General features: G+C 45.4%; 3 protein-coding genes and 1 pseudogene across 3 annotated transcripts in view; 1 reads left to right on the top strand and 3 right to left on the bottom strand.

Annotated features, from left to right (window-relative positions):
- LOC130115851 (1-phosphatidylinositol 4,5-bisphosphate phosphodiesterase eta-1-like) overlaps positions 1-5,969 on the top strand; it is a 46,636-nt gene extending 40,667 nt beyond the window's left edge. The window contains exons 11-15 of the mRNA XM_056283699.1: positions 928-1,007; positions 1,189-1,248; positions 1,821-2,211; positions 3,136-3,717; positions 3,775-5,969. Coding sequence (XP_056139674.1) covers positions 928-1,007; positions 1,189-1,248; positions 1,821-2,211; positions 3,136-3,717; positions 3,775-5,969 — 3,308 coding nt within the window. The remainder of the gene's footprint in view (positions 1-927; positions 1,008-1,188; positions 1,249-1,820; positions 2,212-3,135; positions 3,718-3,774) is intronic.
- A 14,391-nt stretch (positions 5,970-20,360) lies between these two features.
- On the bottom strand, positions 20,361-40,837 carry LOC130115850 (extracellular calcium-sensing receptor-like; annotated as a pseudogene).
- Positions 40,838-44,916: 4,079 nt separating this feature from the next.
- LOC130115849 (extracellular calcium-sensing receptor-like) lies at positions 44,917-54,191 on the bottom strand. Its single transcript, XM_056283698.1, has 9 exons — positions 54,107-54,191; positions 52,442-52,637; positions 51,705-51,993; positions 51,463-51,549; positions 49,618-49,809; positions 48,882-49,415; positions 48,565-48,789; positions 46,994-47,117; positions 44,917-45,818 (listed from the first exon to the last, which is right to left on the bottom strand). The coding sequence occupies exons 1-9, from the start codon at positions 54,189-54,191 to the stop codon at positions 44,917-44,919; spliced, it is 2,634 nt and encodes an 877-aa protein (XP_056139673.1).
- A 4,719-nt stretch (positions 54,192-58,910) lies between these two features.
- LOC130115847 (extracellular calcium-sensing receptor-like) lies at positions 58,911-69,147 on the bottom strand. Its single transcript, XM_056283697.1, has 6 exons — positions 68,353-69,147; positions 63,758-64,072; positions 62,766-63,569; positions 62,332-62,562; positions 62,051-62,174; positions 58,911-59,824 (listed from the first exon to the last, which is right to left on the bottom strand). Exons 1-6 carry the CDS (start codon positions 69,145-69,147, stop codon positions 58,911-58,913), a joined length of 3,183 nt encoding a protein of 1,060 aa, XP_056139672.1.
- Positions 69,148-72,089: the final 2,942 nt, after the last annotated feature.

The following is a 72,089-nucleotide window of genomic DNA, read 5'->3' as shown; positions in this document are numbered from 1 at the left end:
TTGAATCTGAGAGCGGCACTGACAAAAAGACAGGAGGTGGAGCTGGAGGTGGCAGAGTTGAAGCTGCTAAGATTTTCATTGGGAGTAACGAAGAAGGACAGGATTAGGAACGAATATATTAGCGGGACAGCTCAGGTTGGATGGTTTGGAGACAAAGCAAGAGTGACAAGATGGAGATGGTTTGGACATGTGTGGAGGAGAGATGCTGGGTATATTGGGAGAAGGATGCTGAATATGGAGCTGCCAGGGAAGAGGAGAAGAGGAAGGCCAAAGAGGAGGTTTATGGATGTGGTGAGGGAGGACATGCAGGTGGCTGGTGTGACAGAGGAAGATGCAGAGGACAGGAAGAGATGGAAACTGTTGATCCGCTGTGGTGACCCCTAATGGGAGCAGCCAAAAGTAGTAGTAGTAGTAGTAGTAGTATCAATTATTTAAGATTATATTTACATTGTTTTGGGGGGGGGGGTTCTTCAGTTTTTCTATTTTCGTTTCTGCAGAAGACTGCTGATACGACAATCACTTAACCGGGAATACGACATGTCCACTATCAATTGGAATCGTTGTAGTACTGCTAAAGACAAATGGACAGACTAATGCGTCCACGCTTGCCCACTCTTACTCACATGAAATCCCCAGTGGCACCGGCAGCTCTTTTGCTATATAGAGTATTATCTTGTGTTTGGTGAACTGTGATCTGTATTATAAAACACCTATGGCATTAAGGGTTATTCCTGTCCACATACACGGGACAAGCTGTCCCTAAAGTCTCAATGCCCTGTCCTCAGGCAGCCTGGTGACAGCTGTTGTATTCCTCTGCATTGCTCACTTACCCATTCAGTCCTCTGTTTACCCTCTCGCTCACTCTCTTACTTGCTTGGCCACTAGCTCACATGTATTCTTCCTTTCTCTCTTCATCCCTGACAACAGGTTACAGACATGTGTATCTGGAGGGACTGACCGAAGCCTCGATCTTCGTGCATGTGTCAGTGCATGATATCTATGGGAAGGTAGGTAATGTGTAGAGCTATTCAATTTCATCACTAACGTCACCCTTCTAAACTGTTTTTGACAGTGTGAGCTGGAGGGGGAAATAAAAATCTGTTGAAAACAGTTCCCCGCACAGCATATGTTGTTTTATACCGCAATATTCCAGTGAAGCTAAGTGCTTTCAACCCTTTGTCTTTCTAGTGGAGTCCTCTAGTCCTGAACCCCAGCTTTACCATAATGCACTTTCTAGGATCTAACAAGGTACCCAGATACCATGGGGTCTGTGTGCCGCATGAGGCGTTAACGCATGAAAGCAAAGCTGCACATTGTGTTTGTGCTTGATATGGAGCCGCCGACACGTCATAAGATTTACTTTCATATAAATCCATGACATGTAGTATACATCATACAGTTGTTGTGAATTGTGCAATGTTCATTCAGAATTATCGCTATTAGCTTTTTTTTTTAATTTAATTTGACCAGCAGTGGTAAATATGTTATACCTGATATGATCTGAAAACAAGCATGCATACATTGATTAGCTGTTTGCCCATTGTTTTCTGTTGTGGTGACTTGCTAAGTAATGCTGCCATCTGTTGTCAAACTACAAAAAAGGCACTGTTGACTTTGCACTAAGCTTAACACGTCTTTTGATTGTCTCGTCTAATATTCATGTGTTGAGTGTTGTGCAAGTTTTGCTCACACACACATTTCACACGTGCATTTTGAAGGGAAAGTGTTGTTTTTGACAAACATATTTTCATTTTCCCCTTTGCTGTTTATTTATCCCCCCTGTCTTATGTCCCCTTCTTATATTCATCTCCTGGTCTCAGGGTCATCACCTCAGAGGTATCAGGGGTTTGTTTAATCGTTCGTCCAAGTCTTCTGTGGAAACCAGCTCGAGTAGCACCTTAAGGAAACGCTCCATCAGCGATCACTTTCTCAGACGAACAGCCAGTGCCCCTGCCAAGGGACGCAAGAAGACCAAGATGGCCCTTGCAGAGTCACTGGCTTCCATATCGGACCTAAAGAGCAGCACAGGAGCAGGGGCTGGTGTAGAGGGGGTAACATCGAAAGAGGGAGGGGTAGAGAGGCGTCATCAATCGCAAACCCCTCTTACCCACAGGCCCATGTCGGTGCCCTTGGACAGACTCCTTCAAGGGCAGCTGTCGCTTTGCTCCCCAGACAAGGAACAGCATGACCTGGGATCAGACACTGTCATTGGTGGGTATTCCACTCTGGTCCTCCAAAAGCTGTAATTAAATTGACTTCCCTTCAAAGTAGCCTAATTAGTATTAGGTTTTGTAGGATTTCAGGGTAAATAATCTCATACCAACACTTTCAACCCAACCAGTGATCTGATGTTTTGATCGCAGAATCCCTTTTGTCTCTTTTGGAACGAAGGTTCACAGGCCTCCGCAGTGGGTTATGTCCAGGTGTATGCATCATCTTATTCATTTTGAAGCAAATTCTGTGTCAACATTGTGCATGTGTTTGAGACAAAAAGTCTGAGAGCTGAAATATTTTCAATGATATTATGCATAGAGAAGTGTGCACATGGTCTTTAAAATGCCAAGGGTTTGTAACAAACTGTATTTCTTTTCCCTTTTCCTTACTTATTCTTCACCAAAAAGCTTATCTTGATGCACATGTGAACTGACACAACATTTTCTAAATATTCTCTCATCCTTTAACTTGACTTTTCTTTCCCCCTCTTCACTGTTTTGCTTCTTTATAGTAGAGAACTGACTAGGATATCCCTGCAGGTAATCTTAAAACACCTATTGTCTGGAGGTTGCGTCATTCAAAAACATGCCAGCATTGCGTCCACCCAGTGTATTTTGTACCAAGGTGTGCTGCAAAAAATCTTGCTGTATGATTTTTTTTCCCCCATTTGACCAAATGGATCCCATTTGATCATCCCTTTCCTAAATCAGTGTTTACAAATATGGATGTTTCCTTTTTTACCTTCACAGCCTCATTTTCCAGCCTCCCTTTCACAGTGGTACATGGTGATACATTCCATTTGTCTGTGTATTGCTGATTGCTTGTGGCAGTTAATTGTTGATTTGCTTGTTGTTTCACATTTAATAGTTGAATTATTGGCTTCATTTAGTGATCCCCCCCCCCTCTATTTTCTGTCTATAGGAATGTGTCCCATCAACCGGCCCAGGTCTACTTCTGTGGACCTCCTCGTTGAATCATCAGCCTGTCTTAAACATAGAGTCCCCTCCCCTTCAAAGATATGCACCATTACAAAAAAAGGGCCTAACCAATCAGACGAGACTTCTTATCTGGTCATTTGTGAAAGACAAGCAAGAAGAGTGGATGAATACCATAAAGATCAATCGCAAGAAGACCTCAATGCAAAGCTCCTCTCCAGAGGGACACCAGCAGACCGTTTGATCTCATCTTCTGAAAACAGCCAGGAGAGAGCAACTAAACCAGAAACATCTTCAAACAGTGCAACTTACACAGTTCCACCTTCAGTGTCCTCTTCTTCTTCTTCTTCAGTCCCCTCTTCTGTGGCCCCTTTGTCTCCTGTCAACGGAGTCAATATGGATTACTCTGATCTGAAGAGCCCCAGCTACTTACAGGACAGTACCATCTCGAGACTTATTGATGCCGTTTCCTTAGGCAATGAAAATGACACCTGTGGCTCTGTCTCTGCTCTGATTGGACAGTTTAATATCACTCTTGACCAGAATAATCTCACAAAATTATCTAACGGTGATAAGAACTTTGACCATCCTATCCGTAACGTCCATTCTTCTCCCTCTATTCAAGTCCCTTGCCCTACACATACTACTAATGATTCAAACTTAAAGTCTACCCCACACAAAGTACTGCATGAGAAATTTATGTCCCCTCTCAATCTCTCCAGGGCATCTAATCATATAAGTATGATGAAAGGGCCTATCAGGCCCCAAATCAAAGCTCAAATGAGCAACCACACAAACCCTGAACTCCCTTTACCACTTAAGAGTCCACAGGCAGACCCACCTGCTTTGCCTTTGTTCTCCAGCCCAGAGACCACTGAGCAAGAGGAAGTCTACACCATCTTGGATGAAGAGGTGTTGTCACCTACATCAGTATACAACCTGAAGAAACAGACCATCCATCTCCGAGTTGACTCGGTAGACAGTACCCCCTCAAACAGCCTGGGCTCCTCCCCAGCCAAGCCATCTAAAGGTTTTAGAAAAGAGGACACAGTGGGCTGGGGTGATATTCACACACAGAAGGGTGATGGGGAAGAGGTCAGGGAGGCAGAAGAGAGAGTGTATGAGGATGTGCAAGACCCCATCAGGCCAGGATCAGGAGTAGGACATAGGGTGTCAAGAGATTACAGGGGTCCCCCGATTAACGCCAACTGTTTCCAGATCTGCAATCACTCAGTCATCAGCGGTTCAATGGAGGTGGAAATAAATGTCGATGCTGATCCGTTGGACAGAATGCTGAGCTCACCAAAACACAGTGATGCATGGGGAGGATTACAAAGTCCAACCAAACGTCATGCCATATGCCAAAAGAACGAGCCCTTTCTTAGCCATGCGCAGCAAATGCAGCTGTCTTCATCGTGTGGTGCTTCTCAACTTCAAAACTCACCACACTCATCTCATCTTCATTTTCCACAATGTTCTTCACCTTTGAGCCAAACTTATCAGCCCTCCCACCAGCTCCCAAGCAGCCATCAGCCTTCTCCTTTCCACCAGCCAATCAACTCTAAACCCATTAACCACAGTCCATTTCGTCAGAACTGCTACTCCATTCCTCAGAGCGAATCTGAGTCCTCTGACAACAATGAAGGTTTTAGCAGCTCCTTTACCCACCATAGGAGCTACATTGGCAGCCAAGCGCCAATCAGGCATTACCAGGATAGACTGGGGGACAAACCTTTGGACAAGGAGTTGATAGGACACTTCCAAAATGGATATTCCTCCCCTGAGTGTCTTGCTGGCCCGTCAGGTATGCCTAAAAGTCTCTCTGCAGACAGGGGCCTATATTCCCCTGCCTCTGACTGTGATTTGGCTTACAGCCAGCAAGAGTATGACCACTTCACACTCTCATCTGCATCTTCGATTTCTCACCATTTGCAGCCACAGAGCAGGTCTCAGTCATATAACAAAACAGAGCCAGAGACCCAAATGTTCTCCCATACCCATAACAGGCAACAGTGTCATCCAAAAACTGGAGATCCATCGTCAACATATATGGGCCCTTTCCCAGCCCTTCATCAGCCTAGTTCCATGACCTCTGCAGCCTCCAGCTCCGTCAAGTCCAAATCTTTAGGAGACTTGACCTCTGAGGACATATCATGTAACTTTCAGAGTAAATATCGCATCATCAGCCGAAGTTTCATCACTCCCCATATGATGGGCCGCAGAAGAAGAGGGGCATGGGGAGGTTTTGCTCATCAACAAAAGTCTTCTGACCCACTTACAGAGCAGCTACGCAAGCTTGTAAGCCTGGAAGGCGATGACAGTGACAGAGACAGGCCTCCATCCCCCCAGATGCCTGAGATTGCCAAATCCCCTCTGTTACAGCCACAGCCACCCAACAGGGCTCCCTCTACTCCAGGGGATATCGACAACTCCCCTCCACCTTTAACTCGCCGCCTATCCTCTCGGAGCCAAAGCCGCGTGCGTCACATTAACAGCCGTGCTCGGGAAAGGCAGCAGGAGGCCTTAAAGCCTCGGGCCGGGGTAGGGATTAATGGCGCAGTCAGTGTGGGTGGAGTGGTATTGAGGCATAAACCTGCCTCACAGAACCCGCCACCTAATCGACATTCCACGGGCTCTTACATAGCAGGCTACCTAGGTCAGCTGGAGGACAGGGGGATTCCTGAAGGAGCTTGTGCGTCATTACATCACGGATATGTGGATCACTGCCAAGACCGCTACTATACCGACGATTCTTTTCAAACTGCAGACTCGCCCTGCCCTCCCTCGGAGCCTGAGGTCTACTTTCTGCTAAGGCTGTAATGACTACTCAGAACCTGGAGTGATGCAAATTGCTCTTAACGGAAGTGCAATTACACCAGAAGCCAGAAGAAGTGGATCCAGGAGATAATTGAAATAATTGATGGTGTTTGTCCCCATGTTCCACTTTAGCTTTATCAAACAGAGTAAAATACACCTAATTCTGGAGTATTCCCGGAAAAAAAATATCCCTGTACATTATAATTAGGAAATCACATATACTGTATGGTCATATATGAAAGCATGCACTTCCTATATGAGACACCCACTATTCAATAGTAAATGGATTTTAATCCTACCAGTGGCGGCTGGTGCTAAAAATTTTTTTTGGGGGGGGGGCACAATTTACCTTGGCGCAGCACACCTGACAGCTGCTTTAATGTCCACACAGTCACAGAGTCGTTAAGAAGGACAATGTAGACTATAGATTTTATCAGGGTTCGTGGATGGTGGATGATTGACAGTCGAGACGAGGTGTGGTGGTGGGTGTGAAAATGATTGACAGCCATGAGAATTGTCCAATCACTTTAGATCAAAAACCATTAAAACAATACCAATTCACTGCCAGTAAAAGTGGGCGTGTCTGGGGCAGCACAGCACAGCGCCCCCTGGAAAATCTGAAGAAACCAATCAGACAGCAGCCTCAGGTCACCTGCTCGCCACAAGTTTTTGAAGGCTTACATAAGGTATGGTTTGGCCGGCGCCCCTCACCCAGGAAGTATATGTATTCAGACAGGAAGTATATGTATTCAGACAGAAATCAACCAAATACCATTTGGAACCAATATGTAATGCTGCTGACAGACACTCACAGACTGACAACACTTTTATTTCATCATTATTTGCATTATACAACTAAATTATATTTAACATGTTTAAGTAGATTTTGATCTGTTGATATTTGAAGGGGGCGGTGCCCCAGCGCCCCGACACCCTGTACTGGCCAGCCGCCACTGGAATCCTACATCCCATTCTGGCAGTGTATTATTGTCCATGTTCGGCTCAGTGTGTAAAAGTACTTGGGAAATGTGTTTCCTCTAAAACTACTTCCTAACTAACTGTACAAATTCTTGTTTTGTTTGTCCTTGTGATATACTGTTGAATCTGTCAATGTTTACTATAAAGCAAAAAAGAAAAAGAAAAAGAGGTGTTGTGTTTTAAGCAGAAGGGGTATTTCTCAGTATTGTATATTTGAATGTGTAGTATAATGAAACAGCAACATCTAAAGGATGGGATCCATATTATCAAAGATCTCATCTGAGTCTTCCATCTCTTTTTTTAGTGGCATTCCTTTATCAGTGTCGTGTGTAAATATCTGCACAGTGTTTTAATATGAGATGTTCTTTCTATGTTGTTGAGAAGCAATCTGTGACTGTACATTTAGTTCTTTTGCATGTTGAATGTAGACATGTCGAGCATGACTATGCACCAATCTACCCAGTATATGTTGCAGTGCCCTAGCGCCACTGCACCCAACACCCTAGTTGCATTGGATGCAATAGAGGATATAGGCTTGCTTGCATTGGGTGCAATACAGTACAAAGACTCGCTTGCTTGGGCTTGTTACTCTGTTCTATGATTTCCAGGATTTGAGACACTGTTGAATATTCTAACCTTTTGGAGTTTAAATGCTTTTATTTTTGTAATTACTTTGATACAGACAACAAAAACGGTCTCTCACTGGAGCAGGATATTTAATTTTGTATGTCATAATGGAAGAACATGAAGAGAGTTTGAAGGGAACGGGGGCAGGTTGAGGAGGCTATGGATTCAGACCAGATAAAACTACTGTTTTATTCATCTTTCTTTTTCAGTGGTAAACTCATCCTCTTTTCTTTGTATGGTTGCTCATCAGAGGACTGTGAGCATTTTCCTACCAATGCAATAAAATACTGAAAGATTTGATTTTAACAAAATACCTGTTTATTTTTGGTTTTCTTCAAATTTCCTCATAGAAACCAACAGTCTAAATAATTTGCATATAATATGTTAATACATATAATAATACTGTATATTATATAATATATAAATGATATGTTATGTATTATATAATCCAGTGAGTCAAGTAAATTCTTTGAGACTACAAGCCTGCATGAAACAGGCTTGTACTGTCTCATTTTGCTCCTTATTTGTTGAGTACTTTCCCTACCGTTGAGTGTTTCTTTTAACAAAGTTATATATATATATATATATATGTGTGTGTGTGTGTGTGTGTGTGTGTGTGTGTGTATATATATATATATATATATATATATATATATATATATTGCATTATTAAAAATAATATAATACTCTAATAATACTGTGCTCCAATTATCGGGGCATCACACTGCTCAGCCTCCCTGGGAAAGTCTACTCGAGGGTGCTGGAAAGGAGGCTCCGACCAATTGTCGAACCTCGGATCCAGGAGGAACAATGTGGATTCCTTCCTGGCCGTGGAACAACGGACCAACTCTACCCTTGCAGAAGTGCTGATGGAGGCATGGGAGTTTGACCAGCCATCTACATGTGTTTTGTGGACTTGGAGAAGGCTTGTGACCGTGTACCCCAGGACACTCTGTGGGGGCTACTGGGGGAGTATGGGGTACCGGGGCGGTAGCTACAAGCCATCCGGTCCTTGTAGAACCAAAGTGAGAGCTGTGTCCGCATTCTCAGTACAAAGTCAAACACGTGTTCGGTGGGTGTTGGACTCCGCCAAGGTTGTCCCTTGTCTCCGATTCTGTTTGTGATATTCATGGACAGGATCTCAAGGTGCAGCCAAGGTGAGGAGTGTGTCTGTTTTGGGAACCTCAGAACTGCATCTCTGCTCTTCGCAGATGATGTGGTTTTGTTGGCTTCATCAGAACACGACCTCCAGCGCCCACTGGGGCGGTTTGCAGCTGAGTGTGAAATGGCCGGGATGAGAGTCAGCACCTCCAAGTCTGAGACCATGGTTTTCTACCGGAAAATGGTGGATTGCTCCCTCCGGATTGGGGATGAGTTGTTGCCTCAAGTGAAAGAGTTCAAATATCTCGGGGTCTTGTTCACGAGTGAGGGTAGGATGGAGCGGGAGATTGACAGGTGGATTGGTGCAGCATCAGCAGTAATGTGGACGTTGTACCGGACCGTTGTGGTGAAGAGGGAGCTGAGCTGGAAGGCAAAGCTCTCAATTTACCAGTCAGTCTTGGTTCCAACCCTCACCTATGGTCATGAGCTTTGGGTAGTGACTGAAAGGGTGAGGTCGTGGATACAAGCGGCTGAAATGAGTTTCCTCCGTAGGGTGTCTGGGCTCAGCCTTAGAGATAGGGTGAGGAACTCGGACATCCAGAGGGAGGTCGGAGTAGAGCCGCTGCTACTTCGCGTCGAAAGGAGCCAGTTGAGGTGGTTCGGGCATCTGATCAGGATGCCTCCTGGTGCCTTGGAGGTTTACCGGGCACGGCCAACTGGGAGGAGACCCCGGGGTAGACCCAGAACTCGCTGGAGGGACTACACCTTGGGAACACCTTGGGATCCCCCAGGAAGAGCTGGAGGGTGCTGCTGGGGAGAGGGTCATCTGGAGGGCCCTACTTAGCTTGCTGCCACCGCGACCCCACCCCGGAGAAGCGGCTGATGATGAATGAATGAATGAACAATAATAATGCTGGGATAGGCTCCAGCATCCCACGACCCTAACTGTGAGGAAGCGCTTTGGATAATGGGATGTGAACACATGTTGGGTTATGTTGGTTGGTAAGCACAAGGGTTTGTTTGTTTTAGAGGGACTTTGTGTTTGAAAACTATCAAAAACGTGCAGATCAGCAACGTTTCCACATGAAACCTTTTCATGCTCACTACATCCCAGCTGTACTGAAACCAGATGTAAGGTAAAGGCAAAAATTCAAAGACGGATCGCTGAAAAGCAGGGGGACGTATCGGCCCTCACGCCAACATAATTAAAACAGATGTGGACACAAAAATCAATATCGAGTCCCACGTTAGGATGATGCTGGGTGATGCAGGACCCGGGGGGGGACTGACGTGTTGCATTATAAAGCAGAAATCAATGCACTTTCCAACATCTTGATTAATTACTGCACCTGTTAAAACATGTATACGTGCAGACACACACACACACACACACACACACACACACACACACACACACACACACACACACACACACACACACACAGAGCAGTCTTTTCCCAAGTGCCATCTTGCAGCATATTTGTAACAGGATGTGGTTTGTGAAATTACTGTGTAATGGAGGTTAGGAATAATGAATGTATGTGGGACACACCAGCGGTGGCTAACCATGTGCCACGGAGAGGAGCCATGTGTATGCAGGTTTTCATTCCAGCCGGACTCCACGCCAGGTGACGTCACTGATGCAAGCTTCTTCTTTGGTTGAAGAGTTGCTAATCAGTGAAATCAGCCGGTGTGGAGCCCGACTGGAAGGAAAACCTGCATACACATGGCTCCTCTCCGTGGCACATGGTTAGCCACCTCTGGTATACACCCTCTTTGTGCTGACTCAGAACTACAGTGCATATTGTCATCTATACGTAGAATGAATGCATTTTAAAATTTCAGTGACGGCTTACTAGACACTACAAAGATGAAAGATTGTATCAGAGTGAGACTATCATACAACACAGGCCTGAGAACACTGGTAGAAAATGCAAAGCATATATATATATATATATATATATATGAACTGCCTATCCTGCTCTCAGGGTTGTGGGGATGTTGGAGCCTATCCCAGCAGCCATTGGGCGGCAGGCAGGGAGACACCCTGGACAGGCCGCCAGGACATCACAGGGCCGACATGCACACACATTCACACCTAGGGCCAACTTAGTATGGCCGAGTCACCTGACCTACATGTCTTTGGACTGTGGGAGGAAACCGGAGCCCCCGGAGGAAACCCACGCAGACACGGGGGAGAACATGCAAACTCCACACAGAGGACGACCCACCACGGTTGGACTACCCCGGGGCTCGAACCCAGGACCTTCTTGCTGTGAGGCGACCGCGCTAACCCCTGCGCCACCGTGCTGCCCTATATTTACCGCCAGACAATAATAAACGAGACATTTGTCGCCTGAACCCGACGTACCTGCGCGGATGTAGGTTCGACTTTCGGTGTCGTGACCAGAACACAGAGGTTACACGGGCATCACGCCAAAAGTTCAGCAGGTCCCACGACACAAGCATCACGACCAAGGCACAGACCCCCCTCACCGCAACCAAACGCCACCAACTGCAACTGCCGTGCTAAGGCATCGGGCCCTCTTGAAGGAAAATGCCAGACAGAGGGAGTCATCTACCAGGCATCAGTGACAAGAGAAGACACCTGCAAAGTGGACACGTACACTGGACTAACCAGTGTCTTTACTACCCCCCCCCTTCATTAGATGATACACCTGATATTTATTAGATGTTATATTTTTATATTTTAACTGTCTGCTCTTCCAACTGTGCTCCAGCACCACTCCTCTGTGTGATATGCTACATAAAGGACCCCACTGGCTGTTGCCTTATTGTATTCTAAATGTGTGCCCTGGCCCTGCAAGTCCTTGCTTTTTCAAAACAAGCCCCAACCCCCAACCCATCGGTTGTAATGTTTCTGATGTTATTCTTCAAATTGTTTCAAGCGCTTTCTATCCTCCCATTGGTTGCTGTGCACCGTAACTAGGGGCGTGGCGTGAGCAAGATGGTATTTATTGGCTGTGTGTGTTTGTTGTTTTATCACATTGGCAGCTGACGAGTGCGTGACGCACGAAACAAGCGTGTGCTGCTATGTATTAAAGTTTTTATCCTACATTATCTTAATATTCCACCCCTCATTTGTTGAGCACTTTTACCAACACCATTGACGGTTTCCAACCCCCCATCCCCTCGCTATATAGCTATATACACACACATATTTATATATACACACACACACACACACACACACACACACACACACACACACACACACACACACACACACAAACACACGCCTTCACCCGAAACGAGTGAAACACAACTTAATACAAAGATAGTACTGTAGTGACCTACCTGCAGGTTAGATATTCACCATGCGGGCCAGAGACGGTCCCTTTAAGACAGTGGGCGGGGCTTAGCGAGGGGGATTGTGGGTAGACACGAGGCTGAGGTTTTTAGTATAATGCACTGTGGCGTTAGAGTTGGTCGGAGGAAATAAAGGACCCCACGGCTGTGTGGTCAAAAGGAGAAGTGGTCTCGCCTCCGTCTTTCATCCTCCACAGTATAGTGATTCACTAACTCCATATTGTTGGTAAATAAGGGTTTACCGCTTTAAGAGCGAGATGTGGGGTCGGACTCTGATTGGTTGGTAGGGAGGGGGGAATGAGTGTTGGTAAATAGGGGTTTACCGCTTTAAGAGCGAGATCTGGGGTCGGACTCTGATTGGTTGGTAGGGAGGGGGGAATGAGTGTTGGTAAATAAGGGTTTACCGCTTTAAGAGCAAGATCTGGGGTCGGACTCTGATTGGTTGGTAGGGAGGGGGAATGAGGAAGTTGTTGTTGTTGTGTGGCGCGAACGGTATTGGGAGCTCCGCGCAAGTGAAATGAAATATTATCACTAAGAACTGTGATATATTGGACCTATGTCAACGTTTTGTGCAGCTGTGAAGAAGTATTAAACGTGTTTCCGAAGAGAGAAGACGGTGTCCTCGCCATTTTCAGACGAAGCGAACTATTGAGCCGTGTTGGGTTGTGCTCTGGAGTTTAGCTAGCTAGCTAGCTAGCACCAGGCGGTGACGGACAGCGCCAGCGAACTTCGGCCCTGGACCCCAAATAAATTCGGGGTAACACTTTAGTATGGGGAACGTAGTCACCATTAATTAGGTGCTTATTAGCATGCAAACTAGCAACATATTGGCTCTTAATTGGTCATTATTATGTACTCATTAATGCCTTATTCTGCATGGCCTTATTATACAACCAGTAAGCCATTAACTATGAGTTTTCCCTCTATAACCTCAGAAGTATTGCTTATCAGTAGTACCATCTCAATATGCTTTGCTTAGTATGGCCTTTATAAGGTGGTAGTACCACAAGAAGAGTTATTCTGCCTTACTAACACTTAATGAATATGGTCTGTTCTTACATAACAACACACAAAACTACAAGTGTTCATAGTGTTAAATTACTGTAAATTAAGTTTTTGTTACTTAGAATATGTTCCCCATACTAAAGTGACATCTTCATCATTACTAATTCACTAGTAATTAAGTTTTTGTTACTTAGAATATGTTCCCCATACTAAAGTGACATCTTGATCATTACTAATTCACTAGTAATTAAGTTTTTGTTACTTAGAATATGTTCCCCATACTAAAGTGACATCTTGATCATTACTAATTCACTAGTAATTAAGTTTTTGTTACTTAGCATATGTTCCCCATACTAAAGTGACATCTTGATCATTACTAATTCACTAGTAATTAAGTTTTTGTTACTTAGCATATGTTCCCCATACTTAAGTGACATCTTGATCATTACTAATTCACTAGTAATTAAGTGTTTTTATGTTCCCCATACTAAAGTGACATCTTGATCATTACTAATTCACTAGTAATTAAGTTTTTGTTACTTAGCATATGTTCCCCATACTTAAGTGACATCTTGATCATTACTAATTCACTAGTAATTAAGTGTTTTTATGTTCCCCATACTAAAGTGACATCTTGATCATTACTAATTCACTAGTAATTAAGTTTTTGTTACTTAGAATATGTTCCCCATACTAAAGTGACATCCTGATCATTACTAATTCACTAGTAATTAAGTTTTTGTTACTTAGAATATGTTCCCCATACTAAAGTGACATCTTGATCATTACTAATTCACTAGTAATTAAGTTTTTGTTACTTAGAATATTTTCCCCATACTAAAGTGACATCTTGATCATTACTAATTCACTAGTAATTAAGTGTTTTATGTTCCCCATACTAAAGTGACATCTTGATCATTACTAATTCACTAGTAATTAAGTGTTTTTATGTTCCCCATACTAAAGTGACATCTTGATCATTACTAATTCACTAGTAATTAAGTGTTTTTATGTTCCCCATACTAAAGTGTTACCAAATTCGGTTCCCCTGTAGCTTCCGGCGAAGGTGGTCAGAAGACGGAGACAGGAGAAGTAACAATATTCAAACGTGAGGCTGCACCCTAGATGGCGACACTGTTTGGTGCTCTATAGCGCCCCCCCCCCCCTTGGCGAGATTTTCTGTTGCTCGGCGGCGCATCGTAGCTGAGACGGCCGCAGAAGAATCCTGTTGCTTTTTGCCGGAACCGCTGGCGAGTTGGCTGAGCGGAGCCGCCATGGTTTACCCTTTCCGGGTACTGACAGCTGGGTAGCCTGTGCCCGGGGATTTGAATCCAGGGTTACCTCCTCCTAGCCTTTGCCTAAAGAGGCAGTGTAGAACCTGATAATGTAATAAATTCCCAATAATGTAATAACCCCGATAATGTAATAAAAATCTGCTCTTGAGTCCATTGAAAATGCAATAAAACCTGATAATGTAATAACTTCCTGATAATGTAATGAAGTGCATGTCCCAATAATGTAATAAACTTTTTACCAATAATGTAATAATGTGTTACATTAACGGGACGTTATTAGGGTTAGGGTTAGCTATGATATATAGTTTATTACATTATCGGGAAATGCACTTTATTACATTATCAGGAAGTTATTACATTATCAGGTTTTATTGCATTTCCAATGGCCTCAAGTGCATTTTTTATTACATTATCAGGGTTATTACATTATCAGTGTTATTACATTATCGGGGATTTATTACATTATCAGGTTCTACAGGCATCAACCCACAAGGCAGCAGGTGGATTTGAAATCAGAGTTCCCTTCTCCTATCCCAATGTGTTGGCTGGACTGGGCACCATGGGAAGTACCACACAGGCACGCAGGAGGACCAGATCTATCAGTAGGGACGTCGTCCTTAGCTGAAGGGCCCTTGCTGAGGTAAGGTGCCACCCCTCTGCTGCCTGCGGTTGCAGTTTAGCGTCTTCCCCAGGATAGTTATTTTTTTCCATTTCTTTCCAGAGTTTATTGTATTATTACTAATTCAAGGCTAAAGGCAGGTGAAAGGGAGGTGTAAGAAAGTGTTGCAGATGCTGTTGGATGATCTCTCACTAGTGATCTGTTCAACTTTTATATTGACATATGTTATCTGCCTATACACACATGCACGCACACATGCATGCACACACACACACACACACACAATAGATAGATAGATAGATAATTGTATTAGCCACATGACCCAGGCCGGTGGAATTTGTTTTTGGTACACTTTACATTTTACACTCCGCTGCGCAACACATACATGGACAACAGCAGACACTCCATATGTTATCATGAACAACACAGTTACACAAAACAGACATGAACATGTGACACTTAACAATTAGGTGGATGGTGGTGTTTATGCCAGTGGTGTGTGAGGAGGGGACTATAGGGAGGAATTCAGAGTCCTGATGGCTGGGGGGGGGGGGGGGGGGGACTGTTTGTGAAGCGTTTAGTCTTAGTTGACAGTGACCTGTAGCGCTTCCCTGAGGGAAGGAGCTGGAAGAGGTGATGAGCAGGATGTGAGGGGTCGGAGATGATCTTCTTTGCTCGCTTTACAGTCCAGTGAGTGTGTAGAGAGTCAACTGAGGGGAGTGGGTTGCCATGATTTTCAATTCAATTCCATTTATTGTCATTAAAAACAATGTGCAGGCACATGTTAAACATGAAATGAGGGACTGTAATAGAAATACTGTGATAGAAGATGTTATGATGGACTGGATAATGGCTGAGTAAAGCAGAACGAGCAGTTGATGTTTGATCTGGTATTTTTTTAAGCTGCCTAAGAAAGTTAAAGTCGTTGTTGAGCTTTTGCAGTGATGCGTTCAGTGTTAATTTTCCATTTCAGGTTATTGCTGATGGATGTTCCAGGGAATTTAAAAGAGTCGGTGGTGGTGATGGGGTCTCCGTTCATTTTTATGGGTGTTTTAGGATTCAGCATGCATCGGAAGTCAATAATGAGTTCTTGGGTTTTGGCTGTATTAAGCAGAAGGTTGTTGTTTGCACACCAAGTGACAGCTTGGTCTACTGCAGTGCGGTACTGGGTTTCATCATTGTTGGGGATGAGGCCCACAATGGTTTTGTCATCTGTGTATTTTATTATTTTCACAGAGCTATCCGTGGATGTGAGGTGGGTGGTGTAAAGTGAGACACAACACATGCACATGCAGGTCCTCCCACTTCCACATAAAGCCCTACAAATGAATTATTCAGTGTATTTATGTTGTTAGTTTACCTTTAATCCGGAGGGTGCTGATTTTGGACTTGGTGTTTCTGTGTGTGCAAGTGTGAGTCAAAGAGAGAGAGAGAGGACCTGTTGACCAGTTTCACGCCCTGGGATATCCTAAAGGAGGGGGACAGTGAATGGTTTCTGTAAAGAAGTCATTTATTTAATTAACTGTGAACTTGTTTTATATTTTCATTTGTATTCAAGGGCTGACGTTAGTTGTTCTCATCAATACTGAATTCATTACAACTGTCTGATATTTAACGACCATGGATGACTAGACTCGCTAGCAGGGGTGTAGCACAAAATTCTGGGCCCTATACATAAGCAGTCTCTGTGGGCCCCTTTCCTCTTTTGTCACTCACGCATCACTTTTTTGAGTTCTAGCATACTGTATATTATTTATAATCACGGCACATTAATCTACTTTAACCTGACTTAACCTAACTTAAGTATCCTGCAGTGATTGAAAACATGTACAGTATCACTTCAAGGACCGATATTACCTTCTTGACCTGCTCATAGCCACACTAACATACAATCAAACATACTACTTCATGTTAGTGTAGCTTAGCTCCTTTCAGTTGAAACTGCTACACATAATGCTTGGAATGACTTTTAGTTGTCAGTGCCACTTTATTCAATATACACAACATTTTGTTTCTTTTGTGTACACAGGTACATGATAGAAATGACAACAAATTGTTCCTAATTCCTGATATGAGCTCACCTTGTCTCACATGCTTAGTAACATGATCATCAGGAGATGAGGGACCTGCTGCTGCTCCACTCCCTGTGGCTGCTTCTGAAACTGAGGGCCATGTGTTTCCTGTTAAGCTAGGTAATGTTCATAGATATAATTTCATATGATATTGTAGCTTTGATGCTGATAAATGTATGATACTCTGTGTGTTACAGTACTAGCTAGCTAGCTAACTCCTACTGTGTTCAGGTCGTAGGAGTTAACAGTTAGCTAGCTAGCTGCTACCTAGCTGTAGCAGTAGGATTTAGCTAGCCACCTTTCTTTTAAAAGCTCCTAGCTCACCGTTCGTTTGGAAGAAATTACTCAACAGTTGTTTTCCCTAATTTTGCCTTCTCTCGCTTTCCTTTTTTTCTTTTCCTTTTCTCTTCTGGAACCCAGATTTTGCTTTCTTTGGGAAAGACACGACTCTGTGCTCGTGCTTGTAGCAGCAGTCACTCACAACAGGACTAGATGAGCTGCATTGAGAAATGCTCATGAGGCGCGGACTAAACCATTTTGCACCTTTTGTAAGGGGTGAGAGGGGCTTGAGAGAGGGGTGAGAGGGGCCTCAGAGAGCCTCCACTATTTTCTTTAGGTCCCCCAACCAATGTATTGAGCCAATTTTAACTGAAGTTATGACACTGATTAGTTAAAAATTTGCAAACCAAAACAAACTTTTAATTCCAGGCTTCCTGAGGTCCCCCCCTTCTGGGCCCTGGTAGGTCCCCCCCCCCACTATGACGCCGCTGCTTGCTAGCCCTTGGCTAATGGGTTGGGTCCTTTAGTTGACCGGTTAGCGCAGACACCCGTGGTGTGGGCGACCCGGGTTAGGACGAGTCCCAGTAAGAGTCTGTGGGTCAGACTCCTGATGCAATACAAGCCAACTACCTCTCACATGTACATCACATTGGATCAAAGCGTCTGCTTTGATCCAAGGAAAATCCAAGGAAATTGAAAGCTACACAGATGTAGCGGAGGGTTCATGTGTTCTCGGTGGGGTGCATCCATGGAGCAAAGCAACCGGGTGACTCTCAGGATGGGGATGTTGCTATCGGTGTGCTCTATAACCTTCATTACAAACCCTCAGTGCTGGACCTGAGCGTCTCTTGATCGCCTCAATATAAACCTTGCACTGGGTAAAACTGTTCACTGTTGGTGTGTGTGTGTGTGTGTGTGTGTGTGTGTGTGTGTGTGTGTGTGTGTGTGTGTGTGTGTGTGTGTGTGTCTGCGTGTGTGTGTGTGTGTGTTGTATGTGATGATGCCCCCCATACAGTGAGAGCGTTGTCAGACATACTGAATGCCAAGATAAAATCCTTTTGGTTTTTTTCATTATCTAAAAGTATCTAAAAATATTTGATCGCAGGGCGTCCGGGCAGCGTGGCGGTCTAGTCCATTGCCTATCAACACAAGGATCGCCGGTTCGAATCCCCATGTTACCTCCGGCTTGGTCGAGCGTCCCTACAAACACAATTGGCTGTGTCTGCGGGTGGGGAGCCGGATGTGGGTATGTGGTCCTGGTCGCTGTGCTAGCACCTCGTCTGGTTGGTCGGAGCGCCTTTTCAGGGGACGAGGGGGACCTGGGGGGAATAGCGTGATCCTCCCACGCGCTACGTCCCCCTGGTGAAACTCCTCACTGTCAGGTGAAAAGAAGTAGCTGGCGACTCCACATGTATGGGAGGAGGCATGTGGTAGTCTGCAGCCCTCCCTGGATTGGCAGACGGTGTGGAGCAGAGACCGGGACGGCTCGGAAGAGTTGTTTCACCATGTCAGTGTTAAGCGTCCAATCAGGACTTGATGTAAATGATAATATGTAATGAAGAGGATTTATAGGTTTCATATAATGTATTGTATGATACATATATAAGCTCTAATCTTCTCTCTTCTCTTTCTCTCCTGCTCTTTGTTATACATGCATACACACACATGCACATACACACACATACACATAGCAACCTCAGAACCCTGTGCCACAATTCCAATCAACGCCATATCAGCCCCCGCAACAGATGCAGCCACTACGACCAGCACAGATATTTACTGGCTAGACAGGACCAACTCAAAGGGGACGAGGACTGGCCATATTTGTTGTGCATCCTCCCTTGCACGAAATAATTTTGCCACAGGCGTTGCGCTGTGCCAACCCTTCATTTTTCAAGGCAACATGAAGCCACACTCTCGACCACCGCCTGCTCTGGTCCACGATGGCGCACATTTAACTTGTGGAGGCAGAAACTATGGAAGCTGCATGCCGCCACCACGGAAACTGAAACTAACTTTGCGCGAGTGAAATGTATTTAATAATAATAAATTAAACTTATATAGCGCTTTTCTAACACTCAAAGTCGCTTTACAATAAACGGGGTGAAACTAGAATAATATAGAATAGAACTTTATTTGTCATTGTACAAGTACAACGTGCCGTTCTTATCAGTGCAAAGATCAGTATAAAAAGAATTAAAAACATAAAACACACACATTCATTTCTACATTCTACTGGACACCAACATATTGCACAAAAAGTCAGGAATCAAGACTTTGCAGCATTTAGTGTGGTTATGGCTCGGGGATAGGAGCTGTTCTTAAGTCTGTTTGTCCAAGCTCTTATTGTCCTGTAACATCTGCCCAGGGCAGCAGTTCAAACAGACGGTGTCCTGGGTGGGATGGGTCCTTCAGGATGCCATGGGCTTTTTTGAGGCAGCGGGAACTGTATAGGTCTTCCAGGGAGGGGAGTGGGCATCCAATACTCTTCTGGGCGATGGTGATGACCCTCTGGAGCGCTTTCCTCTCGGCTACTGTGCAGCTGGCAAACCAGACACCGATGCAGTAGGTCAGTATGCTCTCTATGGAGCAGCGGTAGAAGGACACAAGCAGTGAGGTGGTAAGATGGTTCTTTCTGAGGATCCTCAGGAAGTAGAGTGTCTGCTGTGCCTTCTTAACCAGTGCTGTGGTGTTAACGCTCCAGGTCAGGCCCTCCTCTTTGTGTATGCCCAGAAACTGGAAGTCCGAGACACTCCCCACACAGTCCCTACCGATGAGCAGGGGATGACTGTCCGTTTTGTTCCTCCTGTAGTCTATAATCAGCTCCTTTGTCTCGGAGGTGTTGAGGATCAGGTTATTTTCCCTGCACCACACAGACAGCCGCTCCACCTTGTCCCGGTATGCAGACTCATCCCTCCCAGAGATGAGCCCCACCACCGTAGTGTTGTCTGCAAACTTGACAATGGTGTTGCTGGAGTGAGGGGGGGGTGCAGTCGTGTGTGTACAGGGGGCTCAGCACACAGTCCTGTGGGGAGCCGGTGCTGAGGCTGAGGGCTGAGGAGATGTGGGGGGGGCCTACTCCGACCCTCTATGGGCGCCCAGACAGGAAGTCCTTAATCCAGAGGCAGATGGAATAAGCAAGGCCCAGTTCTGTCAGTTCGGTCACCAGTCTGTGGGGGAGGATGGTGTTGAATGCAGAGCTGAAGTCCACAAGGAGCAGCCTGGCGTAGCTCCCCTGCTGCTCTAGGTGGGTCAGGGTGGTGTAGAGAGATGTGGCTATAGCGTCTTCTGTGGACCTATTTGCTCTAAAGGGAGTGGTAAACTTATCCACTTTGTCTTGTCCCTTTGACGCTGCACCACACAAAGTTGTGAGTACAACAGGGGGTCGTGTGATGGTAGAATCCCCAGTGGGAGCGCGGTACGCAAGGAACAGTACTTTCATGAAAAGGTACAGAACAACTGGACTGGAGGAGACAACCCATGAGCGGGACAACACACAGCGGGTTGAGGACATCACAGTGGAATTTGATAAGGACACAGTGACCCCGCCAACACCCACTGGCACCAGCGTGGCAGACATGTCTAGTGCAGGCAGGCCTCAGCGGGCCAAACGAGTGCCTCAAGAGACTGTCTGACTACGATTTGATTTGACTTGAATGTAAAGTAAGGACACGGGTGACGTGAGGATTGAGGACTTTTTAGTTTTATTGTCAGACACAGGTTTGTAACCTGTCTGGATGCAAAGTACTAATTACAGAATTCAATTATCAGACACAGGTTTGTAAGATGTCTGTAGGGGTGTCATGTATTGCGTTTGGATTTGACACCTGTGGGTCCCCGTGAGGAGTGATGTCACACCCGGGAATGTTGTAGAAAGAGAGTTCACTCGGTAAAGTGTTGAAATGCGAGGTTGCGTCAAGTATCGTGTGGCCGAAGACAACAGATAAACGTGACACAGACGTACAGGGGTGGATGGGAAGGGGGGCTACGAGAGGGAGAAGTGGCAGCCACACACGACGCCGGCGGTACTCTCCGACTTATACAGATACAAAAGGGGGAGAAAACAAACATCATAAATCACATAAATCACAGGTGAAGTCTGAGGAGGTGAGTCCCCTTTAGGACTAGGTTTCTATTTAGGAACCGATAGGCAGAATTGAAATGTGAATTTCTTAACGATTCCTTTGGAATGGGAATTTTGGAACCGGTTTGCCCAACCCTACTTAGGAACGAGTGTATTAGAGGGACAGCTCAGGTTGGATGGTGTGGAGACAAAGCAAGAGAGACAAGATTGAGATGGCTTGGACATGTGTGGAGGAGAGATGCTGGGTATATTGGGAGAAGGATGCTGAATATGGAGCTGCCAGGAAAGAGGGAAAGATGAAGGCTAAAGAGGAGGTTTGTGGATGTGGTGAGGGAGGACATGCAGGTGGCTGGTGTGACAGAGGCAGATGCAGAGGACAGGAAGAGATGGAAATAGATGATTTGCTGTCGCAACCTGTAACGGGAGCAGTCGAAAGCAGCAGTAGTGGTAGACCAGTAGAGGAAAGATAGAGTGCTGAAATGAGCAAAAAGTACAAATCTCTCCCTTTCCCTTTCCCTACCCCACCTCCAACCCCAACAAGGACATGCATGTAATTGCGTCACCTTAACAACCAAGTAAACAATTACGGTCCTACCAAGTGGACATATGAAAAATAAGAATAAAAATATAGGGTTAGTTAGTGGCGGCGGTTTCTATGAAGCCGTACAGACCAGTTAAACAGATATGTGAACATGCTGAATATGTAATGTTAATATTTACCTAAGGTGACCATGTTTTGGTTTTAAAAGAAGAGGACACTAGTTAGTAGACACTAAAATGTTACTCACTGCTGGTAGTCTCTCATTGTTCCCGTCCCTCTGTGACAGGAACATGGTCGCTCATCACCAAGGAAAACGTCCTAATTGGCTGAAATAAGTCTTATTTGGTGGATCGATTTGACCATAGGGCGTACATAGAATATCGCTCAGACTTGTTGACTGTTCGGCCTAGGCTATGCTCTAGCATTAGCCTAATAGAGGCGTCGGCAGGGGGATTTATAATGATGTCAAACACGTTCATTCACAAAATAAAATCATGTTCATTCACACACTGCAAATAACGCAAAACGTCAACCTGAGAGGGAAAAATGTACCGAGGTCCAGACCTCAGTGACCTCATAGCTGGTTATGGGGGTCCACACATAATGCCGCGTTGTTATTCCGATTTTCTTATATACTGGCAAACCAGGAAGTAAGTTTTTTTTCTCTTTTCCCCTCTTTTCTCCCCAGTTGTACCTGGCCCATTACCCCGCTCTTTTTGAGCCGTCCCGGTTGCCTCTTCACCCCTTCTCTGCTGATCCGGGGGGGCACCCTGACCGACCAGAGGAGGCGCTAGTGCAGCGACCAGGACAGATACTCACATCCAGCTTCCCACTCACAGACACGGCCAATTGTGTCTGCAGGGATGCCTGACCAAGCCGAACGTAACACGAGGATTCAACCCGTCAATCCTGTGTTGGTAGGCAACGGAATAGACCGCTACGCCACCTGGACGCCAGGAAGTAAGTTTTCACATTCACTGATTGTCCGCCGTTGACGTCACTAGCAGACACTTTTCATACAGTTTTAGCAGCATTTCAAAGAAACACAGTGATTATCAGTATCATGGCTGTTAATGGCGTCTTACCCCCACAACATATATATAGAGATAATCCTGAAAAGTGTTTCCCCTTAAGTCTAGGGAATAGTAGCGAAATGAAGCAACTTGTGATGTTTTTTATTTGACATTTGTATGTGAAAATTGATCAAACTGTGTAGGTTTACCAAAGAAATTGCACAGTACAGTACTGCATGTGATGTGTGTGATGTTATTCATATCTATTCAAACTCTGATGAAGATCTCATGAACGTTCAGCACATTCATTAAATTAGATTTTCTCAAATAAAAGTGAGCAGAGGTCCCCTCTAGTCATATTTACAAAGTGATATCCATGGAAAGACACTCTGGGTGTCTTTAAATACTTGGGGTCAACTGTCCAAAGTAACGGGGAGTGCAGGAGAGAGGTGGAGAAGAGAGTGCAGGCAGGGTGGCATGGGTGGAGAAGAGTGTCAGGAGTGATGTGTGACAGAAGGGTACCAGCAAGAGTTAAAAGGAAGGTTTACAAGATGGTAGTGAGACCAGCTATGTTGTTTGGTTTGGAAACAGTGGCACTGATTAAAAGACAGGAGGTGGAGCTGGAGGTGGCAGAGATGAAGATGATAAGATTTTCACTGGGAGTGATGAAGAAGGACAGGATTAGGAACGAGTATATCAGAGGGACAGCTCAGGTTGGATGGTGTGGAGACAAAGCAAGAGAGACAAGATTGAGATGGCTTGGACATGTGTGGAGGAGAGATGCTGGGTATATTGGGAGAAGGATGCTGAATATGGAGCTGCCAGGGAAGAGGAGAAGAGGAAGGCTAAAGAGGAGGTTTATGGATGTGGTGAGGGCGGACATGCAGGTGGCTGGTGTGACAGAGGCAGATGCAGAGGACAGGAAGAGATGGAAATAGATGATTTGCTGTCACAACCTGTAACGGGAGCAGTCGAAAGCAGTAGTAGTGGTAGACCAGTAGAGGAAAGATAGAGTGCTGAAATGAGCAAAAAGTACAAATCTTTCCCTTTCCCTTTCCCCACCCCACCTCCAACCCCAACAAGGACATGCATGTAATTGCGTCACCTTAACAACCAAGTAAACAATTACAGTCCTACCAAGTGGACATATGAAAAATAAGAATAAAAATATAGGGTTAGTTAGTGGCGGCGGTTTCTATGAAGCCGTACAGACCAGTTAAACAGATATGTGAACATGCTGAATATGTAATGTTAATATTTACCTAAGGTGACCATGTTTTGGTTTTAAAAAAAGAGGACACTAGTTAGTAGACACTAAAATGTTACTCACTGCTGGTAGTCTCTCATTGTTCCCGTCCCTCTGTGACAGGAACATGGTCGCTTATCACCAAGGAAAACGTCCTAATTGGCTGAAATAAGTCTTATTCGGTGGATGGATTTGACCATAGGGCGTACATAGAATATCGCTCAGACTTGTTGACTGTTCGGCCTAGGCTATGCTCCAGCATTAGCCTAATAGAGGCGTCGGCAGGGGGATTTATAATGATGTCAAACACGTTCATTCACAAAATAAAATCATGTTCATTCACACACTGCAAATAATGCAAATAACGCAAAACGTCAACCTGAGAGGGAAAAATGTACCGAGGTCCAGACCTCAGTGACCTCATAGCTGGTTATGGGGGTCCACACATAATGCCGCGTTGTTATTCCGATTTTCTTATATACTGGCAAACCAGGAAGTAAGTTTTTTTTTCTATTTTCCCCTCTTTTCTCCCCAGTTGTACCTGGCCCATTACCCCGCTCTTTTTGAGCCGTCCCGGTTGCCTCTTCACCCCTTCTCTGCTGATCCGGGGGGGCGCCCTGACTGACCAGAGGAGGCGCTAGTGCAGCGACCAGGACAGATACTCACATCCAGCTTCCCACTCACAGACACGGCCAATTGTGTCTGCAGGGATGCCTGACCAAGCCGAACGTAACACGAGGATTCAACCCGTCAATCCTGTGTTGGTAGGCAACGGAATAGACCGCTACGCCACCTGGACGCCAGGAAGTAAGTTTTCACATTCACTGATTGTCCGCCGTTGACGTCACTAGCAGACACTTTTCATACAGTTTTAGCAGCATTTCAAAGAAACACAGTGATTATCAGTATCATGGCTGTTAATGGCGTCTTACCCCCACAACATATATATAGAGATAATCCTGAAAAGTGTTTCCCCTTAAGTCTAGGGAATAGTAGCGAAATGAGGCAACTTGTGATGTTTTTTATTTGACATTTGTATGTGAAAATTGATCAAACTGTGTAGGTTTACCAAAGAAATTGCACAGTACAGTACTGCATGTGATGTGTGTGATGTTATTCATATCTATTCAAATTCTGATGAAGATCTCATGAACGTTCAGCACATTCATTAAATTAGATTTTCTCAAATAAAAGTGAGCAGAGGTCCCCTCTAGTCATATTTACAAAGTGATATCCATGGAAAGACACTCTGGGTGTCTTTAAATACTTGGGGTCAACTGTCCAAAGTAACGGGGAGTGCAGAAGAGAGGTGGAGAAGAGAGTGCAGGCAGGGTGGCATGGGTGGAGAAGAGTGTCAGGAGTGATGTGTGACAGAAGGGTACCAGCAAGAGTTAAAAGGAAGGTTTACAAGATGGTAGTGAGACCAGCTATGTTGTATGGTTTGGAGACAGTGGCACTGATTAAAAGACAGGAGGTGGAGCTGGAGGTGGCAGAGTTGAAGATGATAAGATTTTCACTGGGAGTGATGAAGAAGGACAGGATTAGGAACGAGCATATCAGAGGGACCGCTCAGGTTGGATGGTGTGGAGACAAAGCAAGAGAGACAAGATTGAGATGGCTTGGACATGTGTGGAGGAGAGATGCTGGGTATATTGGGAGAAGGATGCTGAATATGGAGCTGCCAGGGAAGAGGAGAAGAGGAAGGCTAAAGAGGAGGTTTATGGATGTGGTGAGGGAGGACATGCAGGTGGCTGGTGTGACAGAGGCAGATGCAGAGGACAGGAAGAGATGGAAATAGATGATTTGCTGTCACAACCTGTAACGGGAGCAGTCGAAAGCAGTAGTAGTGGTAGACCAGTAGAGGAAAGATAGAGTGCTGAAATGAGCAAAAAGTACAAATCTTTCCCTTTCCCTTTCCCCACCCCACATCCAACCCCAACAAGGACATGCATGTAATTGCGTCACCTTAACAACCAAGTAAACAATTACAGTCCGACCAAGTGGACATATGAAAAATAAGAATAAAAATATAGGGTTAGTTAGTGGCGGCGGTTTCTATGAAGCCGTACAGACCAGTTAAACAGATATGTGAACATGTTGAATATGTAATGTTAATATTTACCTAAGGTGACCATGTTTTGGTTTTAAAAGAAGAGGACACTAGTTAGTAGACACTAAAATGTTACTCACTGCTGGTAGTCTCTCATTGTTCCCGTCCCTCTGTGACAGGAACATGGTCGCTTATCACCAAGGAAAACGTCCTAATTGGCTGAAATAAGTCTTATTCGGTGGATGGATTTGACCATAGGGCGTACATAGAATATCGCTCAGACTTGTTGACTGTTCGGCCTAGGCTATGCTCCAGCATTAGCCTAATAGAGGCGTCGGCAGGGGGATTTATAATGATGTCAAACACGTTCATTCACAAAATAAAATCATGTTCATTCACACACTGCAAATAATGCAAATAACGCAAAACGTCAACCTGAGAGGGAAAAATGTACCGTGGTCCAGACCTCAGTGACCTCATAGCTGGTTATGGGGGTCCACACATAATGCCGCGTTGTTATTCCGATTTTCTTATATATTGGCAAACCAGGAAGTAAGTTTTTTTTTCTATTTTCCCCTCTTTTCTCCCCAGTTGTACCTGGCCCATTACCCCGCTCTTTTTGAGCCGTCCTGGTTGCCTCTTCACCCCTTCTCTGCTGATCCGGGGGGGCACCCTGACCGACCAGAGGGGGCGCTAGTGCAGCGACCAGGACAGATACTCACATCCAGCTTCCCACCCACAGACACGGCCAATTGTGTCTGCAGGATGCCTGACCAAGCCGAACGTAACACGAGGATTCAACCTGTCAATCCCGTGTTGGTAGGCAACGGAATAGACCGCTACGCCACCTGGACGCCAGGAAGTAAGTTTTCACATTCACTGACTGTCCGCCGTTGACGTCACTAGCAGACACTTTTCATACAGTTTTAGCAGCATTTCAAAGAAACACATTGATTATCAGTATCATGGCTGTTAATGGCGTCTTACCCCCACAACATATATATAGAGATAATCCTGAAAAGTGTTTCCCCTTAAGTCTAGGGAATAGTAGCGAAATGAAGCAACTTGTGATGTTTTTTATTTGACATTTGTATGTGAAAATTGATCAAACCGTGTAGGTTTACCAAAGAAATTGCACAGTACAGTGCTGCATGTGATGTGTGTGATGTTATACATATCTATTCAAACTGTGATGAAGATCTCATGAACGTTCAGCACATTCATTAAATTAGAGTTTCTCAAATAAAAGTGAGCAGATGTCCCCTCTAGTCATATTTATAAAGTAATATCCATGGAAAGACACTCTGGGTGTCTTTAAATACTTGGGGTCAACTGTCCAAAGTAACGGGGAGTGCGGGAGAGAGGTGGAGAAGAGAGTGCAGGCAGGGTGGCATGGGTGGAGAAGAGTGTCAGGAGTGATGTGTGACAGAAGGGTACCAGCAAGAGTTAAAGGGAAGGTTTACAAGATGGTAGTGAGACCAGCTATGTTATATGGTTTGGAGACAGTGGCACTGATGACAAGACAGGAGGCGGAGCTGGAGGTGGCAGAGGTGAAGATGATAAGATTTTCACTGGGAGTGATGAAGAAGGACAGGATTAGGAACGAGTATATTAGAGGGACAGCTCAGGTTGGACGGTTTGGAGACAAAGCAAGAGAGGCAAGATTGAGATGGTTTGGACATGTGTGGAGGAGAGATGCTGGGTATACTGGGAGAAGGATGCTGAATATGGAGCTGCCAGGCTAAAGAGGAGGTTTGTGGATGAGGTGAGGGAGGACATGCAGGTGGCTGGTGTGACAGAGGAAGATGCAGAGGACAGGAAGAGATGGAAACAGATGATCCGCTGTGGCGCCCCCTAATGGGAGCAGCCGAAAGTAGTAGTAGTAGTAGTAGTAGTAGTAGTAGTAGTAGTAATAGTAGTAGGAAGGCTAGTATCTTGTGTGTGAATTCTCTAAAGAAGAGTACTGGCAATCTTTGTACTTGGTGACCTGTGCAAGTTTTTCTAACAGGAGCAGACACCCTCATCTTCAATCCCTCAACCATTCAAAAACTCTTGACCCGCCATCCATATTGACATGATAAAAAAAAAAAAAAAAAGAGCCATGATATGAATAGTGATACTGATTTGCATTTTGTTAATTCCATTCCTGTCTCAATTTCAGTGTTCCTTTCTTCATTTGTCTTTAAGATAATAATGATAATAATAATAATCTAAAGATGCTAAAGGCAACAAAATCATTAAGGGAAAACTAGGGAAGAATAAGTCAAACAATTGTTTCATGACCATTTTTATTTATGATAATACAACTCAATTTTTAAATTATTATTATTTTGGTACACTGGTGCCCTCTATGGGCTCGTTATCATGGTTCTGAATAATATCTAATGATAACATTTACTCAGACGAAGTGGAATGACTGGAGAATCCTGTTCTGTGGAAACAAATGTGAAACGCTTATGAAAAGTTTTGTTTTTAACCCCAGATTCTACTCAAAAAAATCCCTCAGCCAAATATCCAGGTTTTCAACTGCTTTCTAACCTGATTAAATGAGGATGGAAATGACTCTTTTTTTGTGACGAAAGGTGCCCGCACACGGTTGTTTCCACTTATAAAATGAATGATTAACGACATTTCCGCATCGCCACAACCTGTTGCCCTCTGAAGAAAAACAAAATGAAATTATACACTGTTAATTAGAAATTCCGTTCATTCATTTTCTCTTCTATGAGGTGTGCAGTACGCCTCTTCCCCCGTATGACACTGTACTGTTTGTAATTGAACGTCTTTCCCAAGTGATATGGTTCAATAAAACATACCCCTGCAGCTGTTTTGAAGTCAGGGCCTACAGTGCATCAAAAGAATATGAATCTCATCATGAATGCTGTTGCCTACTGTCTTCATCCACCTCAGATGTTCTGACGTCATCTTACACCTACAATCCCTCCACCGGCTGCCCATGACTGCGCAGGCAAAATGAAACCATGATGAAACGCTGCTTTAAGGCTGTGAACGGAGTTACAAACCCACATACCTCCAGGACTCACAAACCCACCTACCACCAGGACTCACAAACCCACATACCACCAGGACTCACAAACCCACCTACCACCAGGACTCACAAACCCGCATACCACCAGGACTCAGTCGTAATCAGTCTGCAGGTCTGCAAAAAATTGCTGATGTTCTCTAATTTTCTTAATATCTATCATTCTCCTTTTGTGCTAATCCATTTATGAAAGTGTAATAGTGAAAATTATATGGTATCCCAGAAAGTCGAACCAGTTCATCCGAACACAAAGTTTGGTGGGAGAATGTCTTGATGCACTGAGTATGCATCAAGACATTGCAATAGTAATATATTTAAATACTGCACCTATAGATGTCTGGTTGGTACCTCGTCCCGTGATAGCCTTCTTGGTGTTTCTCTAAGGTCTCAGCAGAATAATATAATGCGTTGGCCCAAACAATGTCACCAAAAAGCCAAAACTTGAGGCCAGGATGGCAAACACCTCAACTGCATCTGCATATTTGCCTGGAGAATTAAAATAAGCAGGAACGAAGGCCACCCACACAGCACAGAAGATCAGCATGCTGAATGTGATGAACTTCATTGGGGTTGTCTAGAAGTTTCCTTTGAAGAAGGCTGAGGACGGCCAGTAGGCCGATATAGCCTAATAGCACTGTAAAACCCTGTTGTAGACCCCACCACACTCATAGACTGTCTTGTCATTATGATTTTTGTGTTTTTCACACTGCGTCACTGCCAGCTGTTTCCGGCTGCCGCCTGAGATCGATAACGGCTGTTTATTCTCTTACTATCTCTTCTCTACATTCTGCCCTGACCTCTTCATTTGTTCTACTGATTTAGCTAGTTTCTGTGTTTAGTTCACTTATCGCTAGATTATGTCATTTTCTTTCTCAAGTTTGTTACTAGCTTTGAGCTTTGCCTAGCTTAGCAGTTAGCTCTACTGCATTTGCAGTCAAAGCAGCCTCGTTAAAACGATGGTGTGTGGTGACTGTTACGCAGTTACAGGTGGCTGTCTCCGCTAGAGAGACATGTCCATGAGTTGGAGCAGCTTCTTTCGGCTAGGATTACGTCAGATGTGACGGGCACTGGCTCACAAGAGCAAGCCACCGGTCGTGTGGCCTGGCCTGCAGTCACCTCTCCCGACTGCAAACCGGTTTTCGCCGCTCACCAGCCCTGTTGGTAGTCCTACTGGCCAGCATGCCTCCCCCCGCTCCTGTCGACAGATTAAAGCAACGCACGCTAGTGATAGGAGACTCCATTACCCACAATATTAGATGAGCTTCGCCAGCCTCGGTTCACAGTTTACCCGAGGCCAGGGCCTCTGACATAGAGGATAATCTTAATGTGTTGGCATCACGGCGGGAGAATCGGGTAACCCAGGCACACAGCACCACCACTTTCAGCAACATTGTTATTCATGTCTTTTTACACTTTTACTTCAGATAACTTACAATTTTTTCCTTATTCAGTATGTAACCAAGTATCTATTTGTCCCTCTTTAAATAGAAATAAATCAAGAGGAGACCAGATTTAAATTGTACTGTAACAGGAAATTTATTCCAGGGTCTAGTAGTAGTATGCTACCTAAGTCCAAATAATTAACTAATGGACTGGAACATATCCTCCCTCAAATAAATAATGTCAACTTTTTGTTTTAAGCAAACGCACCAAAAAATAAATACTTAAGATTTGATAATCATGACTTCACAGACAAACTGAATGCATTAAACAACAGCACTAGAGCTCCCCCAGCTTGGACTGTTGATATCAAACGGTTGGAAAATCACTTCAAAGTCACCAAGTCTAGTAAAAGCCCTGGATCTGATAATATCTGTGGCCAGGTTCTTAAAACCTGTGCTGAACAGTTGTGTGGAATATTTCACACTATCCCTTCAGCAACAGATGGTCCCTAAATTTTGGAAACATTCCACAATTGTACCAGTTGCCAAGACTAAAACCCCTGTGACATTAAATGACTATGGACCAGTAGCGTTGACTTCTCTAATCATGAAGATATCTGAGAAGCTCATTAAAAATGAGGTTTTGTCGCAGGTGGAGAAATCCCTTGATCCACTGCAATTTGCATACAGGCCCGATAGGGGTGTACAAGATGCCATGATAACGCTTTTACATTTTCCGCCATCTTGAGGGGACAAATGCTCATGCCAGGCTGTTGTTTATAGATTTCTCCTCAGCCTTTAACACAATCCAGCCACATCTGTTAGCAGAAAAGCTAAGTCATCTCTTCAAACTGGATCTTAATCTAGTTGGCTGGATACTGGACTTCTTGACTGATAGGTCCCAGTGTGTGAGGGTTAATGGCTGTTTTTCCAAACAGCTGTACTCTTCAACCGGTTCCCCTCAGGGCTGTTGCCTCTCCCCGTTACTCTACATCTTGTACACCAATGGCAGTTGCAGCAACCATACCAATAAACACATTCAAAATTTGCGGATGATTCAGTGATTGTAAGCCTTCTTGAAGGGGAGGAGGAACAACATGGACCTGTGGTCAATTATTTTGTACCTTGGTGTGATGAGTCCTTTCTCCACTTAAATGTGTCTAAAACTAAAGATACGATAATCAGTTTTAGAAAGACTCCTCCTAGTCCTGTACCAACCAGCATTAAAGGTGCTGACATTGAGCTTGTGAACAACTACAAATATCTGGGGGTTGTTCTTGACAAAAAAATATGCTTTGAAACTCATGTTGCTTCCACATCAGAGAAGGTCCAACAAAGACTTTTTTCCCCTGAGGAAAATGTGTACATTTAATGTCTCCTCCCAGATGATGACTCTCTTTTATAGAAGTTTTATTGAAACACTTTTAATGTACTATATTGTTGCTTGGTTTGGTAACTTGACTCTGGCCAATAAAAAACGGCTTGATAAACTCATCAAATGGGCTGGTAAGACTTCAGGGAGAAGCCAAGCCCAGCTTACTGACCTAGGAGGGTGTTCAGAAAGGCTGCTTCCCTTCTGGAGTGCCAGAGTTTGAGCTGTTACCCTCAGGTCGTCGGTTGAGGATGCCCTGTATTAGGACTAAGAGATACAGGGCTTCCTTTGTCCCCATTGTCATCCAATTGTTAAATGGTAGATAGTATGCATCTGTTGTCTGCAGTTCGCTTGTTTCCTTGGTCTGTATATTTTATGGCCTGGCGGCCTGTCCAGGGTGTCTCCCCGCCTGCCACCCAATGACTGCTGGAATAGGCTCCAGCATCCCCACAACCCTGAGAGCAGGAGAAGTGGTTCAGATAATGGATGGATGGATGGATTGACAATTTGACATTTGAATTACTTTGGTTCTCCTTGCCCACTATGTGCTGTTGTCAATTCCACCTTGGTGTTTGTAGGTTTTGTCTTTGTGTGAGAGTTTTTATACTGGCTGCAAACTAATTTCCTTGCAAGGCAAAATAAAGATACTTTGACTTTGATGTCGGCACCAATACTGCTAGGATGAAGCAATCATTACATTACATTACAGTCATTTAGCTGACGCTTTTATCCAAAGCGACTTACAATAAGTGCATTTAACGCAGGAAATCAGGAGAACTACTAGTCATCAGAGGTCAATCAGAGATCACAAAAGCCAGCCTAGTCAGGCAGCTTGGGTTTGCCAGAAAGATGGGTCAGCATTGATAAATTGTCTCTGGTCCCTTACCCGTGAGGGGTAATGATGAGATGTACAGTAGGCTCACCTCCATGAACCGCTGGCTGGCTCATTACTGTAATGAGCAGGGATTTGACTTTGTTGATAACTGGCCTTCTTTCTGGGGCAACCCTTACTTGCTGAAAGCGGACAGCATTCACCCTACTGGGGACGGCGCCGCTCTTTTGTCTAGCAATATAGATAGCTGTTTACATTTATTTCACATTAGGGACTTATTCAAGAGGTTGCAGCTGATAAGAGAGCCTGCTAGGTTTAAATCTAGTGCGGATGTGGAGTCAACTAGTTTAGTTAACATGTTTAGTCAGGGAATTTCTCATAGTGTACATTATCAGATTCACAGCTTGGTCTACAACATGGAGACCGTCTCCCTACCCTATTGTATTGCTCCCAAGCTGACCTCTCCTAAATGTGTGAATCATAGTAATCTAACAATCATTCCTACCACAGTGGTGGTGAAATGTGCAACGAAGTACCTAATAATCTACAGAACCAAGCATTTAATGTTATCAAAAGTGTGACCAAATATTGTCCAAAGCGTTGGTCATCAAAATTGTCAACTAATAACATAAGGTGTCTAATTCCAATTAATATTTCACCTATTGGTAGCTCTAAAGTTCTGCCTACTACCGATTACTTCCACAAGATGCTTAAATTTGGTTTCAATAAATATCAGATGATTGTCTACCAAAGCCTTGATAATAAATGATCTGATTACTCAACATACTTTTGATATGATTGGGTTATGTGAAACATGGCTGCGACCAAATGTTTTCCTTCCCTTTATTTATGCCCATGTAGCTTGGGCAAATAAGTAAAGTGGGGGTGTTGCCTTAATACATGTCTATTTTCAGTCTAGACTTGAATGTAAATTCCAGTCTTTTGAGGCTCTTGTTCTGGGTCCATCTCCCTCAGCCATGAATAGACTCAGCTCAGTCCAGGTTGTGATACTCCATTGACCCTCTGACTCTTACTCAACATTTCTTGAAGAATTTGGAGAATTTGTCTCAGGTCTCGTTACTCATTCTGATGAGATTCTAATTGTCAGTGATTTCAATATTTATCTGAATGAGGCTGCTGATCCTCTAAGTAAAGCCTTTCTGGCACTAGTTGATACTTTTGGGTTCACTCAGTTTGTTCAGGAGTCGACTCATTGCAGTGGTGACACCCTTGTTTTGGTTTTATCTAAAGCGATAGCTGTTTCTGATCTGAATGTCATGCCAACCACATCTGCTGTGTCAGATCATTTTCGCATCAAATTTGAAGCATTATTGGCCAGTCCAATTAATGTCGGCACAGATGTCATTGCCACTCGCCACATTGGGCCCTCCGCTGTAGCTGCATTTGGCCAGCAGCTGCCTGAAGTCTTGGCTCCTTTCACTGTAGAGACTGACTCTGTTGAAAAATTAACTAGTGACTTAAATGGGGCCCCCCTAGTCTCCTCGATTCAGTTGCACCTCTCACTACCAGAGCTAGGTGACTAAAGAGGCCTACACCCTGGTTTAACGACAAGACACATGCTCTTAAGCTGGCCTGGAGGAGACTGGAACGTAAATGGCAAATATCAAAATTGGAAGTTTTTGAACTATCTTGGCATGAGTGTTTTATTGAAATACAAGCATGCTTTATCTTCAGTAGAAGCAGCGTATCTCTCTTGCTTAATCAATATTAATAAACATAACCCCACATTTCTCTTTGACACTGTATTTAAACTTATTAACAAGCTGCTCACCATTCATGGCCCATGGGTTTCTAGACTTTTTCTGCAATAAGGTTGTTGAGATCATAAACAACATTAATTCTTCAGCTACTCCTGCAGATCCAGTACAGCCTCCTGAGGCAAATTTGTGATACTGGGCTGTACAAAAGAAATTGACTTGACTTTATGAGGAGTTGGTGATGAAAACATGAGCCAGGCTGTGCAGATGGAAGTCAAAGCTACAACTGTCTCTGTCTGCTGCATTGTGCCAAGCCATTTACGACTGGATCCACCTCCTGGTTTGGAGGCCTTGAACACAGCCAGCGCCACCACGGTCTTCACCAGGATATATGAAACACACAACACAAAGCTGATCCCAAATGCTGTGTGCCTCAGCTGGCATGTCCACATCCTGGGATGACCAAGGAACAGCAGTGAACACAAGAAGCAACGTTTGAGTGACAAAAAGAGCAGGAAGCTCAGTTCAGAGTTGTTAGCTCGCACCATGGGAGTCCCACGATGGTAGATGAACGCTCCCAGGACAACGGCAGAAATAAACGTCCCTATTGAGACAGTCATCAAAGAGATTCCCAAAGACTCGAGGTCAGACAGGAACTCAGTGGTCTTTGGGACACAGTGGTCATGCTGGGGGCTGGACCAAAAGTCCTCTGGACGACTAGTGCACTCTGTGGAATCTGACAAAGGAAGTTGTTTTGAGAAATTATCTTTAGATAATCCCCAAAGATAATTCAACCAGCAATAATATATGCGAAACAGTCTTATTGCTGAACTCTCCTTAAGAGCGAATGATGCAGTCAAAGCAGCAGACAGGTTCCGCCTTCCTTCTGCCCATATGGGTTCCAGGTGGGCAGCTCTCACTGTACATTGACCTGAGTGGCTACGGGAAAAATAGCAATAATCAACTTTTATCTTAACTAGTTTGTGTTATTTCTTCGATGTATCCAGAAGATTCTTTCTTCGTTGAGTGTGAGTTCATCACCTGTGAACACTGATTTCTTATACACACCCACATTTTGAACTATGGTGCTTCCGTCAGTGAGGCAGATCCAGTTCATGATATCATAGATTGGTAAGGCATCACCGTTCTCATCAAATGATACTTCATCGCCAAATGTTGTGGTGAAGTTTATCCTTCCCAAGTAATACACAAGCTGGTAAAGGAGAACAGAAAACAGAGAAATGTGGAAGGCAAAAGAAGGGTGGGAGAAAGAATAAATGGCAGCTTGCATCCAATAAGTATGCCTTGTGCTAAATTAGCCTGCTGATTGCAACAGCACCAACCGTTCACTTGTAATGCTACATATATTCAACAGGCTACTCACACTGACTTTAATAAAAACTTTACATTTTATGTCAATCTGAAGGCTTTATACGTAGACATAATTACATTAAAGTTGTTCTTTCTGACTCGTCAATATTATTATAAATCTCTATTACAAGGCAGAATGGGGAACAATGGTATCTTGCTGTAAGGCAAAGGCAATCAGATGTATTTCAACACAAAAACAGATGGACTTGATTTCTCACCTGCCACGGCTCCAGTCCCTGCAAATTGGCACAGCTGAGCCCACTGAAAGGCCCTCCACCTGGTACACACTGCAGCATATCATGGAGGGCATATGCCAGGGCATACACAGCTTTACCATCATTGTATTCTGGCCTGGGGTCAGACACATCCACAAAAAAGAACATTTTTCACATTTCCTAGATCCTCCTGTCCAGAGGGAGGGGTTGGAAATCTACACTGAAATGTGTGCTCCCAGAACTGCCTCGCTTGAAGACAGATTAGATGGAAATATAATGTCGGCAAATATATAAAATAATGTGGTGGTGCAGTGGTTAGCATGGTCGCCTCCCAGCAAGAAGGTCCTGGGTTCGAGCCACGGGGTAGTCCAACCTTGTGGGTCACCCCGAGTCATCCTCTGTGTGGAGTTTAAATGTTCTCCCCGTGTCTGTGTGGGTTTCCTCTGGGGGCTCCGGTTTCCTCCCACAGTCCAAACACATGTAGGTCAGGTGAATCAGCCTAACTAAATGTCTGTAGGGGTGTGTGTGTATGTGTCAGCCCTGTGATGGCTTGGCAGCCTGTCCAGGGTGTCTCCTCGCCTGCTGCCTGATGACTGCTGGGATAGGCTCCAGCATCCCCGAGAGCAGGATAAGTGTTTTGGATAACGGATGGATGGATATAACAGTGTTACGCTGGATTGGCTTATAAGGTGGAACTCCTGCTATACTGGTTCCATGGCTGCTTGATTCACTGTCAGGATGTATTTTTAACACAGTCTCTGAGCCGTGGTATCTCTCCATGACAGATGGCAATGTCCAGAGTCCCCACCCCCCCCAAGTACGGCATGAGGCGGGGGTCTGGAGAACGGTGGCTGATATCCAGGCTTCACCGACCATCATCCACTGCACACCCGTAACATTCTACTTTAACACCTGTAGAGTGCGCTGTGTAGAATTAACTACAACTGTCCTACACTGGGGTATTCATGTAGGGCATAACTGAGTGGTTTGCAAACTATGAAATGTGTGTCAGTCCAAGGCAGAGAGAGTGTAACTCACTGTTCAGACAATCTGAATAATAGTCGTAGTCATATTAGAATATTCATTCAATACAACTGAATGAACAACTGCTGACATCATGATAGTCAATGGCAGCAATAATGTAATTGCAATGATAACATTTTTTTCGAGTGTTTTCACTCGTTTTTCCCTTTTTAATTGCAGCCCCTTTAGCCAGATCATGTAGAGAACTACTTAAAAAAAGAGACACATTTTAACATGTACTATGTCATATTTTGACTCCTTTCAGTTCATTGAACACAATGGGCCTGAAGCCTTTAGTACACACAGTTTTAACATCCATCCATCCATCCATCCATCCATCCATCATCCAAACCGCTTATCCTGCTCTCAGGGTGCAAGGGGACGCTGGAGCCTATCCCAGCAGTCATTGGGCGGCAGGCGAGGAGACACCCTGTTCAGGCCGCCAGGCCATCACTGGACCCACAGGCCATCACAGGGCTGACACACACACACACACACACACACACACACACACACACACACACACACACACACACACACACACACACACACACACACACACACACACACACACACACCTAGGGACAATTTAGTACGGTTGATTCACCTGACCTACATGTCTTTGGACTGTGGGAGGAAACCGGAGCCCCAGCAGGAAACCCACGCAGACACGGGGAGAACATGCAAACTCCACACAGAGGACGACCCGGGACGACCCCCAAGGTTGGACTACCCCGGGGCTCGAACCCAGAACCTTCTTGCTGTGAGGCGACTGTGCTCACCACTGCACTACCATGCTGCCCAAAACCGAGTTATCAAACTTTCAAAATGATCGTACACGAAGACCTTAGGATGATTCATATTTTTTACCAAAGATTTGCCTTACTTTTGTGGCACCAACAATTTTGTAAAATGTTTTCATTTCCATACTATGCATCGATGTTCTCAGCTTGGGGTCCTCGCAGCTTCCCACCAGGCTGATGCCACAGCTCAGCACAAGCATCTTGTAATCATGAATGATGCCATATCAATAATCATGCAACCTGCCTGACCATCGATTGGCCGGCCCAGACAGGCCTTGACCTCTCCAGACAGGACTTGACCTCTCCAGACAGGCCATGACCTACCTGCACAGCCTCTCGCTGACCAGTACGTCAGTGTCCAGCAGAGGAGGGTCCAGACTAACGGTCAAACCTGTACTCTGTTCATGTTGCATAATGCATTGCACTTGAATTAAAAAAATGGGCTGTTTAAATAAAATGTGATTGATTGATTGATTGATTGATTGATTGGTTGGTTGGTTGATTGATTGATTGATTTATTGATTGATTGATTGGTTGATTGGTTGGTTGGTTGATCAAGAAGTAGCACCTAATCAGCTCCTGAGGTTCCCAGTTTGCTTTTCCCTTGTTTTTAATTGTCTTTCTCTCTCTTTTTTTTGTTTGTTTTGCACTTAATTCAAGGTTCACTGACACCTGAACTCAACTGATGAACAAGTGGCATTCGAGGTCAGATGACGTCTTGTACAGTAAGAACACATTTGGGCGGTCAACCAACAACACTTGGTAAATCCAGTGACTTTTGCTTATGCAGTTTTCGTAAATACAGATTTAAGAGAAATTTAGACAGATTTAAGAGAACTCTAAGAAAACATTCGGGGACTGTTCCTGCTGGAGTCCCAATATGATCCATGTTTTTCTTATAATAGTGTAAAAACATCAAACACTGTTACACATGTAAAGAACGTTTTATTTACATTAATCTATGTTTTGCACATTGGTGACTGGCACAACATGCAAGTCTCATCATGCTTGGCTCTTCATGTTGTCGCCAAAGTGAGATATTACTGGATCATATTTAACAAATATGTTACAGGATCATCCAATTATACTGTCCTGTATTAATTTACAAGAAAAAAGAAGAAATCAGCTCGATAGGAGCCATCATTCACTTAAAGGATATATATATATATATAGATAGATAGATAGATAGATAGATAGATAGATAGATAGATAGATAGATAGATAGATAGATAGATAGATAGATAGATAGATAGATAGAAAGATAGATCTCCTCTAGGAATGGATTTTAATAATCTACGTGTATCAGCCACATTTTCCGGAAGAAACGTTCAAAAGTCCAACACCAACTTCAAAACGTGAACCAAATTATGTTTTGTTTTGTTTTTTGTGGGTTTTTTTAGCAATCACGTCATCAGTCACTTGATGTTTGAGAATGACGAATGCCCGTCTACTCCCCTTCAGCCGTGCTCTCTCTATAGTAAACTGGCGCGATGTGCAAAAACTTTCACACACACATTCATTTGTGAACCGACTGCACGAGTTTAGCAACCGACCAATTCTGCATTTTACAATTAAGGTATATGTGCACACTTTTTGCAGAGAGCCTCTGCAGCCTAAAGGTGCCCATAACCATTTATGTGGGGCACACAGATGGCAGGTACCTGCTGAAGTGGAGTGTATGCTCTACAGTGTGAAGCACACTAGGTGGTAGCATCACACTGAAATAGTGAATGAAGAATTTTTTTTTTCCCCTCACTTGAAGAGCTGTGTCTAGCCGGGCTTTGCGAGGGCATTGCGTCACCTGTCCAGAAAACCCGAAAAGTCCAGCTGCTAAATCATTCACTGGTGACTGTGCGACCACTGACAAAGATCTAAGTAGGGATACCCGGCTCGCTTCATTGGCAGCCACGGTCTCTAAGTAAAAATCAGAATCGGTTTTATCGATCATGTGAAATTGTCTGTCCAAGGGATTGGACTTCGAATTTGATTTCTCAGAACAGAACACAATAAAGGTGCAATCTTTAATTCATATGTAAATAAAAGGGTTCCCTCGCTACCAAAATACAAAACACAGGATTGGAGCTTGTTTACACTCCCAAATGAATTAGCCAGTCTTTTCATACATCTACTAACACAAAACAACAACTAAATCTAAATATCTAATTTTTTCTGACGATGGCGGCCTGTCCAGGATGCCTCCCCGCCTGCCGCCCAATGACTGCTGGGATAGGCTCCAGCATCCCCGCGACCCTGAGAGCAGGATAAGCAGTTTGGATAATGGATGGATGGTTGTGAAAGTTTTTTAGGTTTTTTTGCATTAAAAAGCTCATATTTTCAATTATGCTCATTTAAGAACGATGCAAAATCTTGATTTTCAGTTTATAACCAGTTCAACAGTTGGGATCTGAACGATTTACTGAGTTCAACATTTAGTCTCTGAGTGGCCTCACTGCCCCGGTACACCATTGTATCTTGTCTAAATCATACAAACATGACATCTTCCCGTCCAAAACCTCTTGTTTATTACATTTGACATTATTTTATATTAACTTGTATGGTATTTTTCCCATTCTAAATGTTGTTGTTTTATTCACGATTTCACATGGTGTACCAAGGGTTCTGTCCTGTTCAATCTGAGCAGCAATATATATATATATATACTCACTTGATTTATATATATTTATATATATATAAAACGTTGTTTAAAGAAACACTCAACAGTAGGGAAAGTGCTCAACAAATAAGGAGAAAAATAATCAAGTGAGTCAAGAAAAGTGAGTAAAGAATTTACCTGACTCATTGGATTATATAGCAATATAGCAATTTTGCTATCTGGGATCTCTCCATAGTCCATACCATGCTCCGGCATGGTTCAGTATACTTTGCCCCGCCTGCTTGAAGAGGTGGGCTCGGGCGTGGTTCAGTTGGACTTAGGCATGCCAAGCATCTAGTGTGATCATTAACCGTGCCTGAGCACGGATCTCGACCGCTATGACATCAATTATGCGACTGTCCCATTTAAAAAACATGGCGGCATGATTTACTGAAAAGCGTTGCATTGCAAGGCACGTGAGGGGGTCGTATGTCACCACGCCCACAATGACTCCAAATTAGCCACGAGGTGAATAAAATCATGACCTACATGTTGCTATGCCAGAGCACTTTTCTTCAACACATAAAGTTGCGTCGTGATAACGTAAGCGTGCTCGGGCCTGGAACGTTAAGCGCAATGTGAGCGCAGGCCAGTGGGGGAGTGGGGACCATGATGCTTTTGGGCACGGCACAAGGCAACCGTGCCTAGTATGAGTAGGACCTTAATATTTGCTGAAAGTTGCAGCATCTTTCATTACAGCGCTTAGGTTCGACTCCTCGGTAAGAAATTCTTAACTCAAGACAAAGGTTAAGCACAGACCCAGCCAGGCCTTGTGACTGCACATTGCTAAGACATGTCAGTCTGTTTGGTGTAGGGTTGGGTATCATTAAGGTTTTAACAGTACTACTGCTCTTAACGATACTGCTTATCGATTGGTTCTCTAACAGCACTTATTGGTTTTTTTCTGTTATTTTTTTTAAGAGAAAAAAACCCAAAAGAAATTGAGAGCAGAATTAATGTTGCCTTATTTTCTCATGTCTGGACAGAGCGTTACTTTAAATCATCAACCCATGTTTGTATAATTTAGTTGAGTTTGTGGGCTCCAGGCTGCAAGCATACCTAACATAGCTGAGGTGGATGGGGCAGTGAGACATGAACTACGAGCTAGGCAGTTGAAAACTGTGATTCTCCGCCTGTATTTGAAGCACTTTCGCAAGATGTTTGGAAAGATTGCTTGTATTTCCTCCCTTACGTGGAAAAACTTGTTGCACTTGGGGCAACAAGCATTGTCATTATCGACTCTAGTGAAGTATAACCAGACTTTCCTCCCCGCCATTTTCACTGGGAGCAGGAGAGTGTGAGAAAGGGGCAGAGAGAGCTGGCCCCATCCCACAGCTCACATGTATGGCAGGCTCCGAGAGAGAGAGAGAGAGCTCTTCTGGATTGAGAATAGAGAAAATGCGTCCTACACAAATGTCTTGATCTTATTGCAAATTAGAAATGGAGTTGGTAAGATAAAAGGTGCAAACGCCGGAGCTTATCAATACTACGGTCTTTGATATTTTAGCACCAGTGCCCGTTTAATACTGGGTTTCGGTACCCATCGCTAGATTGGTTTAATCAAATCCATTACAAGACCATTCATTTCCTACTACTACTACTACTACTACTACTACTTTTGGCTGCTCCCGTTAGGGGTCGATGCAGCGGATCATATGTTTCCATCTCTTCCTGTCCTCTGCATCTTCCTCTGTCACACCAGCCACCTGCATGTCCTCCCTCACCACATCTATAAACCTCCTCTTAGTCCTTCCTCTTCTCCTCTTCCCTGGCAGCTCCATATTCAGCATCCTTCTCCCAATATACCCAGCATCTCTCCTCCACACATGTCCACACCATCTCAATCTTGTCTCTCTTGCTTTGCCTCCAAACCGTCCAACCTGAGCTGTCCCTCTAATATACTCCTTCCTAATCCTGTCCTTCTTCGTCACTCCCAATGAAAATTTTAGCATCTTCAACTCTGCCACCTCCAGCTCCACCTCCTGTCTTTTCATCAGTGCCACTGTCTCCAAACCATATAACATAGCTGGTCTCACAACCATCTTGTAAACCTTCCCTTTAACTCTTGCTGGTACCCTTCTGTCTCACATCACTCCTGACACTCTTCTCCACCCACTCCACCCTGCCTGCACTCTCTTCTCCACCTCTCTTCTGCACTCCCTGTTACTTTGGACAGTTGACCCCAAGTATTTAAACTCATATGTCTTCATCACCTCTACTCCTTGCATCCTCACTATTCCACTGTCCTCCCTCTCATTCATGCATAGGTATCCCATCTTGCTCCTACTGACTTTCATTCCTCTTCTCTCCGGTGCATACCTCCACCTCTCCAGTGCATACCTCCACCTCTCCAGGCTCTCCTCAACCTGCACCCTACTCTCGCTACAGATCACAATGTCATCCGCAAACATCATAGTCCACGGAGACTCCTGCCTGATCTCGTCTGTCAACCTGTCCATCACCACTGCAAACAAGAAAGGGCTCAGAGCCGATCCTTGATGTAATCCCACCTCCACCTTGAACCCATCTGTCATTCCAACCACACACCTCACCACTGTCACACTTCCCTCATACATATCCTGCACCACTCCTACATACTTCTCTGCAACTCCTGACTTCCTCATACAATACCACACCTCCTCTCTCGGCACCCTGTCATCCACAAAGAACTCCGTCTGGCCTTCTCTATACTTCTCCATCAATATTCTCAAGGCAACAAGACCATTCATTTCCAAAGATCTTTATTTATTTAGAATACATGTTACACTGAAATCCTCCATGTAATTCAGCGGGTTTTCCATTAACCTGTTTAATGCGCAATTTGAAACTGCAAACTAAAAAATAAGTAATGGAAACATGAATTAAAATATATATATCAAATATCGGAAAAAAAGTTTATACACTCGCATGAGGTGGTTTTCCAGATGATGCGACAAAGCAATATTTCACAAAATTGAAATGGAGACGTTGTTCTCATTTAAGTCAACATAGCCACACATAAGGGTGACTGCCCGTTGTTCCGACGGCCCATTATTCCGAAACCCAAATAGCCTGAAAATGTCCCATTGGACCAAAAGCCCATTTGTTCAGAAGCCCTTTATCCCCAAAACAAAAGCCCACTGCTCCAAAAATACACTCTCTCTGTGGAGTTTTTTTGTTTGCCCTTAACACCTTAGTGTATTTTGATGTGCACACAGGAAGATACCGTTTACTGCTAATTTGCAGGATTAGGAGGTGTAACGTTAAAAGCACTTTTGAGAATGTCATCTCTACTTCACCAGAGATATAAACTTTGTTGTATTTATCTCTGGCCAGTTCAGATCAACGATCTGCAATGGGAAGTTTGTTTTCAGGATAATGGGCTGTCAGACAAATGGCCTTTCGGTCCAATGGGATATTTTTTGGACTAATGGGGTTTGGGAATAAATAATGGGCTATTGGATATGGCATGGCACCTATACACTTCTCAGTTGGAACCGGTTCCTTTGGGGCATGATGTGGCAGGCGCCACCAGGGGTCCTACTGCGTTGCATAACTCATCAAACGTTAAGCGGGTCATTCTGAAGTTTTGGATCCACAGAACCTCTGTAAAATCATTGCAGACAGTGACCTCCCATACATCCCTGGTACGTGGCCACTGCCAGGTATAAGGGTGCCTGCCTTTCCGTCCCTGCATGTGTCACATGTCCTCGTCGCCTTCGATTAAACACTACCACGCCTATCGCGGTGCATGCAACCGAGATCACCGTGCCGACACTTATCAGGTCTTGGAGATCTGTGGCCTTATCGGGTCTTGGAGATCTGTGGCCTTATCAGGTCTTGGAGATCTGGCGCCTTATCAGATCTTGGAGATCTGTGGCCTTATCAGATCTTGGAGATCTGTGGCCTTATCGGGTCTTGGAGATCTGTGGCCTTATCGGGTCTTGGAGATCTGTGGCCTTATCAGGTCTTGGAGATCTGTGGCCTTATCAGGTCTTAGAGACTATTGCGAGAGGAGAAAACCCACCTTTAATCGCGTAACATCATCCTATGGAAACATAAACCATCCACAATTGTGTTTTGTTGACTTTTAAAAATAAGAAAAATAAAAAAAATCACTTCTATTTTGCGTAAAATTTCAATGGAAACCCGCCTATTGTTCTTTGTTTCTTGGTGTACGGGAAAGAGGAGCGTTTCTGTTGTAAATGTGCAACAAACATCACAGCCCAGTTTGAGAAATATGATCTAATATTCGACTTTGTCCGTTTATTGGTAAATATAGCCCAGCTATTACATCAGAGATTACTGAGGTTGCGTCACTTCTTCTGCTTCCCCATGAGGTGCTGTTTAGTGTTTTTCTCTGGCTTCATAAGGATGATGTAACACTTCGGAGCAAACAGGCAGAACAGCAGGCCAAAGCTGGAGGCCAGAATAGCAAAAGTCTCCACGGCATCTGCGTATTTCCCAGGAGAGCTAATGTAAGCCGGTATGAATGCCACCCAAACTGCACAGAAGATCAGCATGCTGAAAGTGATGAACTTGGCCTCATTGAAGTTGCCCGGCAGCTTGCGAGCCAGAAAAGCCAGTACAAAGCACAGGCAGGCCAGGAGGCCAATGTATCCCAAGACGCACCAGAAGGCCAGGCTTGATCCCACGCTGCATTCCATGATGATTTTTGATCTTTCACACTGGGTATTGCGGGACGGGAATGGAGGGACATCAATAAGCCAAGCAGTGCAGATTACAACCTGAAGAAGGGTGCAGCTGAAGATGATGGTCCTCTGCTGTCTGGGCCTCAGCCACTTCATAATGTTGTCCCCGGGCTTGGTGGCCGTGAACGCAGCTAGGACCACAAGAGTCTTCCCCAGGATGCAAGAAATGCAAAGGGAGAATGTGATACTGAAGGCGGTGTGGCGCAGCATGCAGGACCAGGGCGTGGGCTCCCCGATGAACACCAGGGCGCACAGAAAGCACAGAGTCAGGGAGATCAGGATGAAGAAACTGAGCTCGGAGTTGTTAACACGAACTATGGGGGTGTTCCTGTGATAGAGGAAGACCGCGAGGACGGCTGCTGTGAGGCAACCTCCTGACGCCGCGACTGCCGTCAGGGCGATGCCTAAGGAGTCATGGGTCAAGAACTCGACCTTCTTGGGGATGCACGCTGTTCGTTCTGTGTTTGACCAGAAGTCACGAGGGCACGCGGTGCAGTCTATGGAATCTGAAGGGTAGGACAGGAAGTTGAAAAACACAAGTTTAATTGTTTGATTTTCTAAAACTAGATTCAGAGACCGTTTTATTCGTCAAATAAGTTTTCAAATAAAATTGATTGGACTTGGCGCATCGTTCACTTTAACAACAAGGTTACTCAACGAACATAAAGCATAAGTAAGCAAGAAAAAACAAGAATATCAAAATAAAAATTCAGCTATAATGGGTCACTTCTTTAGAGCCTCGGTCATTACAGTATTAAGGTATAGTGAATAAAAAGTACTTGGTAAATGATCACTTACATAAAAAACAATGTGTAAGAGTATAAGTATTCAAGGACCCCAGTGGAGAAATAAATTTAAAAAAATTTAAAAAAAAAACAGAAAACCAGGAAAGACGGTATTCCACGCGACGGGCTGCAGAAACTGGTTTATTTTACTGGCAGAAGGCGACGTTCAAGTTCAACTTCCACCTTGTGGTCATACGTGTATTTAGAATACAATGAAAGTATTGTGCTCTGGCTTTCTCTGCCGTAACACAGGGGACACAAAGACAAAGAACACCAGGACACAGCGTCCCCCCCCCACCCCCCAAAAAAACAAAAAAACAAAACAAAGCAGACTTTGTACACAGTGAATTCATACATTATATACACAATATGCAGTACACAATGTATTCCATTAATAGCAATAACTGTGAGGCGACTGCGCTAACCACTGCGCCACCGTGCCGCCGGGGGTGGGGGGGTGGGGGTTGATGACCATGCAATAGCAATGGTAATTAAATGTATAAAGTTAAGCTTAAGGTTAGGAGGTGGTGGTTCGTGAGGCGTCCATACAATGTGTTGGCCATCTTTGTCTCATCACATGGTCTCCAAAAGAATGTCAGTGGACACGCTCCCAGTCTGATAAAATGTCAGTGCATTATACCATCTTCTTAATGATGAATTATTAACCATTATAAAGCTATTTGTAACCACTTATGAACCCTTTATAAAGCTACTCTCATCGTAAAATGCCACCCGGTCAGGTAACAGTGCTGTATACACTTCACAGCGTTACAGAACTAGAATCTATTGTGTTTTAACCATTGGGTTGATATATGACATTTTGAATTTGGGTTATCAACCGTGTCGGAACATTATTTTAACCTGTTTTGAAAATTTTTTTTTCTTTTTTAACCCACCTGTCTGATTGCTAATTTTGCCGCTGTCACATGGTACACAGTCAAAGCAGCACACAGGCTCCCCACGACGGACAGCCTTCCTGGATCCCGGAGGACAGCTGGCGCTGCATACAGACGCCACCACCTGGGGGGTCACACAGACCGTGAGACTTTCATATTCCATAACACTGCTGATTTTGTGGTATTTTGCGGTACTTTGCAGTCTGAGACAACAGCATGGGGACATTCGAGTCCAAGTCGAGGACAAGACGGTGTCATCTTCCATGCCGTGTTTATGAATTAGCGGTCAAAACATGTCATAGCATTTTTTTCTAGGAATTTATACAATTTGTGCTTCAAACTTCTTTCATTAAATGTGAGTAGCACAAGTAGAGAGCTGTGATGTTAGAAAATGTGGAAAAAACATCTGACGTGGCGCATCCATTATCCATCCATCCATTATCCATCCATCCATTATCCATCCATCCATCCATCCATCCATCCATCCATCCATCCATCCATCCATCCATCCATCCATCCGTTATCCATCCATCCGTTATCCATCCATCCATTATCCATCCATCCATCCATCCATCCATCCATCCATCCATCCATCCATCCATCCATCCATCCATCCATTATCCATCCATCCATTATCCATCCATCCATCCATCCATTATCCATCCATCCATCCATCCATCCATTATCCATCCATCCATCCATCCATCCATCCATCCATTATCCATCCATCCATCCATCCATCCATCCATTATCCGAACCGCTTATCCTGCTCTCAGGGTCGCGGGGGTGCTGGAGCCTATCCCAGCAGTCATTGGGTGGCAGGTGGGAAGACACCCTGGACAGGCCGCCAGGCCAAGACACACACACACACACACACATACACACATACACACACCTAGGGACAATGTAGTACGGCCGAGTCACCTGACCTACATGTCTTTGGACTGTGGGGGGAAACCGGAGCCCTCGGAGGAAACCCACATAGCCATGGGGAGAACATGCAAACTCCACACAGAGGACGACCCGGGACGACCCCCAAGGTTGGACTACCCCGGGGCTCGAACCCAGGACCTTGCCTGTGAGGCGACCCCGCTAACCACTGCACCACCATGCCGCCCTGAAGTGGTGCAAATACTGATTATTCAGTTAAAAATGTGAAATACAGCATAATGTCATGGCACGGCTCAGGAGGTAGAGCTGGTCGTCTGGTAATCAGAAGGTCGCTGGTTCAATCCCCGGCTCCTCTAGAGAGCGCGTCGAAGTGTCCTTGAGCAAGACACTGAACCCCTAACTGCTCCTGATGAACAGGTGGGTGCCTTGCATGGCAGCCTCCTCCATCAGTGTGTGAATGTGTGCGTGAGTGGGTGAATTTGAGGCGTACAGGATGGGTCATATGACTTTGCCGTCACACCGTCGCATTACACGAGGGCCAGATTTCCTGGGGGGGGGGGGGTCACAGATGTCACATCACATCCAAGTTTTCTCATCTGCCATACTTACCTCCTCCTCAACCTACAGAGCTTCAATAGCTGGCATCTGATGTAGGCAAATACACAGTGTGAGCCGCTTGCCTCGCTTTGATGCCCCGCCCATGTTATCCTCTCCTCCTGGATCAGCAGCTCCTGCCCCTCCGCCTTGTTCCCATCAAACAGCCCCACGTTGACAAACTCAATATTTCCCCCCGTGCCTCTCTGCCAGTTGATGACGTCGTAGTACGGTATGGGGTCTCCCTTCAGGTCAAAGTTCACCTCCTCCCCGTCGCTGGCGAATGCCACCTCCTGGAGGTAATGCTGTAACTTCGACACGAACACACAACTTTTGATTATCCTCTGTTGAACTAGATAATGATTAAGAAAAGGGGATTATTACAGACGGTAAGTATGTGTACCTGCCAGGGGTGTGTGTTGTTGCTGTGAGCACAGGAGCTGTTCCGGAAGGGCCCGTAGCCAGGCCGACAGAGGAGGAGATTCTTCAGCGAATGAGCGATTGCGTAGACAGCCTTATAGACGTTGTAGGCCACTCGAGGACTGGAGGTGTTCATGTAAGCCGAGTGCTGCTCCAAGAGGGACTCCTTCCCAGAGCAGGGGGGCAACGAAGAGCCGAAGCGGGGAGAAGGAGAGCAGCCATACAGTGCCTCCCACAGCTCCTGCACCAGTGGGTTCGAAGGGTATCTCTGAGGACTCACTGTCCGAAGGTAGTCTCTGAGCCCCGGGATGGAGCCCTCTTTGACCCCAAAGCCAATGGTGCCACCCAGGTAGGGGTAGTATTCGCTCCCTGTGAAGACGGAGGCTGTGACCCAGGCCTCGCTGGCCACCCATTGGATTCCTGTGATGTTCTGCTCCATGTAGTCTCTCAGGAACGGCGTCATCTCCCCCTCCGCCGAAAACACCACCACCACCTTCGCCTTGGAGCTGCGCATCACCTTCACACCGATGAGGGAGAGAGAATTTCCCCCCCAATCAGACCAGATTGAAATTGGATCGTCGTTAATACCCAATATAAAATGTCGTCATGAAGTAAAATGAAGTTGCTCTCAGCAGGCTGCGTCACCGTGTTCCTTCCAGTAATAAGATTTGATCTGACTTTGAATTTAGTGACTGCCCTCAGTACTCATCTGCATCTACCTCTATGATCTCCAGAGCCCTGTGGTGACTGTAGAGCAGAGGAATCATCTCTCTGTAGGCAACACACACCCCGGTCCCCCTTAGCTCCCTCAGCAGACCTTGTACGGCGAAGCGTCCGTATTCATGGTCCCCACGCAGCAACCCCACCCAAGTCCATCTGAAACGCAGCAGCAGCTGAGCGATGGCCTTCACCTGGGAGCAGATTCAAAACGACAAACAAACGCTGATTTTCTTTGGTCTCAAAACAGATGTGGAAGAGATAACACCACAAACAATGCTGATTTTCTTTGGTCTCAAAACAGATGTGGAAGAGATAACACCACGCAGTGGTTAGCGCTGCTGCCTCAAAGCGAGAAGGCCCTGGGTTCGAACCCCAGGCCGTCCCAGGTCCTTTCTGTGTGGAGTTTGCATGTTCTCCCCGTGTCTGCGTGGGTTTCCTCCAACCATCAAAAACACATGTTAATACCCATTGTCTGTGCCCCTGAGCAAGACAGTGGACAGAGGAACTGGAGTTGGTCCCCCGGGCGCTGCAGCTGCCCACTGCTGCTAAACAGCAGGATGGGCTACATGCAGAGAACACATTCGTTGTAAGAATACAATGACAAAATAAGTTAGCTTTCTGCTAAAGATCATTTTGTCTCCCAGTAGAAACAAAACAAACAAAAACATGAATGAACGTATGCATTTTAAATGTCCACGTCACATTTTCACTTTCTAGAGTGGCGTCCCATTTAATGTCACGGTCTAAAGTTGTACATTGTGGTGCAGTGATGCAGTGGTACATAAGAAAGTGGGTGAACTCCGACCTTTAGTCAATGTTTTGTCATCATTGGGACAACCAACTACTGACATGTCTTGACGCATGCTCAATAATCCAGGTAACCCTAACCCATACACGTCTTTCAAAAGAAATTAAAACATAAATTAATTCAGAAATATGCTGCTGACTGATATACTAAAAACTTGGTAATTATGGGAATGGGACTTTAGATACTTTTTTTGTAGGTTTTATTTCTTTTATTTTTCTTTGCTTTTATGTCTGTCACTCTTCATGTAAATTACTTTGCTTAGAGTGTGGGCCCGCGTCCGCAAGCTCTGCTGAGCTTCCTTAGGGTGTCCCTTTTCACACCATTTTGTGTATTTTATATGCATAAATTTTATTTTTCATATTTGTGTGAAATAAAGTTGATTGATTGATTGATTGATTGATTGATTGATTGGTTGATTGATTGATTGATTGATTTCTTGATTGATTGATTGGTTGATTGGTTGGTTGGTTAGGGAAATCACAGTAAGTTGAATCAGTTCATCTGGACAGAAGGTGTATTGGGGGTATGACGTCATCGTCATCATCTAGGTGACCTCTCCAGTCTCAGCTGACTGCAGGCGTCCCCACCCTCCTAAACAACACGGCGGCATAACAACCTAGCCGGCTGACGGTTTCATCACTTAGATGAGCGATGAAGCGTTTCTCCCAGTAAACGTTGTTGTGTCCGGATGAACCCGTTCTACTTCCTGTGAACTACCAACGTGGTACTTTCAGAAAAATATTGCAATTATGCATATTCTCGTTGAAATACATTTTCTATAACTAATGGCAGTTTGACGCTGTTGATGTAGTATGCTATTTATGTATATGATGAAGATTGAAGTCAGCCTTAAAAAGATGGGTAAACTCTATTTGGAATATTAAAAAGGTGGGTAGACTGCATTTAGGGACGCCTACCCTCTGCTGCACCACTGGAATACGTGGAAAACAGTTTAATGCATACATATACTTAATACATACATATTACTGTAATGATCACCCGTCAAACCCATTTCCCTCCCCGGCCAGGTTCACACCTGATAGTCGTCGTTGGGGATCACTCGGAAGAAGTTGGGGTACTTTCTGCGGTCACTGAGACACGCACAGGATGAGAAGTAACTGATCTTTAACAGAAGGGATCAGAAAGACATCGTTACACAACTTAGAAATGAGGCGGGGAAAAAACAGGGCGCCAAATCTGCACGCGCACAGGATGAGAAACGTTTCAGTTCTTTCTGTGCGTGTGTATTTTTTAATTTGACAGCAGAATCTGCCTCACCATAGGGATCCTGAAGGGCTGAAGGATTCGAGATACCACGATGGACTGAGCAGAGCCGGATTCTCCGATGACGGCGAGGAGCGGCGAGGCACCCGTGCACGTGGGGGAGCGGGTCTCTCCGGGCCCGTTCAGCACAGCCAGGGCGGCCCTCTGCCCCGTCAGAGGATACGCGCACGAATCGAAGATTTTGTACCCGAGGGTGTGGCGGGGCAGCAGCTTCTTACTCTGGTTGATCTGCTCCACCGCCAGCCTCAGGGTCTGAGCCCAGCGGAAGGCTCTGGGATCAAACCTAAACATGCACACCACACACACAGTGAAGGGGGGAGGAGGGGGGGGGTCATCACTGGTTGAGGTGTTATACCTCCCCTTTGACTCAGTAAAGGGATTTTTGTTGTGTTATTATAGTTTGGTATGCCAACACAGCATCCTGTGTCATGCTTTCTGCTCCCCATCGTCTGTTCGTTACTATTGTCTGTTGCTCTTATCACCTAACTGTGATTATAGTTGTCTTTCTTTCTTGCCCCCCCTCCCCTCACCATCCTACCAAAAAGGTCCTTGTCAGCATCATAGGTGTTTGCTCTTTATCGTCATGAAGGCTGAGTTATAATCCAGATTTATAATTTCTATTCGTGAAGACATTTTACACTGACCGCGGTTAAACGACGGCGTCGCTGTTTTCCAACATTCCGCAATAAGAAGAAAGGCAGTTTATTCTAACACCGACCTGGTAAACTTACCCATTACACTTGACTGCTGGTGGCTTGTAGGTACAGTTGAGGTCTGGCATCTCCTGGTTGTAGTGCAGAGGGAAGATCCCCCCGATAATGTAGTCCCCCCCAGCCACAAACGCCGGCTCAAAGCTGCTTTGCAGCGAGCACACGTCGGTCGGCGATGGGGACGAGTCAGTGGGGTCGTGGGGACTCGGAGGAACAGCTGTGGGGAGCACATAGACAGGGTAAAAAAGGTGAAAATAGAATAAGGGGGTCATTGTTTCACACACCCATCCCATAATAGAGTGAGCTGAGGGAAGGAGAGAGGTTTTATAGCGTTATGTCTTGCCCGCCCACAACTTGTGTCTCATCCCTGACAGAGAGCGCCGCGTGATTGGACGTTAGATGTAATTGTGACAGACTAGTTAATGAAGGCTAATGAATGGACGACAAAAGGTTAATGAAAAAAAAATCACTTTGTTCCTCCAATCACGCCCCTCCAGGTTTCTCCATCGTTGCCCACGTGAGCGTTGAAGTCCCCTAGCAGAACTGTGGAGTCCCCAGGAGGAGCCCTATCCAGGACACCACCCAGAGACGCCAAGAAGGCCGGATACTCCAAACTGCTACTCCGTGCATAAGCACACACAACAGTCAGAGCCTCCCCCTCCCCCCCCCAGTGACTCGCAGTCGTATAGAGGCGACCATCTTATTCCCCGGGGAGAACTCCAACACGGTGGCGCTCAACCGGGGACTTGTGAGTATCCCTATACCCGCCCGGCACCTGTCACCTTGGCCAGCTCCGGAAAAGTAAAGAGTCCAGCCCCTCTGCAGGTCTTTGGTACCAGAGCCCATGCTGTGTGTGGAGGTGAGCCCAACTATATCTAGTTGGCACCGCTCCACCTCCCGCACCAGCTCAGGCTCCTTCCCTAGCAGAGAGGTGACCTTCCAGCTCCCGAGGACCAGTCTGCGATGCTGGAAGTCAGAACGCCCCGGTCCCCACCTTCGCTTGCCGTCCAGCCTGCATTGCACCCTACCCCAACACTCATCTCCACGGGTGGTGGGTCCACGGGGTGGTGGCTCCATGTTGTTTTTTTGGGCTGGGCCCAACTGGACCCCATGGGCCAAGGCCTGGCCACCAGCTGCTCCCTTCACCACAACGGTCCGGTACAACGTCCGCATTACTGCTGGTGCTGCACCAATCCGCCTGTCAATCTCCCGCTCCATCCTACCCTCCCTCGTGAACAAGACCCCGAGATACTTGAACTCCTTCACTTGAGGCAACAACTCATCCCCAACCAGGAGGGAGCAATCCACCATTTTAGAGAGAGAGAACCACGGCCTCACACCTGGAGGTGCTGACTCTCATCCCGGCCATTTCACACTCAGCTAACCGCTAACCGCCCCAGTGTGCGCTGGAGGTCGTGTTCTGATGAAGCCAACAGAACCACATCATCTGCGAAGAGCAGAGATGCAGTTCTGAGGTTCCCAAAACGGACACACTCCTCACCTTGGCTGCTCCCTGAGATCCTGTCCATGAATATCACAAACAGAATCGGAGACAAGGGACAACCTTGGAGGAGTCCAACACCCACCGAAAACGTGTTGGACTTTGTGCCGAGAATGCGGACACAGCTCTCACTTTGGTTCTACAAGGACCGGATGGCTTATAGCAACCGCCCCGGTACCCCATACTCCCCCAGTAGCCCCCCCCTCCCGACTCTGCGAGGAAGCCTGTAAGAACAGCCGTCCCCGGCGCTTCTTTGGGAGGCTGATGCATGTTCGCTGCTGATCTTCCCCCATTGATCTTGTCTTGTTCTCTCTTCAACCCCAATACCCAGTGTACGACAACTGCCTTATACGTAAAATAGGAAAATGACCTGTCTGTCATTATTGTCATCAGCCTTTCATGATACTTAACGTGAATATGAAGCAGTCAATCAAGTTAACATAATTTACTGAATGTATGTCCACTCTAATCAACAATTATATAACAAGCATCCATCCATCCATCCATTATCAGAACCGCTTAGCCTGCTCTTAGGGCCGCTGGAGCCTATCCCAGCAGTCACTGGGTGGCAGGCGGGAAGACATCACACACACACACACACACACACACACACACACACACACACACACACACCTAGGGGCAGTTTGGTACAGCTGATTCACCTGACCTACAGGTCTTTGGACTTGGAGGAAACCCACGCAGACACGGGGAGAACATGCAAACTCCACACAGAGGACGACCCGGGACGACCCCCGAGGTTGGACGACCCCGGGGCTCGAACCCGGGACCTTCGTGCTGTGAGGCGACCGCGCTAACCACTGCACCGTCATTGGAAACATATGAAAGGAAAAAAGAAGCCCTGTTATAAATTTCGTGGCAAGGGCGCCACCATCTTGCGGTACTATAACCTGTGACGTCACGGGGTTAGTTGGCTCGGCTGAGTTCAGCAGATCCCATGGTAGAGACAGTGAACGATGTGAGTGACGTCATCAATAACGGCACTTGATCTCACGCAACGGGTATATTGCCTTGTCAGACAGCATCACATTACAAACCCAAAGGTATCAAGCAGCAGGGGTTATGTGGGTGTTGTTATGTGGGTGTTGTTATGTGGGTGTGTGTGGGGTGGGGTGGGGCAGGGCTGTGGTTTTAGGGTTACCATGGGTGCACGTGAACGCGCTTACCTACACAATCTGATTTAAATCATTTGGCAAACTAAATGAAATATAACAAGGTGAGACAACCCTCTGGTCTCTGCTGTCTATCTGTATCAATGGTGTTGTTACTGTAATGCAGGGGTCCCCAATAGGCGGCCCGCGGGCCACGTCCGGCCCGTGACGGGTTGATTTATGGTCCGCGAGAATTTTTGGAGAAATGCCAGAAGGAAGTTTTTTTTTTAATTTCCCTACCAAAAAAAAAAAATTTAATTTCTAGTAATATATCGAAAAATAGATGAAAAATCTCTGTTTAAATTATAATACCTGCAACGTATCGACACCAAAACAAACTAACGAACAACGTGCTGCTGGCGGTTGAGTGGCCCGTGGTTTTAAAAGTGGCCCGCTATGAAAAGTAATTGGGCACCCCTGCTGTAATGTGTATATGTGACGCTTCTTGCGTTGTAATTTGTTCGTGTTTTATCCGCCGAGGGGCGCTGTTGGTTCGTTTTGGTGTAAGCGGCAGCGGGTTGAAAGAAACGAAGAAGAAACCATGGCAACGTGGGATCGCCAAGCGCGAAAGCTGAGTAAGTACGCGCAAGAATTTGAGTGTTACTTTGCTGTTTCGGATTCGGTTTGAGAACTTTACACGGTTACCACTAAAGAAGAGGATAATAATACTACGTCATATGAAATGGGCGGTGTCTTCGATAGTTAACTTTTATTAGACAGATATACACAGGCTGCCAGCACCTTTTCAGATGTCCACACCTGTCCATGACTGCTAGCTCCCACAAGACTGGAGGCAACCTGCTGCAAACTGGCTTGTGTTGGTATCATGTTGTGAAAATCAAACATTAAGCAGAATATCTGCCAGTTTCTGACCTACCCCCACCCCCCCCCGCCTTGCCATCCACCTAGACCACATACTGGATGGGTCATATCGGTTTACAGTCACTAAAGGAAGCCTAGCAAAACGGCCTTGGCTGCTGATGTCCCTGCCGTACCTAGCTAGCTAAAATAACGCAACGACCACGGATGACTAGACTCGCTAGCCCTTAGCTAACGGGTCGGGCCCTTTAGTTGGCTGGTTAGAGCAGCCACCGTGGTGCCGGCGACCCGGGTTCGCGTCCCGGCTGCGGCCATTCCCGGCTGCCCCTTGACTTCTCTATAATAAGTTGCGTGGCTGTCTGGGGATATGACGAGTTTGCCTTGATCCATCCATCCATTATCCGAACCGCTTATCCTGCTCTCAGGGTGGCGGGGATGCTGGAGCCTGTCCCAGCAGTCACTGGGCGGGGAGACACCCTGGACAGGCCGCCAGGCCATCACAGGGCAATGATATAATAATAATAAAAGAACAAAAGAACTAGTGTTTATTCAATTGTTAGTAGTAAAAGATAATAGTGACGAGTCATAATTACTAACTAGTGCTTATTCTAATGGAGCTAGAGTCAAACTTTTAGCAACTAGTGGATTTGCAGTAGTGGCTAGTGTGTGTCTAATTTCTAGTGACTAGCACCTGACAATGAGTAAATGATAAAACGGCCTGCCATAGACCCCATCTCTTTACAACCTGTTACTCTGAGATGGGGGCCGCACAAGCTCACCACAGACACGAGGAACAAACCAGACGGTCCCCCTGCCGCCCGCCACCCGCCCTCAACCACCCACCGCATCCTTGCAAGGGGAGTTTGCCTTGATTTAAAACTAAAATACTTGTTGATAATGGATGACTATTGTCGCTGGTTTGTAGTTAATTAAGTTTACTGCAGTTTCCTAAAATATCAGTGTTTATAGAAATGACACAGTTTAGTGGGAATATCAGAAGAACTGGGTGGTGGTATACTCACTCGTGCCACAGTGAGGAAATGTTCCCACCGGTTAATAAACTCATGGTGACGACACCGGTGTTACCGGATACACCGGCCGGACATTTTCCATTTTGACTCTGCCTTTAATGTTAACAGAGTACATATACTACATGCTGGCTGTTCAAATGAATAACGATCCATGCCGTATCTTAATTCAAGTCATCAATTTTATTTGTATAGCCCAATATCACAAATTATAAATTTGCCTCAGGGCCTCTCTATCTATCTGTCTGTCTGTCTTGTCTATCTATCTATCTATCTATCTATCTATCTATCTATCTATCTATCTGTCTGTCTGTCTGTCTGTCTGTCTGTCTGTCTGTCTGTCTGTCTGTCTGTCTGTCTGTCTGTCTGTCTATCTATCTATCTATCTATCTATCTATCTATCTATCTATCTATCTATCTATCTATCTATCTATCTATCTATCTATCTGTCTGTCTGTCTGTCTGTCTGTCTGTCTGTCTGTCTGTCTGTCTGTCTATAGATAGTGTATTGCTTGTATCTTTAAAAGCATAATAAAAGACAAATGATGATTTCAACTTATATTTTTAATATGTTAGAAAGGTGAGTGGGAAATGGAGTGCAAAACAGAAATAAACCTCTAAATGTGCATTATAATGTGGGTTATAATGTGCGTTTTGGATTTTTTTCCTCATTCGTGTCGAGGGTCCAAGGAGAGGGGGTGTCGTACTGTATATCGTCGTATAATTTTGTGCTACCTTGTGATTTTTGGCTATACACGTCTTGACTTGACTTATAAAATATTAATTCACTATGCCAAAGTGTGTACCCTAACAGTATTTTCACACGTGTCACATAGCTGTACTAGGTTTGTGTTTTTGACAGGTCAAGGTTCTTGGATTTTCATGACCTATTTTTGAATGCACGTTTTTATTCACTGGTGTTTGGGAAGCATTTTACCCATCATGTGCTGTTTTTTAATTTTATTCCAGAAATGATTACATAAGGGCGGCACGGAGGCGCAGTGGTTAGCTTGGTTGCCTCGCGGCAAGAAGGTCCTGGGTTCAAGCCCCGGGGTTGTCCAACCTTTGGGGTTGTCCTTTGTGTGGAGTTTGCATGTTCTCCCCGTGTCTGCATGGGTTTCCTCCGGGGGCTCCGGTTTCCTCCCACAGTCCAAAGACATATAGGTCAGGTGAATCGACGGTACTAAATTGTCCCTAGGTGGGAATGTGTGTTGACCCTGTGTGATGGCCTGGCAGCCTGTCCAGGGTGTCTCCCCGCCTGCCGCCCAATGACTGCCGGGATAGGCTCCAGCATCCCCGCGACCCTTGAGAGCAGGATAAGCGGTTTGGATAATGGATGGATGGGCGGTTACATAGCACTACTACTTTCGGCTGCTCCCGTTAGGGGGCGCCATAGCGGGTCATCCGTTTCCATTTCTTCCTGTCCTCTGCATCTTCCTCTGTCACACCAGCCACCTGCATGTCCTCCCTCACCACATCCATAAACCTCCTCTTTGGCCTTCCTCTTCTCCTCTTCCCTGGCAGCTCCATATTCAGCATCCTTCTCCCAGTATACCCAGCATCTCTCCTCCACACATGTCCAGACCATCTCACTCTCGCCTCTCTTGCTTTGTCTCCAAACCGTCCAACCTGAGCTGTCCCTCTAATATACTCGTTCATAATCCTGTCCTTCTTCATCACTCCCAGTTCATGCATATCAGGGCTGTATCACATGTAACAGCACTTAAAGTTGGACGTAAATATGAAACCCTCAACTATTGTTTTTTTCCCCCATAGAAAATAGATGAATGAAAAAGGGAATAGAAAACAGACATGAGCCTCTGAATGTGCTTCATTAAATATTAATTCAATACAACAAAGCGTGGGGCAAAACACTTTCATCACATTGGTTAAAGAGCTGCACTATTTCTTATTTGTCGACAGTAATGAGGTTCTCAGATTTGCAGAACACATATTTGAATACAATCTTTTATTTAGAGGTGTTTGTGTGGCATCTTGCCCATCATGTGCTTCTTCGAATTTCGCTCTGGCTTAAAGAGGATTATGTAGCATTTTGGAACAAATGTGCACGTCAGCAAACCGAAACTGGAGGCCAGGATGGCAAATATCTCCACAGCGACGGTGAACTTCCCGGGAGAGCTGACGTACGCCGGGATAAAGGCGATCCACACGGCGCAGAATATCAACATGCTGAAGGTGATGAACTTTGCTTCGTTGAAGCTGTCTGGCAGCTTCCTCGCCAGGAAAGCCAGAATGAAACACATGAGAGCCAGGAGTCCGATGTAGCCCAACACCACCCAGAAACCAACAGATGAGCCAAGGGCACATTCTAGTATGATCTTGTCTTTATAGTACTTCATGTTCCTGTTGGGGAACGGAGGGCTGATCGTCACCCACAGGATGCAAATCACGACCTGGACGAGAGTGAAAGCCATGACGGTGAGTCTCTGCTGAGCGGGGCCGAACCATTTCATGACATCGCTACCTGGAAGTGTGGCCCTGAAGGCCATCAACACCACTATGGTTTTGCCCAGCACACAGGAGATACAGAGGACGAAGGTGATGCCGAACGCCGTGTGTCTCAGCATGCAGGACCACTCGGAGGGCCGGCCGATGAAGGTCAGAGAGCAAAGGAAGCACAGTTTCAGGGAGAAGAGCAGCAGGAAACTCAGTTCAGAGTTGTTGGCTTTCACGATGGGAGTCTCTTTGTGGACCAGAAAAATTATCGACGTCAGGAGTGACAAAAATAAACCAAGACAGCAAAAAACAGTTAATAGCGCCCCCATTATTTCTCTGTAGGACAGAAACTCAATGGGTTTTGGATGACACTTGTCCTTCCTCTCATTTGGCCAAAACTCAGGCGGACACATCAGACAGTCTGGAGAATCTGGAGGAGATGTAGAAGTACAAGATTGTGAAATTAACACCTTACTTGAAAAGCGATGAAGGGATAACTTGAGTATATGAGTACTGTTACTATTACTTTTTTCATCCTGGTACCAGTCACATATGCCCCTGTTCCACTGCATGGTACCGGCTCAGCTCGACTCTACTCGCTTTACTGTTTGGAATTTCGTTTTCCACTGCAGATAGCGTCCCCTCACGGCAAAGCCCGCTGGTCATTTGTGGGCGTGTTGACTAGTTTGGTTTTAATTTATATTTAAATAAATATAAATGAATCTACGGTATGTATATTTATATTTATTTTTTAAATTTGATTTATTTATTTATAGTGGTATTTTCATGTCACCTTTTAATATCAGCTCAGCTCACTTGGAACCTCAGTGGAGGTGGTACCAAAGAAAGTACCTGGTACCAGGTACTATGCCTAACTTCTGCCTAACGGAAAACCAAAAACAGCAAGTAGAGTTGAGTTGAGTCGAGCCGGTACCATGCAGTGGAAAATAGCATAACATCACATACGCAGAGTTCAGTGGGCTATTTAAAAGAAGGCTGAAGATACATATATAGTTTTTAGCCAGCTTATATCTTCTCATATTTACTACCTTTTATTCATCCGTTATTTTAGGGTTATCTTCGTCTTGATATGTTACTTCATCACTCCATCCATTATCTGAACCGCTTATCCTGCTCTCAGGGTCGCGGGGATGCTGGAGCCTATCCCAGCAGTCATTGGGCGGCAGGCGGGGAGACACCCTGGACAGGCCGCCAGGCCATCACACAGGGCCGACACACACACACACACACACACACACATTCATACCTAGGGACAATAGTACGGCCGAGTCACCTGACCTACATGTCTTTGGACTGTGGGGGGAAACCGGAGCACCCGGAGGAAACCCACACAGACACGGGGCGAACAATCAAACTCCACACAGAGGACCACCCGGGACGAGCCCCAAGGTTGGACTACCCCGGGGCTCGAACCCAGGACCTTCTTGCTGTGAGGTGACCGCGCTAACCCCTTTGCCACCGTGCCACCCTTACTTAATTACCCTTATATGTTACTTATCTTATTTTCTCTTACATCCCGCACTTTAACCCTTTTTATTCCATTTGTTTTTAATACCTTTTTTAGAATTATTTCATGCAATTACATTTTAATCCCAGTTTTTGAATTTCCACTGGCCTTATTCTGTATCTTTTACCTAATGTCCTTGTATGGCTTTAGAAAAGCACCTTGAATTGCCTTTGTGTGTGAAATACTGCTGAAACTGCTTGTTCTGTTTTACTCAGTATTATGGAGTCCATCACAACATCTTCTATTACAGTGTTACAGTATTACAGTATTACAGTATTACAGTGTTACAGTGTTACAATATTATAGTATTACAGCGTTACAGTATTACAGTATTACAATGTTACAGTGTTACAGTATGGTACGGTGGCACCGACAGTCCAACATGGGCAAAACGGCAGCGGATTGTCAACAAGGCATCCAAAATCATGGACAACCCACTCCCCTCAGTTGAATCTCTACATACTTACCGGACTGTAAAGCGAGCGAAGAAGGTCATCTCCGACCCCTCGCATCTTGCTCATCACCTCTTCCAGCTCCTTCCCTCAGGGAGGCGCTACACGTCACTGTCCACCAAGACTAAACGCTTCACAAATAGTTCCCCCCCCCTAGCCATCAGGACTGTGAACTCCTCCCTGTAGTCCCTCCTCACACACCACTGGCATAAACACCACCATCCCCCTGATTGTTATGTGTGATATGTTTATTTCTGTTATTGTGTAACTGTGTTGTGTAACTGTGTTGTTCGCGATAACGTGGAGTGTCTGTTGTTGTCCATGTACGCGTTGTGCTGCGGAGTTTGTGTACCGAAAACAAATTCCGCCGGCCTTGGTCGCGCGGCTAGTAAAACAATCTAATCTAAGTGTAAATGTGCTAATTAATTAAACTTGCCTCGCTTTGTCTGAATCACTTTTAATTTCCCTCTGTTGCAGATTCTTAAGCACTTCTAAACCAACGTTGTGCTGCATTTTCTTTCCGCTTGTGGTTGTTTCAGTTTCTCCGCTTCTGTCTAACTGCCGAGTTCTTTGAGCTGCAGTTCACGTCTGAAAGGCGCTATGCAAATGAAGTTCATCATCATTGTCATTATGACAGGAGGGTATGAGCAGTGTTGAATATGAAACGCACACTCACTGGTCTGGTTGCTTACGGTTCCCTCTGGGCACTCGAAGCAGTCGAAGCAGCACACGGGCTTTTGCTTGTTGATGGCTTTACGGGTCCCCGGCGGGCACGGCTCTCTGCAAACAGACCGAGGAACCTGACGGGATTATGAATCAGAACATCCCAGAACAAATATTTGAGAAGAAACAGAAAATATGATCATGTCGAAGACTCTTATTTGATCAGCTCTCGTTAAACATGGCGGAATGTTGGTCCTTTGCCTGTGATAAGAGTTTTTTTTTCCAGCGAAGTACCTGACTGTGATCTCCCCCCCATATAATTCTGATATCGTCTCTCAGTTTGAACTTCTTCCCCTCCGGCGAGGAGCTGTCATAGCGGCCAATGTTGACAATGTCAGCTGAGCCGTCCTCTCTGATTTGCCAGTTCACTAATTCGTACTGGCCCCCGATGTCTCCATTTTCATCGAACAAGACCTTGTCTCCATTTTGCATGGTGAAGTTCACCAGTCTCAGATGTTCCAGCACCTGTTGGGGAGACGGGTTTTGCAGTCGGTATGTCTGTTAAAATGGACACGTGGACACATGCAGTGTGTCTTACTATAAACCACTCAAGAGGTGCATGCTCGCAAATGGAAGTGGATAAGAGGACCCAGTGTATCACTTGTACATCAGCCTAAATGAGCTGGACCACTTAAGTTCAGTACCCGAATTATTTCATTAAAACTCACGTGTTCGGGCTGGACATCGGCCTTGTTCATACAGCGCTTCCCTGTGGAGGGATTGAATCCACTTTTACACTGCAGTAGTGACTTGAAGGCATGTGCCACGGCGTATACCGCCTTGTACACGCTGTTCTCGGTCCTGAACACTTGCCTATCTGTGTACTGACTTGAGACTGTGGTCAGATCCTCTGTGCCGTCACACACTGCAGAGGTGTTGGACGGAGAGAAAGTGCAGTCAAAGACATCCTCCCACAAGGCTTTAACCATGGAGCTCTGTGGTTCGTCAGACGGTTTCAGGTTGAGCAAGAACTCGGTGAGGCCCGGGATGGATGCCCCGGGGATGGCAAAGCCTATCGTCCCCTTCAAGATGCTCTTTCTCTCGGCAGACGCCAGGTGTGCCTGCGTGACCCACGACTCGCTGCCAACCCACTGCTTGCCAGTGATGTTCATCCCCTCTATTCTGTCCAAGAAGGTGGAGGTTTGGGTGGAGGACATGAACAATAAGACCACCTTGGAAGAGGAATTCCTAATTGTCTCCAGGAGGGTATAAAACTTGGTTGAATGTGACTTGCGGAACCTTTTGCTGTATTCAACACAGATGCCCTCTCGCTTGGCCTCCTTCGAGAATTCAGCCGCCCCCTGCCTGCTATACAGAGAGGAATAGTAAACCACCCCCACCCAGCGCCAGTCATAGTGCTTCATGAGCTGCACCAGAGCCATGATTTGGAAGCGGTCGCTCGGCACGGTTCTGAAGAACGTCGGGTACAATTTTTTGTCGCTCAAACAAGCACAGGTTGAAAGGTGGCTGATCTGTTTAGAAGAAAGAGGAGAGCAAATCTAATTTAATTTCATTATAAATGTTTTACGTGACACGTCTTTTTAAAGATACATGATATGCAATAATGCAGAAGTATAAAACTACCTGGACAATAGAGGTATATCATGATATAGATCTATTGTACTTCTGTTGGCTGTTATTTCTCAGTCTCTTGTCTCACCTGTGGTATATGTAGTGGGCCGATAATTTTGCTTATGTCCTTACTGACTCCAGAGGAGGAATGGCCCAACAGCACTTGGATCCTACGTTTGCAGGCGTGCCCTTCGTGCTCCTTGCCATTGATAGCCTCAATAGCTGCTCGCACCAGGTTGTCGCTGGCACAGCCGTTGTACAGCCTGTAGCCAAGAGTCACTCCGGCAAGGATTTTAGGGTCTCTGTTAATCTCCTCTACAGTGAAAATCAGTGTACGGGCAAACCTCAGTTCCCTGTGATTGATTCTGTAAACACAGTCACTCTGAATTGACTGAGGCCGTAAAGATCACTGATGCAACTGTTGGTAAAATGTTGATACACTCAAATGCAAAAACCATCTGGTTTTTAATCCTATGGACACTGATATTTATACATTAAAGCTCAAAATGCAAACTTACACGGACCAAAATGACCACTCAAAACAATTTACTCTCCATAACCACACCTCACCAGTCACTGAGGTTTCAAGTCTTTTTCACTTACGTCTTGCAGTATGAATGCAGAGGTGCCTGGTAGTTATTGTCTTGCAGAACACGGTTTCTGCTAATGGAGAAGATCCCTCCTATGATAAGATCACCGTCTTTAGAAAACTCCATGAACCCGGTCTGTCCTATCAATTTGCACGTCTGATTTTCAGAATTTGTCTTTGCTAGGAGAGCAAATATGATGATGGTGAGCCAGCCCATCATGAGCCCCCTCCCCTTCACTGAAGACATCCTGACAACAGAACTGGTCTTTATAGTGTCCTGCGATAGTAAGTGGAATTTCACCAGCCAATGTGAGCACACTTATAATTCTCAAAAGAAATATATGTTTTTCTATGCATGAGTGAACTTACAATTTGGTTGTTCTGTCTATCTATCTATCTATCTATCTATCTATCTATCTATCTATCTATCTATCTATCTATCTATCTATCTATCTATCTATCTATCTGTCTATCTGTCTATCTGTCTGTCTGTCTGTCTGTCTGTCTATCTATCCTACCAAGCACCTATAACTTTAGAAACTGAGGTGAATTTCTGCCAGTCATAATGCTACACTATGATTTGTGCCACCATGTTGAATGTATAGTTCACATAGTTTACATATACTATATAGGACATGAAATGACAAGTCAAGTCAGTTTTATTTGTACAGCCCAATATCACAAATTACAAATCTGCCTCAAGGGGCTTCACAGCAACACAACAACCTGTCCTTAGACCCTTGCATTGGATGAGGAACAACTCCCTAAATAAAAACCTTTTAGCAGGGGGAAAAAATAGGAAGATGAAGAAAATAGGAACAACAACAACAGGATGTTTTCTTTTCTCATCCTCTATTTTAAAATTTCAACTTGATAACTGGCATCCCCTTAACAGCTTGATGCAAGATGTGAGGCTAAACTAAATGCAAATAACAAAGCACATAGGAAGTTAGCACAAAAAGGCAAGCTTGTTACCGTATCTCCCGGACTATATGTTGCTGTGTTTTAACTCATCTGGCTGGTCCTGCGACTTATATTCCAAAGTGATTTATACACTATAATTTTGTTGGACGAATACACTGCATTTCAACTAAAGCCACTAGATGGTACTGTTTAATCTTGTGACTCTAAAAATACTGTACCACGCATAGAAATTGAATGAGTAGAATGGACATTGAACTGTTTGCCGTGGTCATTTGAGTAGTTCAAAAGAAAATGGCGATGGTGTCAGTCGTTATAAAGCCAACACACGCCAGTGGGGCTTTAAATCTTCTTACAACTCCACCCCTCATTTGGTCATTTCTGCAATACCTCACTTCATTTCTTCTCCTAGATCACCACCTTGCTGTGGTGGAGAAGCTTGCGTGTACAAATGATCCCAAGAGCTATGCCGTCCGGAGCTTGGCTCCTAGTAGGGTCACCCAAGGCGGATAGGTCAAGAGGGAGGTTCCAGACGAAACACGACCCAACAAAGATCTCAATGGCAGAACTGGCGGAAGATGTCTCCAGGTCACAATGGCAGTAAAGGTGGATGAAGTCTGCAACAGAGAGTGGTCCCCAATCGTCTTGGTTCTCCATGCCATTGGACTCTGGCCACCCCCTGACAAGGACCGTGTGGTGGCTGCAGGCACATCAGCCACTCCACGTAAAAAGCTGTCACGCGCAGGCTTCCTCCCATGATGCGGCTCCAGGATCGACCTCTACGCCCACCTGAAGACCCAGAGGGACCCAGAGGGAGGACGGTCATACACGACCCCAAGTGACCACCGATGATGATGAGCTCACTTCAGTGAGTCAGAAAAGAAAAGAGTCCATGACTTGCCGCAAGTCGGTTTACACAGAAGTTAGCCTGCTACAATGGTCACAGTTCTTTGCGATAGCAGCGGTTCAATTAAAAATGGCCGCTCTGACCATCCTGCGATGTTGACTTGAATTGACCTTTCGCAAAGTTCCGCCCCCCTTAGTTACTGTTGCTATGCCTGTCAAGCATTTCAGGACTATCCAGGAAGTAGCCGGAAAACACCAAAACATGAAGGAAGAAATCAGCGCATTGTGTGGGTAAAATTAACAGTAATAATATGTTAGCTGTATTAGCGATCAATAATAGCTAGTAGCAAGCTTAGCTTGGAGCAGACAGGTATTTTTGTTGATTTTGGATGGATTAAGCTGGCCATGGGTTCTGCTATACTGCCAAATCTATTGCCAACATTGCGCTTCTTGCGTTCTGGGTTTCGGGAAGGGAAAGAAAATTACACCCCCTCCAAACTTTTCACATATCTAGTATCCGATTTGCAGATCCCATAGGCACACCGTTTCAGCATTTTGCTGTTTGAAAGCTTGACGGACCGTTGCTAAGGTAGGATTGGACAAGCACCGTTCTGGGGCGGTACTTTGCGAAAGGTCAATTAGAATGTCCGTTCTACTCATTCACTTTCTATGATACCGCCATATAAATGCGACTTATACACCAAAGTGACTTATAATTGTTTTTTTTCCTCACAACAACACCTTTTTTGCTGAGTGTGACTTATACTGCGGTGCCGCTTGTAGTCCAGGAAACTCTATTTTATTAGTCAAGTAAATTCAGTGTATGAGATTTGGCTTTGCTGGTGAATATCACAAGAAATAACAGACAAATACAAAATCATTTGAGCAAAACACAGACCTTTTATACTTGGCAGAGAAAAACATGGTGATGAATTGGAAAGTATTTGAGTATTTATTAAAGCAATAAATACATATGTAAATTTGTCAAAGATTTAGCAAAACTCTTTGTCCTTTTCGAGTAAAGTTATTTTTTCATAGCCCTCAATCACAGTTAACAGTCTTAAAGGGATTTAGAGTCCCATAGTGACAAACTGGGAGATGACTATTCTGCCCTCGCTGAGGACTTGAATATTGAGCGGTTTTTATTGCAGCCCACCAGCCAGAGAAAGAGCGTGCCAAGGACTCAGTAAACTATCCATCCTTCCATCCATCCATCCATCCATCCATCCATCCATCCATCCATCCATCCATCCATCCATCCATCCATCCATCCATCCGTTATCCGAACCGCTTATCCTGCTCTCAGGGTCGTGGGGATGCTGGAGCCTATCCCAGCAGTCATTTGGCGGCTGGCGGGGAGACACCCTGGACAGGCTGCCAGGTCATCACACACACACACACACACACACACACACACACACACACACACACACACATTCATACCTAGGGACAATTTAGGATGGCCGATTCACACTGATGGTGGAGGCTGCCATGCAAGGTGCCAACCTGCTCTTCAGGAGCAGCTAGGGGTTCAGTGTCTTGCTCAAGGACACTTTGACACACTCTCTGCAGGAGCCAGGGATCAAACCTGCAGCCTTCCAATTACTAGACAACCCTAGACGACTCCGTTTACCAAAAAGCGCACATAAGGGAGCAAGTTAAAACAATTGTTTTGGGGTATTTAGGTGCTATAAACATGCTAAACCTAACCAAATGATATACTGTCAGAAGGATGCCTCTCCTCATGGACCATGGCCTTTGCTTCTCTAATGCCCCTTTTCCACTGCATGGTACCGGCCCAACTTGACTACTCTGTTCGACTGTACTCGCTTTACTTTTTGGGATTTCATTTTCCCCTGCAGATAGTATCCCCTCACGGCGAAGCCCCGCTGGTCATTTGTGGGCATGTTGACTAGTTTTTATTATATCTAAATAAATATAAACAAATATACATATATTTATTTATAGTTTACTCTCCAGGGTGTCTCCCTGCCTGCCGCCCAATGACTGCTGGGATAGGCTCCAGCATCCCCATGACCCTGAGGGCAGGATAACCGGTTCGTATGGATGGATATATTACATATATATATATATATATATATATATATATAGTTTTTTTTACTGGAAACTGTCAATGGTGTTGATAGGAGTGCTCAGCTAACGAGGAGCGGAATATCAATATAGATGTAGGAAAAAGGTGTTTTTTTTCCTACATCTATATATATATACGTATATAAAAGAATACCTGGTACCAGGTGCTATCCCGAACTTTTGCTCAATGGAAAACCAAAAAAAGCGAGTAGAGTAGAGTTGAGTCGAGCCGGTACCATGCAGTGGAAGAGGGGCATAAATGTCCTATCAGCCGTGCCGGGGCCTGTATCAGCCATGCCGGGGCCTGTATCAGCCATGCCGGGACCTGTATCAGCCATGCCGGGACCTGTATCAGCCATGCCGGGACCTGTATCAGCCATGCCGGGGCCTGTATCAGCCATGCCGGGGCCTGTATCAGCCATGCCGGGACCTGTATCAGCCATGCCGGGACCTGTATCAGCCATACCGGAACCTGTATCAGCCATGCCGGGGCCTGTATCAGCCATGCCAGGACCTGTATCAGCCATGCCGGGGTCTGTATCAGCCATGCCAGGACCTGTATCAGCCATGCCGGGGTGTGTATCAGCCATGCCGGGGCCTGTATCAGCCATGCCAGGACCTGTATCAGCCATGCCGGGGTGTGTATCAGCCATGCCGGGGTGTGTATCAGCCATGCCGGGACCTGTATCAGCCATGCCGGGGCCTGTATCAGCCATGCCGGGGCCTGTATCAGCCATGCCGGGGCCTGTATCAGCCATGCCGGGGCCTGTATCAGCCATGCCGGGGCCTGTATCAGCCATGCCGGGGCCTGTATCAGCCATGCCGGGGCCTGTATCAGCCATGCCGGGGCCTGTATCAGCCATGCCGGGACCTGTATCAGCCATGCCGGGGCCTGTATCAGCCATGCCGGGGTGTGTATCAGCCATGCCAGGACCTGTATCAGCCATGCCGGGGTGTGTATCAGCCATGCCGGGGTGTGTATCAGCCATGGCAGGACCTGTATCAGCCATGCCGGGGCCTGTATCAGCCATGCCGGGACCTGTATTTGGCCTGTCTTAGGCCGGGACCTGTATTTGGCCTGTCTTAGGCCGATCAGCGCCACAGTTTGAAGAGAAATGACAGCCAGTGAAGCAAAGAAGTGCAGAAGAAATATCACTAAAACCCGGTCTTTTTCAACTCGACTTTTATTTTGCTGGTACTTTTTTTGTTCGAGCTGGAGGATTCACTTGCTGTGTCTTTATTCTGTACATTCACTTGAACGGGAAGGTGTCACATAATGATTTACAATGCTGGTGATGTTAGTGAGGGACAGGTGGTTTGTAAGAACAGTGATAATGTAATAATCCAGATAAACGTCACACAAACCATCCGAAAGCAAACATATTAATGGAAACAATGAAAATGGCAAAGATGTCTCATTTGGAAATAGTTTTCTTATATGAGCCATGACTGAATCTGTAAAGGACAACTGCATAAAAAAATCTTATTCATAAACTTAAGGTAAGATTGTCCATCCATCCATCCATTATCCAAACCGCTTATCCTGCTCTCAGGGTTGCAGGGATGCTGGAGCCTATCCCAGCAGTTGCTCGGCGGCAGGTGGGGAGACACCCTGGACAGGCCACAAGGCCATCACAGGGCCCAAACACACACACCCATTCATACCTAGGGACAATTTAGTACGGCCGAGTCACCTGACCTACATGTCTTTGGGCTGTGGGGGGAAACCCACACAGACACGGGGAGAACCTGCAAACTCCACACAGAGGACGACCCGGGACGACCCCCAAGGTGGGACTACCCCGGGGCTCGAACCCAGGACCTTACTGTGAGGTGACCGCGCTAACCACTGTGCCGCATAACAAGTATCTGCTCAAAATACTGTTAATAGACGGTAGAAAGGCTGTTACAAGGAAATGGGGTAAAGTGGATCCCTGACCCAGGACCAGTGGTTAGAGGCAGCAGAGGAACTGTGTATAATGGAAAACCTGACACCTGGTTTGAGATTACAGGAAGCACAACTGCAAGAAACGTGGCTGAAATGCACATCGTTCAGAAAGCAGAGTAGTGGTGAAGACCACAGACAGGACAGCTGGTCTGGACATGGAAACTGGAAGAATGGATGGACTGCTGAGACTGTAACCCCCAAACAAAATGTATTTTTAACTTTTTGTGCGTTTCATTTTAGGGTTTGTTGGTAGTAAAATAATGAAAATACCAATAAAAACTAAAGCGGGGAAAAAAAAGATTGTATAAAGTTACAAAATGACAAAACTATATATATAATATGATGGCAAAGAAAAACAACGTGTCTGTTACATACGTCCCGCAGGCGTCAGTATGGTGCTGTGCTGACGGTTAAAAAGTGGACATTTTGTTTTTATTAGCTCTTGTAAAACTGCCGTTCACGACACGTTGTGTGAGCGTGTGTCGTCACAGAGAGCCGTTATAAAGCGACATGCGGTGTTACAACAGGGGGGTGCAGATGCACGTGAGGAGGCGCGGGGGAGAAAAGGATGCTTTACGAGATATTTCATTTTATTCACTACTTTCAGGTTAATTCTATCGTCACCTTCAAACTTGCTTATGGCAGCTTTAATGATATGCAGGGGTGAATGAAAACCAAACAAACAAACAAAAAGGGGGGGGGGTTGGGGGTTCATGATGCCCTGTGGATTTTAATGACCATGACACACCACGTGAGCACCCGGGCGTTCTCCAGGCAGGTCACCACACACATCTGAATGAGAACGCTTCGGAGTTTCAGCTGAACGGATTTGAACAAGGTGGCCAGTGAGATAAACGCACAGCACAGAGAAGCCAAGAGCGCCGTGTGCTCCAGGAGAGCCCGGGGGAAAGCCGCGGATCCCGCGTGGCTCTCGGGAATGACGCCGTCATAAGGGGGGATGACAGCCAGAGGAAGCAGCCACATCAGGACCTGTGTGACGACTGAAGGCAGAGGACCGAGTTGCCGTCGCACGGGACCGAACCACTTCATGACCCCGCGTGCAGCCCTCACCACCACTAACACGTGCACCGTCTTCCTCCGAGCACAGCACATGCAAAGGATGAGTACGAGTCCCGGCACCGTGTGGTGCAGCGTGCAGGGCCACCCACAGGGCTGGCTACAGAGGACCGACAGTGGGACAGAATAAGATGTAACCCTGAGAAGCACCACCATCTTGCTTTCACCGCTCCGGGCGGCGTTGAGTCCATTTGAACATATTCCCGTTCTTCTTGTGAGGAGTCCAAGGAAGAACAGATTAGCGAGCAGAAATATTCCCGTCCACGTGCCGGCTGCCGTCGGCCGTCCTCCCCTCTCCATCTGTGTGTGCACAGCATGTTGGGTAAATGTAAGGGCGTCTGAAAGAAACACGTATTTTAAATCATTTCATTATTTTTGTTCTTTCTCGTCATTTCTTGAATAACCTGTATTTTCCCTTTTATGTTGTCAAATAAACTGTGGATTAATAAATGACGTTCATCTCGCGTAAGGAGTCGTTTGTTATGACATTACCTGACTTGATTATTATTGCTCCTCCTGGAAATTTTGTAACACAGAATATTACATTCATCCGCTGCAGCAATATATAAATGGTAAGAGGTTGAATATACGTAGTACGCAAACGGATTCGCACGCACGCTCGTTCAAAAAGCAACGCACTGCTTTATTTTTCCTGCAGGTTGTCACGTCCAAATTTTCATTTGCATGCTGACTCATTTTCACCACTAGTTAAGAATCCGCCTGCATCGCCACACAGAACAGCTGACCCAGAATTGCTAGCAAACCAGTACCTGGCGTGGTTGAACTTCACCTTGTTTAGTGGACGGGGATTTAGCATTGCTGTCTCTGTGTGTGCCCCCATTTAGGACGCCCGCCGGCTGCTCCCCGAGACACACTACTCTGTGGAGACCGAGGCGATCAGGACTTGTAGGCAAAGGTAGGAGGCATCGTAGTGAAATAGAAGTGCAC

Source organism: Lampris incognitus, chromosome 7, assembly GCF_029633865.1.
Source record: "Lampris incognitus isolate fLamInc1 chromosome 7, fLamInc1.hap2, whole genome shotgun sequence".
Classification (NCBI taxonomy): domain Eukaryota; kingdom Metazoa; phylum Chordata; class Actinopteri; order Lampriformes; family Lampridae; genus Lampris; species Lampris incognitus.
The sequence above is the reverse complement of the archived record's forward strand: the minus strand, read 5'-3'. Positions and strand labels throughout refer to the sequence as shown.

What these genes read in the sequence shown, in the direction of transcription:
- LOC130115847 (XM_056283697.1), bottom strand. Translation starts at nt 69,147, where the DNA reads ATGGCTGATACAGGCCCCGGCATGGCTGATACAGGTCCTGCCATGGCT. An exon ending in TGCCCCTCTTCCACTGCATG is followed by an intron (nt 64,073 to 68,352) that starts GTACCGGCTCGA and finishes CATCAGTGATCT; the next exon opens with TTACGGCCTCAGTCAATTCA. An exon ending in GGGGGGGAGATCACAGTCAG is followed by an intron (nt 62,175 to 62,331) that starts GTACTTCGCTGG and finishes TAATCCCGTCAG; the next exon opens with GTTCCTCGGTCTGTTTGCAG.
- LOC130115849 (XM_056283698.1), bottom strand. Translation starts at nt 54,191, where the DNA reads ATGCATCAGCCTCCCAAAGAAGCGCCGGGGACGGCTGTTCTTACAGGC. An exon ending in ACAACACACACCCCTGGCAG is followed by an intron (nt 48,790 to 48,881) that starts GTACACATACTT and finishes TTCGTGTCGAAG; the next exon opens with TTACAGCATTACCTCCAGGA. An exon ending in CAAAATTAGCAATCAGACAG is followed by an intron (nt 45,819 to 46,993) that starts GTGGGTTAAAAA and finishes CCTACCCTTCAG; the next exon opens with ATTCCATAGACTGCACCGCG.